Source organism: Pongo pygmaeus, chromosome 19 (assembly GCF_028885625.2).
Source record: "Pongo pygmaeus isolate AG05252 chromosome 19, NHGRI_mPonPyg2-v2.0_pri, whole genome shotgun sequence".
Lineage (NCBI taxonomy): Eukaryota > Metazoa > Chordata > Mammalia > Primates > Hominidae > Pongo > Pongo pygmaeus.
In genome coordinates this window covers 68,868,879-68,937,642 of record NC_072392.2, presented here as the reverse complement: position 1 = coordinate 68,937,642, position 68,764 = coordinate 68,868,879, and the positions used below count along the sequence as shown (strand labels likewise).

General features: G+C 53.9%; 2 protein-coding genes, 1 long non-coding RNA gene, 1 other non-coding gene and 1 pseudogene across 6 annotated transcripts; 2 read left to right on the top strand and 3 right to left on the bottom strand.

Moving 5' to 3' along the window:
* The first annotated feature begins 7,647 nt into the window (after positions 1-7,647).
* Positions 7,648-8,352, top strand: LOC129018013 (mRNA turnover protein 4 homolog; annotated as a pseudogene).
* A 25,709-nt stretch (positions 8,353-34,061) lies between these two features.
* LOC129018453 (U6 spliceosomal RNA) lies at positions 34,062-34,163 on the bottom strand. Its single transcript, XR_008495281.1, has one exon. It is a non-coding gene; the product is annotated as a U6 spliceosomal RNA (small nuclear RNA).
* A 2,453-nt stretch (positions 34,164-36,616) lies between these two features.
* On the top strand, positions 36,617-42,957 carry DLX4 (distal-less homeobox 4). 2 transcript variants are annotated; one of them, XM_054458108.2, is made up of 3 exons: positions 36,617-37,753; positions 41,068-41,264; positions 41,696-42,957. In XM_054458108.2, exons 1-3 carry the CDS (start codon positions 37,471-37,473, stop codon positions 41,936-41,938), a joined length of 723 nt encoding a protein of 240 aa, XP_054314083.1. In that variant the 5' UTR covers positions 36,617-37,470; the 3' UTR covers positions 41,939-42,957. The 2 variants fall into 2 exon arrangements, with proteins under 2 accessions (XP_054314083.1, XP_063513195.1); XM_063657125.1 differs by having other exon boundaries at positions 37,706-37,753; positions 40,168-41,264; positions 41,696-42,911.
* Positions 42,958-45,003: 2,046 nt separating this feature from the next.
* On the bottom strand, positions 45,004-53,143 carry LOC129018172 (uncharacterized). Its single transcript, XR_008495203.1, has 3 exons — positions 51,988-53,143; positions 49,273-49,388; positions 45,004-45,238 (listed from the first exon to the last, which is right to left on the bottom strand). It is a non-coding gene; the product is annotated as an uncharacterized LOC129018172 (long non-coding RNA).
* Positions 53,144-57,962: 4,819 nt separating this feature from the next.
* On the bottom strand, positions 57,963-63,223 carry DLX3 (distal-less homeobox 3). Of its 2 annotated transcripts, XR_008495202.2 has the most exons (4): positions 62,674-63,202; positions 61,404-61,594; positions 58,479-59,837; positions 58,137-58,247 (listed from the first exon to the last, which is right to left on the bottom strand). XR_008495202.2 is itself a non-coding variant. In XM_054459523.2 (3 exons), exons 1-3 carry the CDS (start codon positions 62,996-62,998, stop codon positions 59,490-59,492), a joined length of 864 nt encoding a protein of 287 aa, XP_054315498.1. In that variant the 5' UTR covers positions 62,999-63,223; the 3' UTR covers positions 57,963-59,489. The 2 variants fall into 2 exon arrangements, 1 of the variants encoding a protein (XP_054315498.1); XM_054459523.2 differs by having other exon boundaries at positions 57,963-59,837; positions 62,674-63,223.
* Between the last annotated feature and the right edge of the window lie 5,541 nt (positions 63,224-68,764).

Here is a 68,764-nt window from a genome sequence, read left to right as displayed (position 1 = left end):
TGCCCAGGACTCTGGTGCTTTGGCTGGACACCATGCCTCTCTGGATAGGGCTCCTCCTGCGGGGAGACCAATCAATCCTCTGGCTCATGGAACTCACAGTGCTTGCAGGGAGCCCACAGAGTGATGGAGCAGGCGGGAATCAGTCTGATGGGGGAGCCAAGACACCAATGTGCTCAGGATATAGACACAGGACAAGGCAGCAGCGTGCAGACTGAGTGAATATTGAGGCGTGGGGCACAGGGAAAAGGGTAGACAGGGTTTGGGTGGGAGATTCTTGGCAGACTGCCTGGAAAAGGGGCACCTGGAACCTAAGGAGAGGAGAAGAAAGGGATGTCACCTCAGACAATCACCTCAGACAATCGCCTCAGATGGGCTACCCTCCCCTCCCCGGTACCCACCCTGGCCCTCCTGGCTCTGCCAAGCCGAAGCAGTCCCGAGCCAGTGCCTGGAAAGCAGGGTGCGCAGGTGTTTCCTCAGACAGCTGCCTCAACTCAGCGACGTTTCAGAGGAGCTGCCTTCCAGGGCCCAGAGAAGCAAGCTGAGAGCCCGGGAGAGAAGTGGAGGAGGGTAGACGGGAAGCCAGAAAGCCAGTGCCTTAGCCCCAGGCCTGGGGGCTGAGGGGGTGGAAGAAGAACGTTCAGTGCTCACGGGGCAGAGGGGAGGATGGCAGGGATGCCGGGGCCCAGATGCAGGCTGGGCCGGAGCGCTGACTACACTCCTCTCCCCTGTGACACCCTGGCCCACCCTGGCTCTGCCCAAAGCTGGCCTGGCCCCCAGCGCTCCCCCAGCCAAGCCAGCCTCAAAGCCGCTGCCCAGAGAGCGGGGTGCCCCAGCTGCTGTGAGGGTTCGTCAGTGGAGCCTCGGTGGGGGTTGATAGGAGACTGCCAGGCGCCGCTTAATAGGATTTTAATTATACAGCTCCAGCAAGAATTTTTTCCCCCCTGGGCTTGAGCCCTCACAGATACCTCCATCTCCACCTCAGCATCTTCCCAGCCCTGGCAGCTAGCTCTCCCAGGCCCCCGCTGCCTGCCCTCCACCCACCGTGGGGGACGCTGGCCCATCTCCTGGGGGCACAGGAAGGGCCTGGCATCTGCCCCCAGCAATGATGCAGAGGGCGCCTGCTCCTGGGGAGGGTCCTGGCTCCAGGAGCTCCTCTGAGCTCTGCATCCAGGACTGTGGACGGTCAGAGCTGACTCCGGTGCAGGGCAGAGAAGGTGCCCCTGCCATTCAACTCACTATGGACTCGATATTCATTTTTCCAGAGTGATTCTGCCCCATGCCAAACCCTTTCACGATGACTGTCTCATGTGACGCTTACAATTCTGGGAGCCAGGCAGGGCAGATAGATAGAGTGATCATCTCCATTTTATGGATGAGGAAATTGAGGCCCCAAGAGTTGAAGTGACTTGCCCAAGGACATGGTGAGTAAGGAGTCTGGACTTCCCGCAGGTTTGCTTGACTCTGAACTCCAGGTTCTGTCCATGGCCCTGAGCTGCCATTTCCTTGAGCTCCACACCCCACACCCCTCACCCCTCCAGAAGGAGCTAAGGGCAGATTCTCCTCCCTTCTCCTCCAGGAAGTCGGGGGCTTCTTGCTCTAAGTGTTTGAAATAAAAAGCAACTGCATCTGCGCACCAGTGGCGGAGACGGACTTTGCACAAGCGTCGGGGTGAAATGAACATTCTTTGGGCATGAGATGTTACCTCTCCCCATGTCTGGGTTAGGGTCCCCGCTTCATGCTCTCACAGCTTCTGAATTTTGGCACCATAACCCCATCACAATGTACTGGATTGGCTAGCAGCCTGGCTTACCAATAGCCTAGAATTTCCTTGACACATCAAGAAAAATCTCCCTGGTGCCCACTGGTCAAGCATTTAGACTGTCCCCACCCACCTGCATTCTGCAACAAGACCCCCTCTTCTGCAGGTGGCCTGTTCCCGCTGTACCTACCCATCAGGTGATGCCAGCCACCATTGTGTCAGGATAACCACACGGGCTTTCTTGGAGGCAGCACTTTTCAGTGAGGCATTTTTTTGGTGTGTTTATTATATATTTTTAACACCTATATTTTAATTTTAGAATAGTTTTAGATGTACAGAAAAGTTGCAAATAGAGAATTCCCATACACCCCTTACCCAGTTTCTTCTATTGTTAACATCCTATATCACCAGAGTACATTTGTCATAGCTAAAAAACAAACATTGGGCCAGGCACAGTGGCTCACACCTGTAATCCCAGCACTTTGGGAGGTCCAAGGCGGGAGGATTGCTTGATCCCAGGAGTTTGAGACTAGCCTGGGCAACAGAGTGAGACTCTGTCTCTACAAAAAACTTAAAAATTAGCTGGATGTGGTGGCACATGCCTGTAATTTCAGCTACTCGGGAGGCTGAGACAGGAGAATTACTTGAGCCCAGGAGTTTTGAGGCTGCAGTGAGCTATGATCGTGCCACTGCTCTCCAGCCTGGGCAACAGAGTGAGACCCTGTCTTTAAAAAAAAAAAAAAAAAAGTACACTACTATTAACTAAACTCAACACATGATTTAGATTTCACCATTCATTATTTTTTTAATGCCACGAGTAATACATTCTTGTATGAAATTCAACAGTGTAGTAAAAGAAACAGTAAAATATGAATCTCCCTTCATTCCTTCCCCAAGGCCTCTCCTGCCCCAGGAGGAATCCTTCTGCCTCCTCTCTGCAGGTACACCTCATTCCTGCCACTTTCCCCCAGGCAGTGGGTCTCGAGCTGGTGGTCAGCACATCCACCCACCCTCGTGCTCTTGTGTCTTGATGACAGCCCTCTCCCCTGCTGCAGTGAATCCTCTCTTCCCTAATCCCTACCCATCCTCTGTCGTCTCCTCCAGCCACACTTCCTCTGGGTAGCTTTGAGGAACTCCCAGCCTCCAGGGGCCCCCCTCCTCAGACTGTCCTTGTTTTGGTCTCCTTGACCCACAAACAGTTGGGGGTGATGACAATGCTCCCTGCCCCTCCTGTCCCAGTGAAGCTCCCAGGATGCAGTAGGTACATGGTAATGGGCTGTGAATGAAGTGAACCAGGGCTTCGGGAAAGGCGCCTGGCTGTAATTGGCAGTGGGCAGTGCCTTCCAACACTGTGGTGGAGCAGGTAGGAAGGGGCGGAAGACTTGGTGTCTGCCCTCAGGGCCCCCCAGCCTGGGGAGGACACACCCACACACGCTCGCCTGGCTCCTGGATGGCTGTGGCCAGCAGAGCTCAGGCCAGGCCCAACTATCTGTGCCCAAGGCTGGGGGTGGGACTGGGGTAGAGGGTTTCTGGACAAAGCCTCTGCCCTGCTCTGCCTGATGTGGCTTTGCTCTTTCCTGCCATGGCAAGGACTCACCCCCCAGCCAGAGAAGGAGGCCATACCAGCCTTTTCTGCCTCCTCCATACCTCTTTCACAGCAAGCCCTAGAGGGCAACTTTGAGCTGTTGCCTCAGCATCCCTCATCAAAGCATCATCTGCTTCTCTCCTAGCTCCCTGGTGGGCGGCTGCCACCACCAGCAGCACCGAGAACTTATCCTGGCCCCCTCTCCACCAGTGCCAGCTGGTCTCAGCCTGCACTTTGCCCAAGGTCCTGGGAATGCAGCTGGGGCTGGAAGGGGGCCGATGCCTGGGGTGGCAGCTAGTTCACCTGAGGAGCTGGTCCTCCTCACCTGCCATGGGTCAGCTCATCCATCCCCTTGCCTCAGTGCTTGCCTGCCTCTGCCAATCCCAGGAAAAGGAGAAGATTCAGGTGAAGACAATGGCTGCTACCACCAGCAACGTCTGTGCCTCTGATTGCCAAGTCTCCTCCTGCCGCCTCACTGCCTCCCCATGGCTGCCTGGGCCTTCAAGTCAGAAAGGACAGGGCAGGAAAAGGACTCTGGAGACAGGAGGAGTCCCAAGGTGTTGGGGGGGTGTTGATGGAGGGAGGCCTGCTCAGGGAGGAAAGGACAGTGGGGGTGAGCCTCAAGGTGTGTGCTCATGTGACCCTGGGAAGGTGTGTCTGTGTGTGTGTGTTTACAGGCTGAGGAGGGGCCATGGCCCCCCAGACCACCCTGGGCAGGTCTGCAGCAGGGGGCCAAAGCCCTGGGGGTCCCAGGTCTTCGGCTCCTATGGGGCCCAAGCCCAGGAGAGGCTGTGGAGCTGGACAGCGGGGGGGGCGGGGGATTGCAGCATCAGGCTGGCTGCCGTGGCATGAGATGAAAGGCCAGGAGTGGGGCTGTTGGCAGACTGGCAGACGGACAGGCAGGGCCGGGTGGAGGCGTGGGGTGGGGGAGGGGAGATAACCATCTGCTAGAGCCGCCAGGTGTAGACATGGTGGAGTGTGGGGGATGCGGGTGGAGGGTTAGCCCTTGCCATCAGGGGAAAGAGCCTGAAGCTGGAAGGGCTCCCTGTGAGGTCATCTTGTCCAGCCTGATGCCTTTGGGCCCTCGGCCCCAAACCAAGCAGGCCCTGCTTCTGGCACTCGGTGCTCCTCCCTGGCCCCAACCCCCAGCCTGTCCTCCGCATTGCACCCATCCCAGAGCAGTGCACCAGAAGTCCAACCCAGAGTCCTCTCCGCACTTAAAGGCACAGCGCTCCATAGAGAGGGTCCGCCAAGCCCTGCCTCCTCTTAGTCACTAACTGCTGGGGTAGCCCAGGACTGGGTTGGTCCCTATCACCTTTTGTCCTTGATTCCAAACCTCTCTTACTGTAGTTGTATGATTATTTGTTGGTGCCTTGCCCCTAGCCCCAAACTTGGAGAGAAGGTTCTAGAAAGCATGGAAAAAGCATGAGCAATGAAGCAAGCCGCTCCTAAACAGTGTGGGGTCCAGGACAAGAGTCTTGCTTCCTAAATCTCTCTCTTAACCTCTTGTTGTCTCTCTGTACTCACATCTAATTCTCTAGTCCAGGCTTCTAATTTTCTCATCCAGAAATTACTCTGACAATTCCCCCTAATATGCCCCCAGCCTCCTCACTGCCCTCTGATCTGCTGCCTCAGTGGTCTGTCTAACACGAGAGTCTCACCATGTCACTTCTCTGCTCAACACCCTTCAAAGCAGTACTGCTTCCAGAGCCAGCAAGAGGAATCCCTGCCCCAGGCCCCTCATGACATGGATATGACACTGACACTTCCTTTGCTAGAGAACCCATGACAGCCTAGGTCACGCAGGCTCTGGTACCAAGGGCTGTGGGGCGCAACCCACAGCTTCAAACTTCTGCTCTACACTTCTGTCACTACAGCAATCAGGCCCCAGTCGCAGGCTTCTTGCTCTAAGTGGTTGAAACAAAAAGCAACTGCGTCTGCACGCCACTGGTGGAGATGGACTTTGTACAAGCGCTGGAGTGAAATGAAAAATGAATGGGGAGCAGCATAACTTCCGGTTTCCAGTCTGCCATGTAAGAAGCTTGGAAGTCACCGCTCCATCCTAATTACAAAAAACAGAAGTAACTGAAAGAAAAAATACATATACTTGTTAGATTATTTCTTTCAAATAGCGTACATGCAATAGATTATTAATATTTTTAAAACATTCAAGAATAATTAAATGGATTCTTACATAAAATCTCCTTGTAGTGTTGAGCATCCTTGTCCTTATTTCTTCTTTGTGAGTACCAGAGGTACCCGTAAATCAGTGTAATATTCAAAGGAATGCACGTTGCAGATGAGAAACACTTTGCTCTACTAAATAATTCATATAATTTTTTTTTTTGATATGGAGTCTCACTCTGTTGCCCAAGCTGGAGTGCAATGGTGCGATCTTGGCTCACTGCAACCTCTGCCTCCTGGGTTCAAGCGATTCTCCTGCCTCAGCCTCCCGAGTAGCTGGGATTACAGGTGCGTGCCACCACACCAGGCTAATTTTTTGTATCTTTAGTAGAGACGGGATTTCTCCATGTTGGCCAGACTGGTCTTGAACTCCTGACTTTATGATCCACCAGCCTTGGCCTCCCAAAGTGCTGGGATTACAGGGGTGAGCCATAGCGCCCGGCCTTCATATAATTCTTAATTTGTATAAAGGTAGGTCTAGATGGAACATGCATGAAACTTGATAGTAACTGTACATTGGCAATTCGATGGATGGTGAACGTTGAAATTACAAAGCATTATATTTTATCAAAATATATCATAATATTTAGATTTACAAAATTTTAAATAAAAAATTTAGATTCAGGCTGGATGAGGCGGCTCATGCCTGTAATTCCAGCACTTTGCGAGGCAGAGGCGGGAGGATTGCTTGAAACCAGGAGTTGGAAACCAGCCTGGGCAACAAAGCAAGGCCCCTGTCTCTACCAAAAAAAAAAAAAAAAAAAAAGCCAGGAGTAGTGGTGTGCAACTGTAGCCCCAGCTACTCAGGAGACCAAGGCAGAAGGATCGCTTGAGTCCAGGAGCTTGAGGATGCAGTGAGCTATCATTGTGCCACTGCCCTCCAGCCTGGGCAACAGAGTGAGACAAAAAAAAAGTAAAGAAAGAAAGAAACTAGATTCAATTAAATAATCTTAATTTTCTACTTAATATTCATTTGTTATAATTTACATTCTGCCTTTTAATAAATTAGAATATTTTAGTCACATATATATTTAACTGTATAAAAACCGTGGCTTTATGCAATTTTAAAAATTTTGTTGGCCAGGTGCGGTGGCTCACGCCTGTAATCCCAGCACTTTGAGAGGCCGAGGTGAGCAGATCACAAGGTCAGGAGTTCGAAACCAGCCTGACTAACATGGTGAAACTCCGTCTCTACTAAAAATACAAAAACTAGCCGGGTGTAGTGGTGCGTGCCTGTAATCCCAGCTACTCAGGAGGCTGAGGCAGGAGAATCGCTTGAACCCGGGAGTCGGAGGTTGCAGTGAGCCAAGATCATGGCACTGTACTCCAGCCTGGGTAACAGAGCAAGACTCTGTCTCAAAAAAAACAACAAAAAAAAATTGTCGTCGGTCAAGTGCAGTGGCTCACGCCTATAATCCCAGCACTTTAGGAGGCCGAAGCAGGTGGATCACTTGAGGTCAGGAGTTCGAGACTAGCCTGGCCAACATGGAGAAACCCCGTCTCTACTAAACATACAAGAATTAGCCAGCTGTGGTAGCGTGTGCCTGTAATCCCAGCTACTTGGGAGGCTGAGAAGAATCGCTTGAACCCAGGAGGCGGAGGTTGCGGTGAGCCAAGATCACGCCACTGCACTCCAGCCTGGGTGACAGAGCAAGACTCTGTCTCAAAAAAAAAAAAATTGTTGTTATGAAGGCTTATTGTCAAAGAAAGTAGGAAGAACGTGTTTAGCGATGTTTAGCTGGATAGTGACCGTCCAATTGTACTCTTGTCCTGACCCCGCACTGTTTAGGGGCAGCTTGCTTCATTGCTCGTTTGCTGCTGGACCCCAGAGCATGACCCACAAAGGCTTCCTCTGCCTAAGGCTCCAGGGTTCCCTGCTGTCTTCACACAGCCCTGGACCATGGGGAGGTGGGGAATCCCAGAACACACATTTTGCTGTGCTTTTCCCAGACCTCAAACAACCTCCCCTTCCCTAATCACTGTATGATGGGCAAGTGCCAGCTCATACTTCCAGTCTCAGCCCAGATCTGCCCTCCCCGGCTCCAGCAGGCAGATGGCTGCCCCTCCAGATGCCCCATGCTATTTGCAAGTTACCTATTAAAAATGGTTCTTCCACGTGGATTCAGTGCGATGCCCAAATCCAAGCGCGACAAGAAAGTCTCCTTAACTAAAACTGCCAAGAAAGGCTTGGAATTGAAACAAAACCTGATAGAAGAGCTTTGGAAATGTGTGGACACCTACAGTACCTTTTCATCTTCTCTGTGGCCAACATGAGGAACAGCAGGCTGAAGGACATCCAGAACACCTGAAAGCACAGCTGGATGTTCTTTGGCAAAAACAAGGTGATGATGGTGGCCTTGGGTCAGAGCCCACCTGATGAGAACAAAGATAACCTGCACCACGTCAGCAAAAGGTTGAGGCGTGAAGTGGGTCTCCTGTTCACCAACCGCACAAAGGAGGAAGTGAATGAATGGTTTACGAAATGCACAGAAATGGACTACACCCGAGCTGGTAACAAAGCAGCTTTCACTGCAAGCCTGGACTCAGGGCCCCTGGAGCAGTTCCCCAACTCCATGGAGCCACAGCTCACGCAGCTGGCCCTGCCCACTGCCCTCGAGAGAGGTGTGCTGTCCAATTATGAGGTGTGCTGACCCCGGAGCAGGCTCATGTCCTGAAGCTTTTTGGGTATGAGATGGCTGAATTCAAGGTGACCATCAAATACATGTGGGATTCACAGTTGGGAAGCTTCCAGCAGATGGGAGATGACTTGCCAGAGGGCGCATCCAAGTCTGCAGAAGAGTCAGACTCAGAAGACGATGACTGAAAGGGTCTTAGGACTGAAGGTCTCCTGGAACCTTCTGAGTCTCACTGGACCATGCAGGACTGCCGCCACCCCTCTAGAGAGAGCAGCTTTTTATTTGGCTGTAGACAGGGAACACGCTGGGCACCGACTTCCTATAAAGAATAAAACTTTGCAGGATGTCTCCCTGGAGACAAAAAAAAAAAGTTCTTCTGCCACACGGGAGGTTTGCGGACTGCCTCTTTATGGATCAGGACCTTTTCTTGAGCAGGAACTTGGGAGCTCTGGGAGTAGGGAGGGGGCAGGGCCTCTGTGTGGGGCTCAGAGCTCAGTGCTGGGATGATGGGGCTTTGATATCTCTGAAGTCTGCAGGGCTTGAGCACTGAAGAAACTCAAAATTCTAGGGAAAACTAGCTAAGGACTTGGGTTTTGCCTAGGGGTGAAACCACCTGAGAAGGCCCCAGAGAACCAAGGTCTGCGAGGAAGTTGGCAGGAACCCCCATTGGCACCCCTGCCAGCCACTATCTCTGAGGGCCAAGGTGGTGACTGGCAGCCAGGGGCTCAGTGGGGAGGGCAGAAAGTGGACAGGGGCCTCTAGAAAATCCAGGCTCAGCTGGTAGCTCTGAGGTGGGGGAAGAAGGGGAAAGGCAGGATGTTGGAGGCAGCCAAGGTTGGGGGTGGGATGGAAGTGGCTGAGCTGAAAAGAGGCAGGGGCCAGCCTAGGAGGCCAACCCATACCTCACTCACAGCTTCTGGCTCCCTGGAGAAGGATGTTCTTGTTGGCAGAAGCCGGGGCAGGTAGAGTGTGAAGGGAACCCTGCCCTTCCTTTCCTCAGAGGACACTTCAAATGAGTGGGAGCCCCAATATTTACCAAGTACCTGCTGTGTGCCAGGCACTGTGCTGAGGGGCTTCACCTCACTTTCCCTAGAGAGCCATGGCCTACCTGTCGGGTGGCATCAGAGACCACCTAATCCAATTCTCCCATTGGCCGGAGGAGGAAGCTGAGGCTCAGACGTGGGGAGGGACTTGCCCTGAGTTGAGTGAGAAGAGGACCCTGGGCTGGAGTTTGGGTCTCTTGACTCCTTGTCCCGGGTGCTTCCTTAACTGTCCCTGGGCCATCCAGGACAAGGACATGCTCTGCCCAGAGCTGGTGGAACCACAGCAATGGACCACTCCAAGCTCCCGACATGGTAGCTGGCCCTGTCCTGATGCCGCCACCCTCTGTGTCCCTGCCATGGCCCATAATGCCTGGTGCTGGAGGCAAGGGGACTAGGAGGGGCTGATTCAGCTGCAGGCTCTTCTTTCTCTTGAAAGAAAGAAAGGGCCCTGCCTCCCATGGGCCCAGCTATCTCCTCTCTCTGGATCCCTGACTCCCCATCCAGTCTTCAGCTCCCCTAAGGCCCATGGGATGCTGTCTCCTTTAACCCAAAGCCAGGAGGAGTCTGAGACAACCACTGGGACTGGGAAGTGAGAGGCTGGGTCCCCTGTTTCATTCTATTTATTTTTTTCATCATCATTGTCATCATCGATATCCTCACAATGATTGAGAACATTTGAGGGTCCACTCTGGGCTCTGCTTACAAGCAGGGACTATTATTTGCTCCATTTTTCAGCTGGAGGAAATGGGGTCAGAGAGGGTGATTGAAGCCCAAGGTACCCTATTCAAAAGAATCAGAAAGGGGCCGACTCCCTGGTCCGCTGGGGGTGTGCAAAGGTGAGCATTCCTGCTCTATCTCTATCCCCTCTGAGCCACGACCATCAGCTCCTCCTCCCTCTCCCGGGACACCTGAGAAACTGGCTATGACACCTACCCTCCCTTCATGCTCACCCCTCGAGGCCGTAGTTTGGTCAGCCAGAGGAACTCTCCGTCCAGGAGCTGGGTGTGTGCGCAGACCCCATCAGAGAGCGAGCCTGGGGATCGTCCTCTCTGCCTCTGTCCTCTCTCCCATCCTGCCCGTGGCTGTGTCCAAAGGCAGCTCTCGATGTGCTGGGGATGGATGGGAACACTGCTCACAGGGCTGGGCATGCTGGCACGCACCTGTAATCCCAGCTACTCAGGAGGCTGAGATGGGAAAATCACTTGAGGCCAGGAGTTCAAGACTAGCCTAGGGAACACAGTGAGATCCTTGTCTCAATTTTTTTTTTTTAACGAAAAGAAAGAAACGCCGTTGACAGTCCCTGATCATTTGGCCCACAAACATGGACTTGAGCTCCTATTGTGCCCCCACACGGTCCTGGGCACTGGGCAGACAAGTCTGGAATGTAGACTCTGCCCTCCTAGAGCTCATCGTCCAGGGTAGGTGGAGAAGAAACCCACCAACTCCATTCAACCTGCAGACAGTGAACTTTGTGTGCCAAGCACCACTGTAGGCACTAGGGGTCCAGATATGAACAGAACAGCCCAAATCTCCGTCCTCAAGGAGCTCACATTTGAGAAGAGAGAGACAGAATGGAACTAAAATAAAGAAGCAAGTGACATAGCCTGTAGAAGGGAATGTGTGCTAGGGAGAAAGATAATGCAGGGAGGTGCCAGAGAGTGGGAGTGTGGGAGTTGCGATCATATCACAAAACTCATTGGTGCTGTGGACAGTTTGGGGGCTGCAGAAGAGCAGAGAAAGGACCTCTGACCCCTCCCTGAGCTGTGCTTGCTCTCCTGAAGGGAGTTAAGAATGGAAATGGGGAATTCAGATCACCTTTGTCCCAGGCCCATGGTCCCCAAACTTCATGGCAAAGAGCAGGCACAGTGGGGCTTTCTGAAATGATCTCTGACACTGTGTGCACCCAGAATGCAAGCGGACAGACTGCACACATCTGGACATGAATGTGCATATAGATTTGTACCATCGATAGACACCCAGCATCAGTGCTATTTCAGCATCAGTGCTATTTCAGGCACCTTGTCCCTAAGAGGTCTCAGATGCAAAACAACAGCTCGCATGAAGGCAGCGAATGCTGAAGGCAGAACCAAGGGGCAAGAGGTTACAGAAAACATCCTGGGAAGCAGCAGAAGTTGAACCAGGCTAGATGGCCTTTACTAGATTAAGCTCTAAGAGCTGCAGCTGCCTGTAATGAAATAAAATGGGCTAGCTCAGGAGGTAGCGAGTTCTTATCACCGGAACCTCAAAGGAAGGCTTGACAGCTTGTGAAGGGGATTCAAGGACTGGATTGCGGGAGAGCATGAATGTCCTCAATAAGGTTACTTGGGTCCTATAAAGTTGGGGGAGTCACTAAAGGACTGGAGGGATGAATGGTGGTGTGAAGCACTTGGACTTTATCTTAGAGGGCAATAGGGAGCCATGTTGGGTGTTGGAGCGGCAGAGAGACACATGGAAGGCTGAGTCTTGGAAAGATGAATCAGATCCAGCCCTATGCTGGATCAGACTGGGGTAAGGACGGACATAGAAGGGAGGAGACCAATTACTAGACTAGCCAAATGCATCAGTGGGGGTGTGTGCATGTGAAAACACGTACAATGTGCATGCAAGCAGAAACCTCCAAAGACTAGACAACCGTCAGTTGTGACAGCGTTGAATGGTCTCTAGTCTTGAAGCAGGAGTTGGACTCAGTGATATTTCAAGCCCATTTCCAAAGCTTTAGGCACATGCAGGAGTGTCTGTGGGTGTATGTGCAGACCTGGGTGTCTATGAGTATCGACTGAGTTCACTACTCCTTCATCAGCAGGGTCTGATGTGGTGAGCAGGAATGCACACCACAGGGTGACTTGGTGTTGGGGTGACTTTGTGGGCCTCTATTTGCGGGTGTAGCTGGGAAGCAAACATTCAAGATACTCATGACCCTGTGGGATTTTGCTGTCCCAGGTGTGATACACCGGTGTGTGTGTGTGCATGTGTGGGTATGTGTGTGTAGGAGAGGGGATTGGGGACATCCAAGGGCTGAGTGAGGCTTTGTGAGGGAATTATTGTTGCAGCTTCGGGTGGAGGAGTGGCCTGGCGTGTGGCTCCCTGTGACGTTCTCTCTTTTTTTCTTTTGAGACAGGCTCTCACTCTGTTGCCCTGGCTGGGGTGCCGTAGTGTGAACATGGCTCACTGCAGCCTTGACCTCCTGGGTTTAAGCAATCCTCCCACCTCAGCCTCCTGAATGGCTAGGACCACAGGCATGCTCCACCACGTTGGGCTCATTTTAAATTATTTTTATTTTTTGTAGAGACAGGGTTTTGTTGTGTTGCCCAGGCTGGTCTTGAACTCCTGGGCTCAAGCGATCTTCCTGCCTCGGCCTCCCAAAGTGCTGGGATTACAGGCATGAGCCACAGTGCCCGGCCCCTGTGAGGTTCTGATTTCTGACCAGTCTGGGGACACCAGTTTTGGGGGTTGCTGTGAGCCAGGGCCTTTCCCATACACCAGCTCCCTGAGCCATCTTAGCCACCCGTTATGATCCTTCTTGTTTCCATTACAACAAGTGAAGAAGCCGAGGCTCCCAGAACCTTGCCCAGAGTCACAGTACGATGCAAAGCATAGCCAGACCCCAGGAGTCCAAGCGCAGAGCTCTTGCCTCAGTGGCTACCTCTATTACGTGGGGACGTGAGTCACCAGAACACGGTTGGAGGAACAGTGCTGCCTTTACCTCTAGGCAAGGCATCTCCTCCCAGGCACCCATGCACCTTCAGAATCCCGGGCGAATCCCTGACCTCACCCTGACCCACCTCCCTCCACCTCCAGGCTCCTCAGCTCCCCTAGACCCTTGCTCCTGCAAACCCACATCCCACAACAACCTCATTGGAAAGCCGGGAGCAGCTCGCAGTCAGCATCCACGTTTTCACCCCAGCTGGGTGCTGCAGTCATTGTTCTGGCGAAGGAGGGCGAGGGGGCGGCTCGTGGGCGTTGCGACGCCGGGCTGTCTGCTTCGCTCGGCCGCTGGTTATTACCTCTCCTCAGGCTCCCATTAGCCCGCCTGCCCCAGAGGCCCGCGCAGGCTCCCTGCACCTCGGCACCTTTGTTCCTTAATTATCACTGGGGAGCTCGCTCACCTGCCTGCCACTTTCTAAGAAGCTGTCTGGCTCCCTTTGCCGTCCCGCACCCCCAGGACCTAAGCCTCTACACCCCCTGGGGTGGGGACTGGTGTCTAGCAGCAGCTTGCCCAAGGCTTCAGCCGGCTCCAGAGCCTCAGGTCTGCCCCATCCCAGCCCCTCATAGAAGCCCTCCCTCTTCCTCTCTTCTGCCTTCTCCAAGAACCCTGCCTGGATTAACTTTGTCTTGGATATCAGGCCTGGAAGGGACTTTAAATTGCCATGTGGGCCACGCGTGCGGTGGCTCATGCTTGTAATCCCAGCACTTTGGGAGGCCAAGGCGGGAGGATCACCTGAGGTCGGGAGTTCCAAACCAGCCTGGCCAACATGGTGAAACCCCGTCTCTATTAAAAATACAAAAAAGTAGCCAGGTGTGGTGGCGGGTGCCTGTAATCCCAGCTACTCAGGAGGCTGAGGCAGGAGAACCGCTTGAACTCGGGAGGCGGAGTGGTTGCAGTGAGCGGAGATGGCACCACTGCACTCCAGCCTGGGCAACAGAGCAAGACTCTGTCTCAAAAAAAAAAAAAAAGGCTGGGCACGGTGGCTCACGCCTGTAATCCCAGCACTTTGGGAGGCCGAGGCAGGCAGATCACGAGGTCAGGAGATCGAGACCATCCTGGCTAACACGGTGAAACCCTGCCTCTACTAAAAATACCAAAAAAATTGGCCGGGCGTGGTGGCGGGTGCCTGTAGTCCCAGCTACTCGGGAGGCTGAGGCAGGAGAATGGCGAGAACCCAGGAGGCAGAGCTTGCAGTGAACTGAGATAGCGCCACTGCACTCCAGCCTGGGCGACAGAGCAAGACTCCGTCTCAAAAAAAAAAAAAAAAAAAAAATGCTATGTGGTTCGATAGTGGCCCCCTCATTTGCTACCTGGATTGGGCCACCTACAGAAGGTACTCAGTGAATATTCAGTGAGAGGATGATGAAGCTCTGCAGCCTCTATTTGAATGTCTTAGTTGATAGGCAGCTCACTTTCTCCCAAAGCAGCCATCGCCACCTTGGATGGCTGGGACGGTTATAAAACCACTCTCCCCTCATGTACTGCCCACATCTCTCCCCAGGACCTTCTGATCTTCATGGACCTGAATCTAGACTCCACCTTGCTGTGTTCTGAGTCTGAGACTCAGTCCTGTGTTTCTTACTAGGGGCTCCTTGATGTCCGCACCTCAGGCGGGAAACTTCCCAGCATGAGGTTCTGTCCAGGAGCACTTGCTTCTCCTTCCAGGCTTAAGGATTCAGCCTTACCCCAGCCCAGCTCTAGCGCCTGGGTCTCCTTCTGTCTCGGACCTCTGGCTGCTGTTCCTGCAGAGGAAGGTGAAGGGGAGGAGACACTGGGGTGAGAGGCCTCGTGCCAAACAAGCTCTGACAGCCGGCAAGCACCAGGGAGGGAGCCTGCTGTACACACAGGCCAAGGCTGCCCTGCCAAGGGGAAGGCCTGGCGGAGGGCATCTCCCCTCCCCAGCTAGCCTGCTGCCCTGACTCTCACACACCTCCCTGCCTTCAGGGCACTGTGGGTTTCAGAGCCTCAGAGGCTGAGCTTCCAGATGAAGGAGCCAGGAGTGAGCTGACCCAGGTGGGCACCAGGGGCGCCCTCCTGTCAGGACAGTGCCTGCCCTCAGCGTCTAGGGCACAGCACTCCTCTCCCGGGGAGGACCTCCAGGGGATGAAAGTAGCTATCAGAGTCTACGGCTGCCTCTGGACCCAGCCCCTTACCCACAGTTACACAGAGGACGGGGACATGCAAGACACAAAGAACCCCGTGTCCACAAAGCGTCTCAGAGCCTGAGGGGGTTCTCTTTGGGGGCCACTCCACTCAGCGTTGCCATCTCCTCCCATGCCTCCGCCCTTAGCCATTCCCCTCTCCAGTCTTCATCCAAGTGGAGAGTTTCCTTTTGGTCTCCACTTTGCACTCTTTACACGTCCTGGTCTTCCCTCAGACTAGAAGCTCTGTGAGGCGAGGACCCTGCCTCTCGTTTCAGACTGCGGGGCGGTCTTGAGGCCCAGATCCTGCCTCTCACCTCAGGCTAGGGGCTCTGTGAGAACAGGATCCTGCCTCTCCCCTCAGACTGGGGGCTCTGTGAGGCCAGGATCCTGCCTCTCCCCTCAGACTGGGGGTTCTGTGAGGCCAGGATCCTGCCTCTCCCCTCAGACTGGAGGCTCCCTGAGAGCAGGGTCATGTTTCCCCTCAGACGGGCACACAGGAAGGTTGGAGACTATAGTCCAGCCACACCCTGTCTCGGTTCTGAGTGTCTTTCATCCCAGGAGTGCTATGGGGAGGCCAGGAAGGCGCCTGGCACTCGTTGGAGGGCCTCTGGACAAACACCAGCTGGGGGTGGAGGACTCGGGTCGGCACCTCCAGCCACCAGACCATGACCTCAGCTGGGCCGCCCCAGGCTGCCCTCCGGATCTGACTCAGAACCTTCCTGGGGCTGCTGCTGGGCGTCCATCCCCAGGGTCAGCCCAAGGAGGCCGCCAGATTCCACAGGCCCCACCCAGTTGGAGGCCACTACCCCCAGACCCCACTGGGGTCGCCAGGGGCTCCATCAGGATTGAAGGGGAGAGCAGAGGGCAAAGGTCACCTGCCAGGCCCCTTGCTCCACTACCCCCATCCCTTCCCACCCTCCTCACAGAGTCCCTGACACAGAGGCTGGGGACAAGGGGATCCCCAAAAGGCAAACAAGGCAGTTCTTCCATGATAGGAGACCCCCTCAAGGTAGTGGCTAAGTCACCCCCAGAACCTTTCTCATTAGGAGAAAATAAAAGAAGGCGAGTCCTGTGGTACATTCCCCGGAGCCTGGGTCTAGGTTTGCAGGGGAGTCTGAGGGCTGGGGGGATGGAGGTCCTGGAGGGGCAGGGCGAGAGGTGCCCCTGCCTGATCTCGGCCCGCACGCGCTCAGCTAAAGGGAGCTTTAAAAACGTAAATCAGGGTGTGTCCTCTCCTGCTTCCAACCTGCTAACAGCCTCCTTTCTTGCTCAGGATAACAAGGCCCTATCCCATCAGGACCCTGTCCGCCTCAGCCTCATCTCTGGCCTTTCCCCTCGTCCATTCCTCTCTAGGCTACGGATTCTCACACACTCCAGGTTCACCCATCCTCGGGGCTTCCCTGCCCCACCCCACCCCAAAGCCGTAGTCGTGCTCTGTGGCCCAGGCTGGAGTGCAGTGGCGAGATCTCGGCTCAGTGCAACCTCACCTCCCTGGTTCAAGCAATTCTCCTGCCTCAGCCCCCTGAGTAGCTGGGATTACAGGTGCCCACCACCACGCCCAGCTAATTTTTGTATTTTTAGTAGAGGCGGGGTTTCACCATGTTGGCCAGGCTGGTCTCAAACTCCTGACCTCATGATCCTCCTGCCTCAGACTCCCAAAGTGCTAGGATTACAGGCATGAGCCACCACACCCGGCCACCTCAGGGCTTTTGTACTCATCATTCCTTCCACCTAGAATACTTTTCCCTATACTTTTCCTTATTCTTGTTCTTCAAAACTCGAGAGACTTCTTCTAGAGGCCTTCCTAGATGACCCCATCTGAAACAGTGTCTGGTGTTTCTCCGGGTGCCCCTATCCCTTCCCTCTCTACATCCCTGGCCTTATTTTTCCTCCCAGCACTTGTCACTGATTGAAATGGGTTTCTTTGAATCACTTGGTTACTGTCTGTCTCCCCCACGGGGATGTGAGCTCCATGAGGGTGTGGCTGTATCCTTGTCCTCAGTGCCTGGCACAGGCTGGCGTAGTGGTTGCTCCAAAGACATCTGTTGAATGAGTGCCCTTCGGAGGGAGAGAAACACACACAGATACCCCAGGGACTGGTGGGATGGGTGCGAGCAAGGACGGGACAGCAGTCCTTACAGGATGTAGGGAAGGGGGCTCTCAGGCCTTAAAGGTACCATGGGCTGAGGGGGGGGGGGGTGGTGGGAAGGGAGGCTGCCAGGCAGTACCATCCTTGAATGTCCCCACCCCAGTCTGAAAACACAACTCTGGGTGCCAGTGGGGCTGAGGAAGGAGGCACCACAGGCCCATTCTTGGGTGTCCCCAGTCTGGAAGGGACAGGAAACAGTGCTTGGAAAGTCCTTGGGGTCAGACCTGTCTACCCAGCTTTGAGCCTGGGTTGCTGAAGCTGGGGGCAGTTCTGCTTGGCCCACTGCGTCAGGCTCGGCGCGTTCCAAACCCAACGCCTCATTCTTCCTGCAGCTTGCTCTGGCTTCTCTGGCTCCATCAACAAACTGCTGCTCCTCCCAGGCAGGCAGGCCTGAAAGCCCAGAGTGGCCTCTGCCTACCTCCCTCACTTACCCACGGCCCCACAGACCCCTCCCTGTGCAGTGACCGGGGACCAGGCTTCCCTGTCATCCTGGGCCTCTCCTTCGTATAAAGCAGCTGGAAAGGGAACCGTCCGAGGCAGTTTTACCTCCATCGGTCCAAGATTCCTCCAGCCTCTGAAACAAATTCTACCAAGGGGTTGGTGGGGGCAGAGAACGGAGGAAGGGTCCTGCCAAATTCTGACCCACATCCTCTGTAAGGGAAACTAGGTTGTATTGGAAGTGGACTCTGGAGTTAGACAGACTTCAATTATCTCACTTGCTACTTACTCTGTGACCTTGGGGAAGTTACTCAATTTCTCTGTTTGTTTCTCTAGCTCTAAAATGGAGATAAACAGATATATTTTACCAGGTTGCTTGGAGATTATGTGGGAAAACATATAATAAGCACCTAGAAAAATTCTGAAATACAGCTGATGTTAATAAATGAGAAACTCATTCCTTCCCTTTCAACCTGTACTCCTGCCCCTGCTCAAGAACCTGTGTGGCTCCCTGTTTCATACCATGTCTGATCTAAATTCCTCTGCCTGGCTCTCAAGGATCTCCAGTGTGTGGCCTGGCCTTTTCCAGCCAGTCATCACCCCGAAAGCTTCCCACACTCTCTCTTTACTCCTGTGTCCCCATGACCACAGTCATGCCTCTGCCATGCCTTCTGTCCACACTGCCCTTCTTGTCCCCTCTGCCTATCCTACTTGCAAACCAAGGGCCCCTTCTCGAGGAAGCCCTCCCCAAGCCACACCTCCCTTGCCCATTCTTGGGCTCCTCCGGGAGCCTGCTATTCACTCAGCCCAGTGTGACAGCCATGCTGTCCAAGCGGTTGGATATTCCATCGTTATAGATGTTGCCTGCCCATCCAGGTTGGTAGCTGTTTCCAGGTGGGCAAAGAACCCCCCTTGGATCTCCCTAGAACTTGCCACAGTGTTAAACATATAGTGAGTACTCAGTGAATATCTGTCTTTTGATTTATTATGAAGCAATAAATAAGGCAAATCAGTAAGTGGCAAGCAGGTGTTGGAAGGGATTCTAGAAGGGGTGAAGGGGTGTTGAGCCTCTCCCTTGTGACAGAAATTGGACTCAGCGTTTCATGTGTTATCTCCTCATTCTTACCAGTGTGGGAGGTAGTATTAACTCCATTTTACAGATGGGGAGGCTGAGGTTCAAAGAGATGCGGTGACTTGCCCAGGGCCACATGGCTGGAAATTGGCAGGGGCAGGATTTGATCTGAGGCTGGGGGCGGGGTGTGGTCTGGGGAAGAGCATTTCAGAGGGGGAGCAGCCTGTTCAAAGGCTCCAAGGGGAAAGCCAGGGTGAGTGTGTGGAGGGAGAGAGTGGGCAGATGCGCTGGAAGGGGTGAGTGGTACATGCGGGAAGGCACTGGTTTGCCCATTTGAAGAAGAGGGGAGAGGGCTCTGGAACTGCCTCTCTGACAGGCTGAAGGAAAATGCAGCCGGATGCCCCTTCTGGTGAGCTGACTAGGACTCCAGAATTTTCCTGTCAGAAAAAGCTGCAGCTAATTGCCTGAGTCCATACCAGGAGCTCAACCTCCTCTCCCTAGGCCCTCTGTCCCTAGAAGAGAAAAGATAGCTGCCGGGCGCGGTGGCTCACGCCTGTAATCCCAGCACTTTGGGAGACCGAGGTGGACTGATCACGAGGTCAGGAGATCAAGACCATCCTGGCTAACATGGTGAAACCCCGTCTCTACTAAAAATACAAAAAATTAGCTGGGCATGGTGGCGGGCGCCTGTAGTCCCAGCTACTTGGGAGGCTGAGGCAGGAGAATGGCGTGAACCCAGGAGGCGGAGGTTGCAGTGAGCCAAGATTGCGCCACTGCACTCCAGCCTGGGCGACAGAGCAAGACTCCGTCTCAAAAAGAAAAAAAAAGAAAAGAAAAGATGGCATTTGCATTCCCTCCCTGCAGAGGCAAGGATGTCAGAGAGGCTGAGAGTGATGTCACCTGGTGACCTCAGGTTTCTCACCACTTCTTCCAAAAAGCAGCTTTTTTGGAACCACTTGTCCGAGTGACTTGCCCCAAGCCTTCGTGTCATAGACCCTGCTGCTGTCGCCTCCAGTTGTGGCCCCTGCAAGGCCTTATGTACACCCAGCTCTCAGCGGGGTGCCAGCCTCAAATTCTCCTGTTTCCAGCACTTGGCACAGAGACCCTCACAGTCCCCCTTGACCCCCTCTGACCAAGCCCTCCACACAGGCAGCCAGGCCCAGCTGGAATAACACGGCTCCGCTCCCTCCTCCCTCCCACTAGTACTGGACTATTTACAACTCACCAGGGCCTTCACACCCATGAGCTCACTGGAGACTTCCCCACCCACCCTGGAAACCCAACAGGGCAAACACCATTAGTTCCATTTTGCAGATGGGGAAACTGAGGCTAGGTGCCCTGCCCAGTGAGTTCCCCAAGGCCCAGCCTCCTATCTTCTTAGTTTGAAGCTCTTCTCAATTCCTCCAGGAGGGTGGCCCAAACACCCCAAATTCAAAGTCGGGGAGTTTCAGGCAGATGGAAGGGTAGGATCTGATGAGTAGGATCTGTCACAGGAGCTGGAAGGAGACTCTCAGGCAGTGAGCCAGGACGGCGGGGGTGGAGGGAAGTTTTTATGGCTCCAGCCACTGGCTGGGTGAGAGCCTGGCAGGGGCTTCTTCAGGGTGGACATGGGGGCGGGGGGCAGGAGGGCTGGCTGGCCAGGCAAGCTGGCTGGGAGCACAGTTGGGGTGTCTGGCTCCCCAGAGTAGAGTAGGGGGAAGGGGGCGAAGCCCCAGACTCAGAGCTCCCTCCTGGGCAACAAGACATGGGAAACTATAGGCCGGCTGCAGCTGGAGAGACACTAGGTAGATACCAAAGGGGACTTCCATCCACAGACTCTTTGCTTAGGCAGAGTTCCTGTGCACTGTGAACCAGGTCCAGCCCAAGCCCTCGCTTGCCATCTCACACAAGGATTATGCCACTGTGGCCTTCCCACCTCTCCTCACCTCCTATATATCTCCCAAGAATTTGTTCCATCCTGGGTCCTCCTAGTCACCCACCCTCCAGGAAGTACTCTCCCTCCCAGCCTGCACCGAAGTCCCCGAAGCCCTGCCAGAAGCCCTCTCTAATTCTTCCTCAGGTTCTGGACATGACTCTTTTCCAAGCCTAGGAAAATATAGTTTGAATCCTCTTGATTCTTTGTGTCAGAGTCTGTGTATGGGGTAGCAGGGTTAAAGCTAAGAGTCTCTCATAAGGCTAAGAGTGCCTGGGGACGAGGACTGCGTCTCCCCTGTCAAACTGTGCAATCCTCCTTCCTCTAGCTGTACCTCCTTCTGCTGGGGCAGGCTCTGCCCGTAGGGGGCGCGCAAACAGTGTTGTTAAGCGCAGGCATCCTTGCTACTTACTGAACCACCTGCAGGGATATGGATCTGGGTGACCTGTCAAATGCACCTCCAGAGCTCCAGCCTATGCTTCAGTTGGCCTTGGCTCAGCCTTACTTTTCAACTGGACTGATGGGAGGGGAGAGCTTTTAGATAAGGACAGAGGCCCGTCTTTTGGCGTAGGAAGCTGGAGGCTAGACAGTGACCTCTAAAGAAGTCTCCTTGACCTTCCAAGCTCAGGGTGGGTGAGTGACTTGAGGTGCTCACACAACCCACAGTGGACCCAGATATCTTCCTCGGCTCTGTTCTGAACGTTCTGGGCTCCTGGGCAGAGGTCCCAACCAAGCAACCCCTGTTTTCTTCCCCAAGTCTTTTGGAAAGACTGGTGAGTCAGCTGTGGCCATGAACTCATCCTAGGCAGTAAAAATAGGAAAACAAACAGGCTTCTCCTCCAGGCAGGGGGGGTGGGAAGAGGGAGGGGGAGATGGGTTTTTTCCCCTGCTGGGGGAAAAGAGTTGCCATCTTTTGAAGTCCTCCAGAGTGAGGCAGGCGTCCTTATGGCCCCTAGAAACTCAACCACATCAAAGTTACCCAAGGAAGGTGGTTTGAGAGGGATGCTGGGTCACACACACAGTCACAGTCACACACAGTGACACAACCGAGTCCCTCAGAGGAGCATACAGTGACACACACAGGAGGGTGCGACACCCAGCTACGTACACAACATGCAAAGCCAGTAACCCACCAGGCAGTTGCGTGGATACAGTCATACAGAAGAGAGCCTAGCTAGATTCTCCCAGGCCCACCTGGAGACAATATCAGAGTCCCATACAGTCACATCCATCCACGACAGCTGTCTCCACGCGGAGCTGCACCTACATCATGCAGAGCAACACACAGCTACACAGACTGCCGCATCCACACCCCCAACTCGCAGCCACTCTCAGAACCAGTTTCTGAGAGTCACACGAATGGCAAAGGCAACGCCCATTTCTATGCACATAATCACACACACAACCACACAGTCACATGCAACCACAAGCACATAGCTCCCATACAATGCACAGGGCCACACCCAAGCCACAAAGAGTCACACACATGCAGTCTCAGTTACAACCCACCACATACACATTTACACATGGTCATGGTCACAAACACGACATCCACACGATTACTCAATCACCCAAACCCGTTCTGTTCATGGAACTTCTGGGGCTGAGACTCAATGGCAATTGACCCTGGGGTGGGGACAGGGGGATAATATGATTCCCAGCTGCCTGCCCAACTCCCTCTCTCCTCTTGGCTGCACCTCCCTACCCATCCTGCATTCTGGGCATCCACTATTTGGCGCTCTGCTGAGATCCTGCTCCCTTTGCCTTGAAGACGGCTGAGTCCAACCCCCATTTTGCATCATCCATTTACTCAGTACACCATCTGGCTCTGTGTGCCAGGTACTGTGCTAGGTGCTAGTGAACAAGAGATTATTCTAAATCAGACAAAAAATTTTCCCCCAGTGTAATGGCTATTTCCAAACACACGCCTGGGTGACCCTCCACAGATCTAGCCCCAGATGCCTACTTGTTCCCACTCCCCAGCCTTGGGGTGGCCCCCCACAGGACCAATACTTCAATCTCATTTTGTTCAGAGGCCAGTTCCAGGAGGCTGAGTTGTTCTCATGCAATCAATACAACCTCTAATGGGGGCATGGGGCATAGACTCAGGAAAAACATCCCTGTGAACTTGGCCTCCCCTTCTCTGGGTGGGTGAGTCTCAAGAGGCCGCTGGTTTGAAAAAACTCTGTGCTATGGTCCAGAGAGTGGGGCTTTTGTCCCGTTCTGGCGTGTCCTTATGGGCCAGTCTTATCCCCTTTTCTTGCCTAGTGTTAACACTAGGGGTGCTGGGCCAAATCAGCTTCTCACCATTAGTGCTTATTATTATGCAAGTTTCCAGGCCCACCCAGAGCTTCTTTCTTTCTTTCTTTCTTTCTTTTTTTTTTGAGGTGGAGTCTCGCTCTGTCGCCCAGGCTGAAGTGCAATGGCATGATCTCGGCTCACTGAAACATCCACCTCCCAGGTTCAAGCGAGTCTCCTTCCTCAGCCTCCTAAGTAGCTGGGACTACAGGCATGCGCCACCATGCACAGCTAATTTTTGTATTTTTAGTAGAGACAGGGTTTCACCATGTTGGTTAGGCTGGTCTCGAACTCCTGACCTCGTGATCTGCCCGCCTCAGCCTCCCAAAATGCTGGGATTACAGGAGTGAGCCACTGCTCCCTGCTGAGCTTCTTTATTTTAAAAATAAATTTAATAAATATTTTATATATTTGTAAAATAATTTTATTTTTTTTTTGGTGGAGATGAGGTCTCACTATGTTGTCCACGCTGGTCTGGAACTCCTGGCTTTGAGCGCTCCTCCTGTCTCAGCCTCCCAAAGTGCTGGGATTACAAGCATAAACTACCACACCCGGCCCACCCAGACCTTCTTGATCCCGGAATTTGAGACCCACTGGTTCTGGGCCTCTGAGGTGCTTTCCATCTCTAAGAAGGGCCATGAAACTTTGAGGAGCAGCCCTGCTGGAGGCCCCTCCCAGCCCCAGGCACTTGGCACTCAGGAGCCACTGCCACCCTCCAGGAGGTGCCACGTCATCTTTCTGGGTTTAGAGGCTTGGGTTGGTTAAGGGCTTGTGGTTATAGCAGGTGATGGCCAAATCTGAAATTTTGGGTCCTGTTCTTGGCTGAGGCTAGGCTTCCAGGGCAGGGTGGGGTTCTTGGGACTCCTGGTACCTTTTCCAGGGCAAATGATGCCCAGGAACCAGGAGAGTCCCTGAACCCAAGCCCAGGCCTAGAGGGCTTATCTAAGCGGGGGCAGGGCCCAAAATAGGAAAAGTCTATGTAAGAGTCTCAAGTACCGAGGGACTTGAATGAGGGCTGTTTATTTTTCACTCAGTTTCCTATGTTGAGTCAATTGGCTTCCTGGCTTCTGCTTAGCTCCTTTCCTGGTGCTTATGGAATAGGCTCATATGTCAGAACTGGAGGGACATTAGTGGGTCCCTAGCCCATTTCTTTTTTTTTTTTTTTTGGTGGAGTTTCACTCTTGTTGCCCAGGCTGGAGTGCAATGGTGCAATCTCAGCTCACCACAACCTCTGCCTCCCAGGTTCAAGCGATTTTCCTGCCTCAGCCTCTCGAGTAGCTGGGATTACAAGCATGTGCCACCACGCCCATCTAATTTTGTATTTTTAGTAGAGACGGTGTTTCTCCATGTTGGTCAGGCTGGTCTCGAACTCCCAACCTCAGGTGATCTGCCCACCTCGGCCTCTCAAAGTGCTGGGATTACAGGCGTGAGCCACCGTGCCCAGCCCCCTAGCCCATTTCTTTAGTCTATGACACAGCCCCTCAACTACGTATATCATCCAAAAAGCTGCTTTCCTGGCTGTCCTTGTGCTGGGCACCCTGCTAGTCACATAGAGTGCCTCACAGTCCTCACAGCAATTTTATGGAGTAGGTGGTATTAACTCCACCTTACAGATGAGAAAAATGAGACTCAGAAATTCTGAGCCACCTATGCCAGGTCCCCTAGCTAGTAAGCAGCAGAACTACATTCAAACCTACTGCTTCAGGGTCCAGGCTCTCAGCCCCATCTCACAGCATTCCCTGAGATCCCACAGCAAGCCTCTGCTTGAACACCTTCAGCAAGAGGGGCTCACAAACACTTACTGAGGACAGATGATATAAACACACATTGGAGGAAGCAAAGCTCAATGGGAGATAAACTTGCCCCCAGAATGTCTTATTCTAACAGAGGAAACAAGATGTGGAATCACCACTCCGTTTAAGGTAGAAGAAATTTGTCCTAAGATAGAGGTGGAGAATGTGCTACTTTTGAAAGCTCTAGTTATTAAAAATGTCTTCCTTATATTGAGCATAAATCAACATTGCAGACAAATCACACATCCCCACCGCTGGCTTTCCATAGGGCCAATTGCCTTACTGCTCTTTCAGTCTTGACTCTTGTCATTGTACTACTCTGCTGCAGAGATTGGGGCTTTGCTCTGACCACCGCCAGCCCCCACAACCCACATAGCACAGAGACCCCCTCACGTCCATACAACATCCATTTTCTGAAAGCTCTGTCCTCCTCTCCTCCTTCACCCACCCATTCAGAGAGAGTTGGGCTGCTCTGGAAAAACCCAGAGAATTCCAGAGTCAGGAGGCTGGGGTTCCAATCCCAGCTCTGTCACTTACTGGTTGTGCAATATTGGGCAGGGCCCTGAGCTGCTCTGAGCATTGGTTTCTTCATCTGTGAAATGGGGACGGAAATACTTGCCCCACCTGACTGGGTGGTAAGGATTAGCTGAGATCCTGAGTGTGAAAGTATTTCATATGCCACCGGGAGGTCTGACCTTCACAAGCGTGCCTGTGCTTAGAAGCTGAGGGTGGCTTCAGGATTAGCTGGAGAATAAAGGCTGCCCTGAGCGCCTCAGCATGCAAGGCACAGTGCCAGGTGCTGTGAGGATGAGGAGCTAAGGAACTCTGCCCTGCAGGAGTTCTGTATCCTGGGGGTGACATCTCCCACCATCACCAAATCCTTGGAGACAAAAGCTTTTTAATCAAATTGGGTGTGGCACCTCACCCCACCCCGGCAAGTGGATTGAGTGATGGAGATTCGCATATCCCTTGTGGGTGAGCCAAAGGAACCAACAAGAGGAAAGGGAGTTAATGTGTGTGAAATGTCTGCTATGCATGGTCACTTAGAGTTATTTACTGAATCTTCACAGCCCTGTGAGGTTGGGCTTATTATGATGTCCATTTCACAGATGGGGAAACTGAGACACAGGGAAGTTTTATTTGCCCAAGTCAGCAGGTGATGTAGGTGGGATTAGAATTCAGATCTGGGCCAGATGTGTTGGCTCATGCCTGTAGTCCCAGCACTTTGGGAAGCCAAGGCAGGAGGATCACTTGAGCTTAGGAGTTTGAGACCAGACTGGGCAACATTCTGAGACCCCATCTTTACAAAAAATTTTTTAAAAATTGCTGGGCCAGGCGCGGTGGCTCATGTCTGTAATCCTAGCACTTTGGGAGGCCGAGGCGGGTGGATCACAAGGTCAGGAGTTCAAGACCAGCCTGGCCAAGATGGTGAAACCCTGTCTCTACGAAAAACATGAAAATTAGCCAGGCATGGTGGCGGGAGCCTGTAATCCCAGCTACTTGGGAGGCTGAGGCAGAGAATTGCTTGAACCCGGGAGGCAGAGGCTGCAGGGAGCCAAGATCGCACCACTTTACTCCACCCTGGGTGACAAGAGCGAGACTCTATCTCAAAAAAGAAAAAAAAAAAAAATTGCTGGGCATGGTGGCATGTGCCTGTAGTCCCAGCTACTTGGGAGGCTGAGGTGGGAGGATTGCTTTAGCTTGGGAGGTTGAGGCAGCAGTGAGCTATGAACACACCACTGCACTCCAGCCTGGGCACAGAGCAATACACTCATATCTATTCTTTTTTTTTTTTTTTTTTGAGACAGAGTCTCACTCTGTCACCCAGGCTGGAGTGCAGTGGTGCGATCTCAGCTCACTGCAACCTCTGCCTCCCAGGTTCAAGCCATTCTCCTGCCTCAGCCTCCTAAGTGGCTGAGATTACAGGCATGCACCAGCATGCCCAGCTCATTTTTGTATTTTTAGTAGAGACGAGGTTTCACCATGTTGGCCAGGCTGGTCTCGAACTCCTGACCTTAGGTGATCCACCCGCCTTGGCCTCCCAATGTGCTGGGATTACAGGTGTGAGCCACCGTGCCTGGCCTGTTTATTTTTTTTTTTCATAATTTTAATATACACAAATTGCTAAATTTGCTATTGGGTGGGACCAGTCTCCCATGGCACCCTACACAGACTCTGTATCTAGTTGATGTTTTAAAAAGAGAGCATTGAAGAAGCCGGAAGTGGAGTGCATGGTCTATCACCCCACTTGAGAGTTATGGCCTTAGGTCTAGAGACAAGAGTTCACTTATTTGCTGAAGTCCTTAAGGACTGAGAAGACTAGAGATTTCTTTCTTGTAACTGGATACCTGAGAGTCAACAGTTTCTCCAAACTGAGCCCCAGACTCCAGAGTTAGCTGCCCATTCCCTCAGCCCAGCACCAAACCATAAAGCAGTGCAAAAGGCACTGAGTCAGAGGCCTGGATTGAAAATCCTGCTCTGTACACATGAGTGAGGTTTTCCCTAGCAAGGCACTTTAAGACACGGGCCTCGGTGTCTTCATCTGTAAAATGGGGCAAATAACCACCTACTTCACAAGTTATTATGAGGCCTCACTGTAGTTATAGATGTCCACATGCTTTGGGGAAGGCCATATATATTGTAGGGAAAATGTCATATTCCCTAGGCATTTGCCCAGCCTCCTCCTGTCCCCTGCTCCTTGCTGATTTGCCAGGAGGACTCAAAATACATCATTATTTTGATTTAGAAAGTCCTCAACCCCAGCCCCAAGTCTTTCCTGCTTGTGATCTTCTGGGCTTGAGCTTCATGGTGATTCCAGGAGCGAGTTCCCCAAGTTGGAGGAAGGCAGCTGGGGAGGTGGCATTCCAGGCGGCATGTCAGCGAGTGAGTCAGGGCTGGGGCGGTCCTCCTCCTCCTCTCTGGAAGTGGGAGAGGGCCTGCCTCACTGGCTCCTGGCTCAGGGCCCAGATGAGGTTACTCTCATTTGCATACATCTGCATATATGTAAATTTCACCTGTGCACACTGGCAGGACTGGGAAAGACACTTGTGCAGGGGCAAACTAGTCAGTGTGGCTGGCTGCTTGCTGGAACATCTAACCCAGGATCTTGGTCCATGCTTCATTCCCACCATCAAATGCCTGAATGTGTGAATCAGGCACCTGGCTCCTCTGGTTGCCCAGGCCGGGAACTTCACAGTCATTTTTGCTTCTACCCTCTCTGGTACAGTTACCTAGCCCAGTAGGATTTGTCTTTGAGCCACTCTTCTCATGCTTCCCTTCCTTTCCATTGCCTTTGCCACCATCCCCTTGAACCTTCCCTTCTCACTTCATGCTTGACCTATTGCAACAGCCCCTAACTGGGCTCTCTCTGCCACCTGACTTGTCCCTCCCCAACCCACCCTGGTACCCAAGATGCCCCTAGGAAGCCTCTTCACTCCCATCCGGGTCTTCTCCACTGCCCATGGGCCCCATTTGAAGCTCTTGCTTGGCGTTTGAGACCCTCCACAGTGTGGAACCTCCTGACTCTCAGTCTCAGCTCTTTCCTCACTTTCTTGCCTTTCAGCCAAGTGGATGTGGGCCCTGCACACACCTTTTCTGTGCCTCAGTCTCCTCATTTGTAAAATGGGGATAAGAATAGGATTCTCAGCCAGGCGCGGTGGTTCATGCCTGTAATCCCAGCACTTTGGGAGGCCGAGGCAGGCAGATCACAAGGTCAGGAGATCAAGACCATCCTGGCTAACACAATGAAACCCCGTCTCTACTAAGAATACAAAAAAAAATTAGCCGGGCATGGTGGCGGGTGCCTGGAGTCCCAGCTACTCGGGAGGCTGAGGCAGGAGAATGGCGTGAACCCAGGAGGCAGAGCTTGCAGTGGGTTGAGATCGTACCACTGCACTCCAGCCTGGGTGACAGAGAGAGACTCTATCTCAAAAAAAAAAAAAAAAAAAGAAGAATAGGATTCTTGTGGCCGGGCATGGTGGCTCACGCCTGTAATCCTAGCACTCTGGGAGGCCGAGGCAGGTGGATCACTTGAGATCAGGAGTTCGAGACCAGTCTGGTCAACATGGTGAAGCCCCATCTCTACTAAAAATACAAAATTAGCCAGAAATCACTTGAACCCAGGGCAGAGTTTCAGTGAGCTGAGATCGTGCCACTGCACTGCAGCCTGGGCAACAGAGTGAGACTCCGTCTCAAAAAACAAACAAACAAACAAAAAAACCAACAACAACAACAACAAAAACAAGAGTAGGATTCTCGATTGAGCATAGGAGTTAGAGACCAGTCTGGGCAACATAGTGAGACTTTGTCTGTACAAAAATTTAAAAATTAGCCAGGCATGGTGGCACATGCCTGTAGTCCCAGCTACTTGGGAGGATGAGGCAGGATGATCACTTGAGCCCATGAGGTTGAAGCTACAGTGAGTCATGTGCTTGCCACTGCACTCCAGCCTTGGCAACAGAGTGAGACCCTATCTACAAAAAAAAAAAAAAAAGGACTCTCTTTGCAGGACTATATGAAGATTTCTAAGAAAATGCATGTGGCCGGGCACAATGGCTCACACCTGTAATCCCAGCACTTTGGGAGGCCAAGGCGGGTGAATCACGAGGTCAAGAGATTGAGACCATCCTGGCCGACATGGTGAAACCCAATCTCTACTAAAAATACAAAAATTAGCTGGGCGTGGTGGCAGGTGCCTGTAGTCCCAGCTACTTGGGAGGCTGAGGCAGGAGAATTGCTTAAACCCGGGAGGCAGAGGTTGCAGTGAGCCAAGACTGCGCCACGGCACTCTGACCTGGCAACAGAGCAAGACCTCATCTAAAAAGAAAAAAAAAGAAAGAGAGAGAGAGAGAAAGAAAGAAAGAGGAAGGAAGGAAGGAAAGAAAGAAAGAAAAAGAAAGAAAAGAAGAAAGGAAGAGCAAGTAAAGTATGTCTAGTACGCAAGCCCACAATATTAGCCAGTATTAATATTATTACTTCTCTTACTGACATTTGATAGAGGGCATTCCTCTCCTGGGGTCCCCTCCTCTTCTCAGCCATCTTCAGCCCTTCCTCTGCCCTTGCTGTGTGGTGCTTCTCCAGGTAAGACAACCCCATGGTAGTTAAGAGGGCTAAGCTGGCCTGGGTTCCAGTTCCAGCTTTTAGGCAAGTTATTTGACCTTTCTGTGCCTTGGTTTCCGGTTTCCTCATCTATAAAATGAGGATACTATTGATAGAGTATGTCTTATATTCTTTTTTTCTTTTTGAGATGGAGTCTCGCTCTGTTTCCCAGGCTGGAGTGCAGTGGTGTGATCTTGTCTCACTGCAAGCTCTGCCTCCCGGGTTTACGCCATTCTCCTGCCTCAGTCTCCTGAGTAGCTGGGACTACAGGCACATGCCACCATGCCCGGCTAATTTTTGTATTTTTTTTTTTTTTTTTTTTTTTTTAGTAGAGATGGGGTTTCACTATGTTGGCCAGGCTGGTCTGGAACTCCTGACCTCTTGATCCACCCACCTCGGCCTCCCAAAGTGCTGGGATTACAGGCGTGAGCTACTGCTCCCAGCCAGAGTATGTCTTATATTCTTATAGACAGAGAATGTACCACATACAATTCTTGTGATGATTCAATAAAATGATCCATGTAAGGGCTTAGCAAAGTGCCTGGAGCACAGACAACACTTAAGTGTTTGCTGATATTATCAATATTATTGTGTTACCCAAGGCACAAGGCCTCAGGTCGCCACTGCTCCCCTTCTCCCCTAAAGGCCCTGGGACAGGCTCTGCAAGGTTTCTCAGAGGGGTCTCCAAGAATAGAGCTTTCATCTGGATCCTCTTGTCTACACACCCAGAGATCTGCTACGCTGCCCTCCCACTCTTTCCTGTGGAAAGCACCAGAGGCAGCAGTGCCCCATTGGGTTGACTGGTGGTTGGGAGTGTGGGGCTGAGCTCCCCTTCCTCACTAATTTTGGGGCTCATGCCAGAATTTGGGCTGCAAAGAGCTGTTTTTCCCCAAGGTCCAGCCTGGACAGGTGAGAGTCAGCTCAGAGTCTGGGAGGGGTGTGCAGGGGAGGGGAGAGGCAAACTGACTTGAGAAGATGGAAAGTCTTCAGATCTCAGTTCCCCAACCAGCTTGCACCGCCCTCACCCCACGAAGCTAGTGCAAACCCTCCCCACTTCTCTGCCCATTTTCCTTCCCCCTCACCACGTCCTCCAGCCTTTTCCAGGCAGCAGCTAGTGAACTTCCAGTGTGGGATCATTTTCCAAGGAGAATTAATGGGGGTGATTGACAGCTGAGGGTGGAAGCCAGGCTGGAGGAGGTGCGCGATGCACCACCCCCTCCGTAAACCGCAGAGAGTGGGTCCACGACCTTCCTCTCGGCCAACCACTCCCGCCCCGCCCCCATAGCTGAGCAAGGTGAGGGGGAGGTTTGGGGGAGAGACGGCGGAGGGAGGGTGGGACTGAGTTACCTTTCACCTTACCTCTGCCTACCCTTCCCCCACACCAGGCCTGGGGACCCAAGAGCCTAACACAGGGGTACACAGAGGGAAAGCCTGAGTTTGAGGTTTTTGTAGTTGTGATTATTTTTCTCACATTGAAGGGAAGGGCTATGAGTATGTCTTTGCGCCCACGCGGCCACTCCACTCTCCTCCTCAAGGCAATATTTCCCTCGTTCTCCCAGGCCCAAACCAGCAGAGGTAAGGCTGTCTCCTCCCAGGCTGAGCTGCCCTGATCAGGATTCAGAGACCAGACCTTTTGTTATGAAAGAAAAGCAATCTGGACTTCCAAAGGGTCTGGTTCGGGTGGGGTCACTGCTCAAAAAGTTAAACCAATAACCCCACCCTTGTAGACCCTCCATCAACTCCAGGGGGTCCAGAAGGCAGGTGTGAGTGTGTGTGTGTGTGTGTGTGTTGGGGGGGTGGTTGTGTGTGTACGTGTGGTGGCCGTGTGCTGTGTTTGTTGTGTATGTGTGATGTGGCTGTGTGGTTGCCTATGGAGTACATGCTGAGGCTATTGGGTTGCAGAAGTATACGTCTGTGCATCTGCGCATCTATGTGTTTGTGGTGTTTGTGGTGTGTGTGTCTGTGTGTGTGCGCGCGCGAGCTCTGTGTTGTATTGTGTGCGCCCATGCAAGCATTGTCTTCGATGTTGCCGCTAGAAGAACCTTCCAACTCCCACTACTCCCACCTCCGGCTTTCACCCTGCACCCGGCGATGAAGACGTCGGCGAGACGCCTACTTTCCATGCCTAGGTCTGGAAAGGTCAGAAGATCCCGGCGGAGCTGCCTTCGTTCGGGGCCGGGCAAATTCGTTGCAGCCGGGTTGACCTCAGGGCCTCTCGCCGGCTCGCTATGTTTCCCCGGGGCGCCCTGGCAGGCCAGCCGGCGGTCTGTCAGTCCAGCTCCTGGTGCGGGCGCCTCCTTTCGGTCCACCGGGTCCGGGGCTGGGACACCGAGGGAAAACTTCAGAGCTCCGGGCCACCGAGCATGGAACTTACGCGTCCCCCAGCCCACGCGTCCCCAATCCCGGGGTATTTCCTGCTCCCGCACCCAGCGAAGTTCAGCGTCGCGTGGCTCCCCAGCGGCGCAGCCTGCCTCCAAGACACCCTCAAAACCGCCCCATTTTTGTTAACCGTTTTCTCTCTCTCTGTCTCTCTCTCTCTTCCTCCATCCCCACACCCCGTGTCCCAAGAATTGTTCCTAGTTTTGTTTTTAACATGTTTAGTGTGTGCATAAAACATCCCAGCTAATCTCAAATAGAAGACTTTTCCTGAGCAGAGGCTGAAATTTGCAAGTAATGCAAAGAAGACTCCGGGAGAGCGTCGCCGATGGCGGAGCGGGGGACGGCTGTGGGGAGCCCCACTGCAGTGCTGGGATCGAAGTGGTGCTGACCCCAAAGCCTCTCCCCTCCTCCTCCCCCCCCCACCACCCCCCGAGCTTCTCCAGGGTTATTTGGAAAATGAGGCGGGAACTCCAATCCCTGAGAAAGGGCTCAGGGGAGCACTGAGGTAAGCGCAAATGGAAGCACACGGCCGGGCTGGCCTTGGGCTCAGTAACCAGTCGGCTGCCCGACTTGCGCCAGCACTAAATGCTCGATCAGAAAGAGAAAAAGAGGCGCAATCATTCCAAATTTCAGGAAAAGTCAAATCGGAGAGGGGGGACGCAGGTCTGTTCAGACTGCCCCTTCTCCGGGCCTCGCTGAATGCGGGGGCTCTATCCACAGCGCGCGGGGCCGAGCTCAGGGAGGCTGGGGCGAAGATCTGATTCCTTCCTTCCCGCCGCCAAACCGAATTATTCAGTTTCTTCAACCTGAGTTACTAAGAAAGAAAGGTCCTTCCAAATAAAACTTAAAATCCACTGCGAATGACAACACTATACTAAAAGTTCGTTTTGGGGCCGGTGGGTGGGATGGAGGAGAAAGGGCACGGATAATCCCGGAAGGGCCGCGGAGTGCGGAGGACTATGGTCGCGGTCGAATCTCTGTTCCCCTGGCAGATCCGCGCAGGTGCGGCTCTGAGTGCTGGCTCGGGGTTACAGACCTCGGCGTCCGGCTGCAGGGGCAGACAGAGACCTCCGCTCCTGGGGCGTGCGGTGGGCACCGTATGGAGCCCAGAGACTGTGCCGAGAGCTCTGCGGACTCACCAAGTGTTAGGGGTGCCCGTGATAGACCGCCAGGGAAGGGGCTGGTTCGGAGGGAATTCCCGCTACCGGGAAGGTCGGAACTCGGGGTGATCAAACAAGGAATGCATCCCACCTCCGTGGGTGCTTATGCTGCGCAAGGAATTATTACCGGAGCGGTTGCGATGGCCTTTGCCGGACGACCCAAGAAGAGTAAGCAAACTACAGTCCACCTAGAGGATCAGGTCCAATCCCCGCCCCTTGGCCCAATCCCTAGACCCCCGCGGCGCCGTATCCCCTCCCCCCAACTCTGCACCCCGCGGTCTGTCCCCACGGCATCACCACGGTGCTGGAGTTTTCTGAGCGGGCCCCTTGCGCTAAGCGAGAGGATCTGTGAGAGTTGGGAGAGCCACTTCTGGCTTTTGTGACGATCCCGGGGCCTGAGGTATTGGTAGTGACAGTAGAGAGTTCTCTTTTTTCTTCCTTCTTCCCATCCCTCCTCCTCCCCCCACTTCTTCTTGGTTTTCGTATGGTTTTGGATTTTAGTTTTTGCAATTTGTCATAAAGCAAATGACAAAGGCTTGGAGTTCTTAGTCCAGCTCAGTTTTTTTATCCCTTCTGGGTAAACCAGTCTCAGAGAAGGCAAATGACTGATGCAAAATATCCCAACCAGCAACTTCATGGCTGAACTGGACCAGAACCCAAGCCTCAAGGGTCTCAAGCCAGCCCTCCCTCTTTAAAATTTTTTTTGTAAAATATGGAATGCTTCATAAATTTGCATGTCATCCTGGTGCAAAGGCCATGCTAATCGTCTCTGTATTGGTTCGACTTTTTTTCCTAAGCAAGCATCCTCTCTCCCCTCTGATCCAATACGAGATTACTGTGCTTCCCAGCCCACATCCTCACCATGTCCATCTTTCCTGAGGTTGGTGAGATGAGACTCCTATTGGAGAGGATCCCTCCCTGGGGAGCCTGCTTCTGAGGAGACCCCAGGTTATCCCAAGTAGGTGCCCCAGCCCCACACCCTCTGGAATATGGGAGAAGGGAGCCTTGAAGAAACAGGTGATGATGGAAGGAGATGTTTCCTCATTTGTAAAATGGGGATAATAGTGCCTGGAGTTTCAGCGTGTGTGTGTGTGTGTGTGTGTGTGGATGCACAGGACTTGGACGTTATGAGTGCTTGATAAATTCTAGAGGGCTGCAGAGTATGTCCTGCTGCTGCATAGGGGTGAAGATCCTCTGAGTTCAGAGAAGCCCTGAGATCTTAGAACTTAAGACAAGTATGCACTGGGGATCTCCTGGCTTTGGAGAATGCCCAAAGCCAACTGTGGCAGAACCCTGCCAGAAAACCCATGCCTGTCCTTCTTTCCTAGGTCTGACAAGAAAGGATTCTGTGCATATGGTTCTAAGAGGGAATGTCTTTCCACTTATCCTGTCAATTCCAGCTCAAAAGCACTTCCTTTGGGAAACCCTCCCTCACAGCCAACCCTACCCAAAAAACATTCTCTTCCTTTGATGCGCACCTTTGATGCCATCCCTGGAAACTCTCCTCAGCACTGCTGTAAGGCTGCCTCCATCCCTGTAGAGGAAAATGGTGGCGGTAGAATGAAAGGTTTAGAAGGATATATATCCTCACAGGTTCACAGCTCCAGCTCTAAGGAGATGGTGGCATGGCTAGAATTAAGGAAGAAAGGGAGAAAGGTAGTCCCACATAGAATAAGCATTTCTCTACTGAGCAAACCCTCCACACCCTGTTGGAGGAGAGGGGAGTGGGTTCTCCAGCTGCCCAGAGGAGGAAACTCCCCTGCAAGAGCCCCTTCTTCCTGGCTCCAAGGCTTCAAGATGAAAAGCTCCAAGCCAGGTGCTAGAGTCTCTCCTTGGAAAAACTCACCTCTATCTATTCCACTGGGGAGTCTAGTTTGAAATAGACTTGCTCTTCCTCCTTGCAGGACATCTGACTGAGCTTCAACCACCCCTGCACACCCATTTGATTGATTTTGTCTCTCTAAGGAGGCCTGGGCTCCATTCCCCAGCCAGTGTTTTCTCCTATTCTTCCAGGCTGCTGCCTCCTCCTCCTCCTCATCCTCCTCCTTCTTTTTTTGACATAGAGTCTCACTCTGTCAGTCAGGCTGGAGTGAAGTGGCATGATCTCGACTCACTGCTGCCTTGACCTCCAGGGCTCAAGTGATCCTCCTGCCTCTGTCTCCTGAGTAGCTGGGACTACAGCCATACACCACCATGACCAGCTAATTTTTGTACTTTTTGTAGAGATGAGTCTCCCTATGTTGCCCAGGCTGATCTCGAACTCCTGAGCTCAGCCGATCTGCCTGCCTGGGCCTCCCCAAATGCTGGGATTACCGGCCTGAGCCACCTTGCCTCATCTCTCTTTTTCTTATCACCATCCTCTTCCATCTCCCAATTCTACGAGGGCTACCTTCACTCTGAACGCTAACAATGAGAGCATGTGTGTGTGTACAAACATGAATATGCCTGCCAAGTTGCATAAAGTGGGAACAGGTGTTTGGGTATGCTGGGGAATTTGTGAAGACTGGCAGTTTAGGGATGGAATGATCTCTCCCCTAACATAAGGCATCTTAGATGTGTGTGGACAGGTATTTCTCACAGGGCAGGAACACAAGTATACATTTTATATGCTTGGATCTTCTGTATTTTCGAGTATGTACACCAGTGATTTGACTTGTATACTCATGAATCCATGTAAGAGACAAGTACTAGATAGTGTTTTTACTCAGGGATAGTGCTAATTCATCTTTAGGTATGTAGATGTATACACATGACAGCCTAAACTGTTTGCAGATTTATAAATGAACCTCTCTTTTTATAGAGGAATGCTAGTGTGAACATCAGTGTAGGCACCTCCATGTTGGTATATGTGAGTATACATGTTGTATTTGAATGGAGTCCCTGTGTAGTTGTGTACACGTGTCAATAAATGCTTGTATACGTGGACACGTGTCCATCGAGGCCATGGATACTAATGTTTAGAAGCAAGTCCTGAACACAGCCTGGAAAATGCGCCAGGGAGACTGGCCTGCAGTATTTCCTGTGCCCGCCCAGGAGCCATCCAACTGGACTCATCTCCCACTCCCAGATTTCGTCCGGGTTCAAGCAACACTTCAGCCCCCTGCGGCGCCAGGAAAGGCGGGGCACCGCACAGGCTAAAGCCCAGAGGGCGGATCCCTTCTTCAGCTTCGGGGGCCTGCAAGGAGCTGCGGTGTCGCAACCAAACCCGGGCCCCTGCCGGAAGCGGAAGCCAGCACGCAGGGCGGTGGGGTGCAGCGGCGGCGGTCTCGGCGTGCCGGGCCCAGGGCGCCCCGCGGGGGCGTGCGCGCCACACGCGTGCGGGGCAGGCTGGGCGCCGGGCGGCACCCTCCCAGCCCCGGCGTCTATTTACCAACAAACTGCCGGCGCTCAGCAGCGGCGCATTCCGACGCGCTGACGAAGCGGCTGGCGCTGGCGGTCTGCACTTGACTCCCCTGCAGGTCCACGGCGGCTGGACCAGAATCGACGTGCAGACCCCCGAAATCGGAAGACTGCAAATGCAGATTCCCTGCGTCTCCGCAGCCCCAGGGCCTCTGCCCACCACCCAGCTCCCTGTCCCTCGGGCATTCAGGCTTGCCACCTCTCTAGCATTTCTGCCATTATAACTGAGGTTCCTGGACTGCACCAATCGCTCTGCAACCCCAGCACCTCTCGGAGGAGACCCCGAGATAGACTGGCCTGGAGCGTGCTCACCGCCCCCCTCCCATTTCCCACTTCTCTACAGCGGGCTGTCCCGGGGGGCGGGGCCCGGCTCCAACTCTCCGTGAGGTCACCGCGGGCGGCAGCCAATCCGGGACGTCTAAGAGGGCGGGGCCCCCGTCGGGTCCCGGGAACCGAACCCGATGGAGAGGAGGGGGCCCCCATGGATTTAGGGGGGAGGGGAAAGTCATGGGGGGGCACCCCCCCGGAACCCCTTTCCCAGGCGCGCGTTCTCCGCTGAAAGAGGCTCAGAGAGACACTTTCTCCGGGATCTTAAGTGTGGGGGCTGCTGGCTGGGGGGCCCGTCCGGCCCAACGCCGGAGGCTTGGAAAAGAGAGTTGGCAGCGGGAGCGGACTACGTGCCGGGCCATGGCCCTTCTGCCCGGGCCCTGGCCACAATGACCTCCTTGCCCTGCCCTCTCCCCGGCCGGGACGCCTCCAAAGCTGTCTTCCCAGACCTCGCCCCCGTCCCGTCGGTAGCGGCTGCCTACCCGCTTGGCCTGTCCCCTACAACCGCAGCCTCCCCCAATTTGTCCTACTCCAGGCCGTATGGCCACCTCCTGTCTTACCCCTACACCGAGCCAGCGAACCCTGGAGACTCCTACCTGTCCTGCCAGCAACCCGCGGCGCTCTCTCAGCCCCTCTGCGGACCTGCAGAGCACCCTCAGGAACTCGAGGCAGGTAAGTTCGGCCCTGGCGGCTCTTCCCACCTCTGGGGTTCGGCTCCTGTGCGCCCCTAAACTTCTCCCTCGCCTGGTTGGACGCAGCTAGCGGGATTCAAACCTTCCTTGGATTCCCTGGGATGTGGGAGTGGGGGGGAGGGCGAAGGGATGGGGCGGGAGACGGGGGGGGGGAGGGGCGGGGGAGAGTTGATCTAGGTCTCCTTTCAAAACCGACCTGGTTTCGATTTGCAGTTGTGTAAAGACAGGCGAGAGGGCTCCCCCTCACCCCCCACCTGGAGCAGCGGGGCTGTGTGTACCTGCTAGTAACAGAAAATTGAAGCAATCCAGATGTGGGGATGGGGGCCTAGCCCCTTGGTCAGAATCCCCCCGCCCCCGTCCTGTACTCCCTTCCTGCCCCATTGTCGCCCCTCTCTGCGTTAGTCTTGTCTCAGAAAGCAGTGATCAAGCCAAACACTGAAAAACAGATCAAGTCCTGGTAGGAGGGCTGTAGACATGGAGGCTTATTCTGGGCCCTGTCCTCTCCCTTCCCTGGCCTTAACCACTCTCCTCAGACCAGGCCTGACCTTGACTGGAAGCTGGCCTGGCAGAATCTGGGAGTAGGACTCCTCCATCCATTGTTCTGAGAAGGTAGCCAAAGGCTGGTCAGAAAGTCGCTCATCTCTCCCTGACTACCTCAGCCTTCCAGCCAAAGGAGCAGGCCATCACTGTCATCTCCACTCTTTGGCTTTGGGGTAGGTTAGGCCACAGTTCCCATTGCCTGGAGCAACTCTGAGCTCCTGAGAAAGTGCTCACTGGAAGGCCTCAATGAAGCAGAGAACCTGGCCCATCTTTGGGATCCTGGGCCTTGCAGCTGAGCTGACATACAATGTGGGTATGGCATTGCCCACAATCCCATCTGCACTGGCTCCAGCTTAGCCTCCGGGTCCCTGGACTCTCTGCCTCCATCTAATTGCTCACCCCCTCCTCCTGCAATTGTCTTTGGCAGTCTCTTCCAAGGAGGCACATCCACTAGGTGACTTCACTGGAGTCAGCTCAGGACCAAGACATCTTCCTCCCTTCTCCTGTGACTCTGACATGCTCACAAACCATCAGAGCCAGAAGTGACCCTAGGATTTAGAAGCTCAACTTCTTTGACATATAGATGGGCAAAGCATGCGGCCACGAGCATCGATTTTAGGGAGCTTCTTCCAACCCCCCAAAAAGTAACTGCCTTCTGTGACAGAACTGTGGCTGTCTCTCCTGGGCTGCAGGGAGTGCTTGGAGTGGGCGCAGTTGCAGGGAGGAGTAGTTCTAGTTTCAAATGAATCCCTTTGACTGTCCTTTAGTGTATGCTAATAGGATATGTTTGTGTGTGTTATGTGTTTGGGGACTGGGGTGGGAATACCATGACCTTGTCCTCAGAAGAATTGCTGGCAGTAGGGTTGGTGTTGTCAGTCTTGTCTGAGATCTAAGGACAAGAGTGGAGAGTTCATTTTCTTTAAGGACTTTCCCCCATCCAACGAAAAACCACACACACCCAGATTTCCTTAGAATACATTTCTAGCATTTCTCTACTGGAACTGGTGGGTTTGAGCACTCTAGAGTGGAGGGCATGTGATCGAGAGCTTGGGGTCCTCCTTTTACTTCCACTCTATGTCCACTCCTGCCTTGGGAAAAGGTTTGGCTCCAAGTGAGTGGTGCCACCACCCCGTTGAGCCGTCGGGAGCAGCGGGCCTGGAGGGAGGCCTTGGGGCTCCATGATCGACCCGGGCAGATCCAGTGGTGACTTGCTGGAACTGGGGTAGGGAAAGGCAGCTGTCCGGGAAGGAACTTGGAGGGGGTCTGCTGGGGGAGTTGGGGCGCGGAGGGCTGTGCGAATTCAGCAATCGGGTCGGCCTCAGAGACTCTGCGTCCCCGCTCGAATTGCGCAGTCCACGCAGCCAGAGAGGCGCGGGTGGGCTCTGGGCTGCCAGCAGTGGGGTCGAGGCAGGGGAGGCAGGACAGGCGCGGGCGGGAGCGGAAACCCAACGGTTTTTCTGGGAATTGGTTGAGGCAGGGTCGAGGAGGGAGGATCTCAGAAGCCCGCAGCGCCCGAGGCCACGGGTGAGGGATGCGGGGGAGGTGACGGCAGCTGGTGACCGCGGCTGGCCGAGGGCGGGTACACTGACGTGTGGAGGGTGAGCCCGACTAGGGGAAGAAGGTGGGGGGACGCGGGCGGACACAAGCCGCTCTCTCTAGGCTCAGGTCGGCTGGACAGACCCGCAGGGAATGTGGCGAACGCTGCCCTAAGCCCCCGGGCATTGCGGCTGCTCCATCCGCCCTACTCCTCCCATTGCCTGGGACTTTTCCAGCGTCCCCGTAGAGCCGCGCAGGTTAGGGTGGCTGGCTCGGAAGAACAGAAACCCCTCGGCCCAACCCTCCCCTGTCCCTCAGCATTCTAGGGCTGGGCTGTCCCGCGGCCGAGATTCCTGGAGAGCTAGGCGGGCCAGAGCTGACCAGATCCCCCGCGGCGGCACCGCAGCGCGATCCAGGAGTGGCCCCGCCGGGCTGCGCTGCGCGCTCTTGGAACCCGGGTCACCTTCCCTGCCGCCGGAACCGCTCTGTGCGCGCTGACCAACGAAGGAAGGGGCTGCCCCACGCAGACCCGGCTTCTGGGGGTCCCTGGAAACCCAGCCGGCCACGATGTGGCGGGGGAGAGATGGTCACTTTTCCTGCAGGGTGCGCCTGAGCAGAGGGGCAGCCCGTTACAGTAGGCGAGGCCAGGGCAAACCCGGGGTCACTATCAGCGCTGCGAGACTGGGATTCAAGGTCCTCTCAGCCGGGCCTCTCACCCACCCCGCTGGCCGCAGCCGGAGGCTGCCACGCGGACACCATCTCAAGCCTCTGAGCATTGCTCTTGAGTTCCCACCGCCTGCAATGTCCTTCCTCTGTCATCTCTAGGCCTCGGCTCAGCCCTGGACCTAGCCTTTCTGCCCCGCCCTATCCCAAGCTGGCGCCACCGCCCGGGGCTGAACTCCGACCTCCCACCGCAGGCGCCGCGGTACCCTGGCTGTGGCCCTCGGCGCTTTCTTCCTAGGGTCACAGGACCCATATGAGTGGGAGCTCCCTGGGAGCAGAACTGCGCCTTGTATCACCTGGCGCGGTGAACGTGGGAGTTGAAACGCTCCACGCGGAAGGTAGAGGGCAGGGGCCAAGGGGGCGATCCTGGTGGCTGCGCTTTTTGCTGTTTGCCGCCGACGGCATGCAGACGAGATGCAAATAAGCCTATGAAACTGTCCGTCCTATCCCCTCGCTCCCTCCTCGCCCCCTACACCGTGTTATGCTGCCCACCAGACTCGGAGAAGCCGCGGCTGTCCCCGGAACCCTCAGAGCGGCGCCCTCAGGCCCCGGCCAAAAAGCTCCGCAAGCCGAGGACCATCTACTCCAGCCTGCAGCTGCAGCACCTAAACCAGCGTTTCCAGCACACGCAGTACCTGGCGCTGCCCGAGAGGGCCCAGCTGGCAGCGCAGCTCGGCCTTACCCAGACCCAGGTGGGGCCAGTGTCATCCTTCTCCAGCTCTCACCTTCCCTGGTTCTCTGGGAACTCATCCCCCAGCCCCAGCTGTGAATGACTGATGGATTGGTGCTGTGGCCCTGTTGTCACAGTTCTCCAGGGAATGTTCATAGCTGGCTCTTAGTAAGCCTTGGGGGGAATGTGTTGAAAGGTGTGCATGTATGTGCGGGTCGGGTGGAGTGGGTCAGGAAGAGGAGGGTAGGTCAGACAGGGAGACATGGATACTAGCTCAGAGGCAGGAACTCAGGAGGCTTCTGGGGCTGTGGGGGACTGGAGCAAATGTTCCCAGCTTAGGGAACTGCTGATCTCCCAGGACTGTGCCTGCACCTGGATCCCTTTCCCTTCCTCGCAACTTTTCACACATATCTTCCTCCTGATCTTTCATTCTTTCCCCTTTTCTTCCTGAAGGTAAAGATCTGGTTTCAGAACAAACGCTCCAAGTATAAGAAGCTCCTGAAGCAGAATTCTGGGGGGCAGGAAGGGGACTTTCCTGGGAGGACCTTCTCTGTGTCTCCCTGCTCCCCACCCCTCCCCTCCCTCTGGGATCTACCCAAGGCAGGGACCCTGCCCACCAGTGGCTATGGCAACAGCTTTGGAGCCTGGTATCAGCATCACTCCTCAGATGTCCTGGCTTCGCCTCAGATGATGTGAATCTGGGCAAGGGCGGGTCAGGCCCACAGCCTTCCTGCAAAGCCCAGGACCCAGGCAGTCCACATGCACCCGTTCTGGGCTGGGAGGAAACCAGCTCCAGATGGGTTTTCTCTGGAGGACAAGCAGTTAGAGGAGAAAAAGGAATGGAGCAGAGCCTGTACCCCTAACCCTAACAGCTAAATCAAGGACCTCAGCCTTATATAATCATTGTCCTCACCACTACCATGGACTGGACACCTTCCCTCCAGCTGGACAAAGACTCTGGAGAGAGAGCCATTGGCTGGAGTTGAGACTGTCCCCAGAACCCTTGGTCTTGCCACTCCCCCACTCCTTCTTCCCTCTCTCCCTTTCTCCTCCCCCTGCTTTCTTGAAAAGGACTGAATCGCCACTACAGCCTGGGTGCAAAACCAGCAAGAAACATGGAGTATTTTTTTTTCTTTGTGTGCCTTTGGCCTTGCCCAACTCATTTGTGAGCAAAAGCAGAAGTGGACCACCATCAGCTCCCACCCACCCAGCGATTTTTCCCTGGAGGTCAGCCCGTTACCCCCATAACTGATTTACCTGCTTACCATACTGGGAGGTAGAAGAGATGCAGAGAAATGTGGAATTTATGGACCTATGGGTAATTTATGCTTTCCTCCTAAAAAAAAAAAAAAAAAAGCCCTCTTTCCCACCCTCTCCCCATCTCCCCTTTTTGAATAGATAATGGATCCAATTATCCATATAATTCAATAGGTATTTATTGAGAGGCTCCCTTCTATTCCCCATCCCTAATCCCTAACGAACCCACGGGCACACACTTTTGGAAACCTGGTAAAGTAACACTTGGGGGGAAATGGGGACAAACTGGCTCTCTGGATTAGAGCGGGTATAGACACCCCCAAATAGGTGGGTAGGCCCATTGATTCAGCTCCTTGCAGCTGTCTCTGTTCAAAGGAACTGTGCAGATTTAGAACCAATTGGAGCTTGAGCTTCACACCACCAGCTTCCAGAGATTAAAGTTTGTACAAAACATTGCATTCTGGCTGTGAGATGTGTTTGTTTCCTGACTTGTTGTGGGTAGGGGCTGGTCATGCATCTCTTCTGGCCCATCTGACTCTTCTACCATGGAATTACAGGTATCAGAGGCACTGGATTCTAGATTTGTCTTGGCCACTAACTAGCTCTGTGATTCTGGCTCTGGAATGTTCTAACAATGTCCACAGTTTCATATGCTCCCATGTGAACCCAGGAGATGCTCATGCAGGGTCTGAGTGCTCCTCCCCAGGAGATGCTCTCCTGGCCCAGTTCTGGAGGGAGCCAGGCACCTTACCAGCCCCTAGGCCCCACCTTTAGCCCAGGGAGAGGCCCTGTTCACCTTGAGAGAGGGCACACCCACGGATCCGGTCTAGTCCTACCTGGAGAAGTGTGCTGCTTGGGGGCAGGATGGCCTCAGCTCACCTTGGGGAAGGAGGAGGGGCAGGTCTGAGAAGGAAAACACCAAAAAGAACTGGAATTCTCTTCCATCCAACAAACATTTGGAGACCTTGTGCTCTGCTAGATCCTAGGGATACCATGGTGACTGAAGCAAACAAATGACCAGACGCTGGTGTGGTGAGTTCCAGGCAAAGGAAAACACAGATGGTGGCATGGGTATTGTCAAAGGCCTCCAATCCAGCCTGGGCCAGAGGGGTCAGTGCTGGGTGAGAAGGGCGGGGGGCCTGGGGAGCAGCAGGACCTTACAGACTCCTGGCCACCACACCCCACTGGACTACACAGCACCACCCCTGCTCCCACCAGGATCAGCAGGATAAGGAACGCCTTGGGAGAGGAGCTGAGGACAAGGGTGGCAGAATAATTCAGGGAATCCAGCCCAGCATGGCCTGAGGGGCTGGGGGAGGGGCCTCCAAATCCAGGCAAAAAGCTTCCAAGTTGAGCTTCCCTCTGACTGCCTAGACCTGTTCCCAGACACTGCAAACTCGGTGCCTGTCCCAGTCTGAAAAGCCCACTCAGACACTTCCAGCCAACCTCTGCAGGCCAGAGAGAAGCCCAAATTGGAGTCACGTGTAGGGCAGAGGGGTATGAAATCCCCCAGCTCGTGATGCCTACAGTCGGTTCCTCCTCAGCCCGTGTTCCTCACCCTGTGCTGGGTCAGTGACCACCCCTATTCCACAAAACACTCCCAGAGGATTCTCTTGGGGATGGCACATGGCACGGGTAGACCAAAGCCAAGATCCAGGAGTGGTGAGGAATGGGAGTGCCAGGAGGATAAATATCTTCCTCTTCCTCCAATGCCTTCCCCTGCTCCAAGCCCCAGGCTCCACTGGCTCTCTGTCACCCCAGCCCCAGTTCTCTCCTCTTGGTCTCCTCTGAGGCCACAGGCCCTTCAGGCAGCTGTTCCCGCCCACTGCAGGTTGCACACTCCTCTTTCCACAGACCCAAGATAAGATCTACCGCCCCATCTAGGAAAGCCTCCAAAGGCGAGATTAATTGGACAGCCCAACACAAGTCACATTGTTAAAACAACAGCCCAGGTTGTAAAGTTAAGTAGCACAAGGAGTGTAATTACTCTCTCAGCTAGAGGCCCTGAGCTGACAGCGTCCACCTCCCCCCCGGCCCCCCCTCCTTCTATCCATCCTTTTCAGGGGAAATGGGAACCTCTTTTCCATTTGGGAGCTGGTCCAGTTTCCCTGAGCCTGGTGATGGGCCTGGAGCTCCCGGTGGAGGAGGTGCCCCGTTCCCTTCCCTCAGGCCATCAGGGCTGTAGAAGGAGAACCCCATGTTTCCTTTCCCTGAGGAAGCTCCACTGGGAAAATTGGGTCAGCAAGGGAGGGGGACCAAGACTGGGTGGTGAAGAACAGGGGCTTTAAGCTACAAAGAGTCCTGGCTCTGTCACCTTCTAGCAGTGTGACTTTTGGTGAGTTACTTAACCTCTCTCTGAGCCTTGCTTTTTCCCATCCCCCACCCCCACCCAAGATGAGAATACTAATAGGACTTGCTTTGCAGAGTGGTTGTGATGACAAAATGAGATAGTGCTTGTAACATGCTTGACATGGTGCCTGGAACATAGTAAGCACTTAATAAATGGCATTTACAACTGCTGTTATTATCAGGGGAAGAAGGGGAGGGGTTACAGCGAGGGGGAATTCTTATTGCCATCCATTCACCTTCTGCCCCTGGGAGAACTGCCTCCTAAGGAGGCGGAGGAGGAATGAGACTGGAGAACTCAAAACATCCCTGGTCACCACCATCCGAGAACTGGATACAGGCAAGGTCCCAAATGCAGAAGACGCAGCACAGTGAATCTGAAGTCAGCTGAAACTGGAAGACGGGAAAGTGTGTTCAGAGAACGTCCAGGGCACTACAAGGGTCTCAGCTACAGGAAAGCTGACTCGGGCTTCCCCACCTCTCTGGGTCACTCACCTTCCCTCTCCCCATATACTATTTTAAGTCATGCCTCCATGTTTTCCCCCAACAAAATGAGATTTAATTAATTCAATTAAAGCAATTTTGGGAGCAGCTCCTGAAGGCTTTCAATGTGAGATAATTACAAGTAATTTGCTGCTGTGAAGAGGAAAAGGGCACATGGGGTCTGAGGGGAAGGGAGGTAGCCCCCTCCTCACCAAATACACACAGATCTTGAGGGATTCCACACTGCAATCTTAACTGCCCTCCCATTGGCCAAATTACTTGCAGGTGGGAAGAGGGAGAATGTGGTGGTGATGGTTGAGGGGGAAGACACCCAGTGACAGGCCGCCCCTCCTCCACCCCCAAATCTGAGGTGGGGGTGGGGAGCTGGTTGTTCCCCGACAAAATGTCTGCAACGCCATAGCAGCTGATTACTCAGCTCCAAACCTCATTTGAGTTTGGATGCCTGGACTTGCCTCTGGGATTGTATCCAGAGAGTCAATGGAATGTTATCCCAGTAGCTGAGGCCTGTGTAGATGGGGGCCTTGGAGATCAAGGACCTCTCCAGAATTTATAAGGGATGTGGGTAGAGAAAGGAAAAGTCTGAGAAGGTGGACAGTGATTTCCTGCTTCCACCAAGGAGCTGACGGGACACTCATTTCTCTCCTCCCCTGCTCGAAGTCTGTCTAGGTTCTGCCTGGTGTCTAATCTCAACTCCTCCCATTATAGTGACGGCAAAGCTCCTCTCAGTTGAATGCACAGAGGCTTCTGCCTTCCAAAAGGCATCCTACAGGTGTTTCCCATCCCCTCTGCCCCTGGGATAACCCTTTCCTTCCCCGGCCGCACTTGGCCAGGAGGAGGCGGGAGGGGGACGTGATGGAGCTGAGAGGTAGACGCTGGGAGGCAGGGGGTTAAAACGAGGTGTGGGGATGGGCTTCAGGCCTCTACAAAGACCCTCTCAAGCCCGCCCATGAAGGAGCTGGCTTTCAAGAGCCTAGGGTTCCCCTTGACCTGGGAGCCCCATTCCAGGAGGTGAGTAATGTTTTAACAATGATGGTTGAAAAGAAAAAGTCACCGACCCCAAAGTGTTTCTCTTTCATATCTCCCCCTCTCATTTCAAGATGGGGTAAAGAGGAAGAGTTCCATCAGCTCTCCTCACCTCACCCCACCCTACCTCGTACCCCTGCCCCTTCTCTGAGCAGCATGGCCGTTGGACCTGGGGAACTGGGAGAAATTCTATCAGTGAGTCCTTGGGTGACTGCTGTGTCTCCTTCCAAGATGAAAACACTTTGAGAGAGACAAGCGGCCTCCTCACCACGCCTCCACTTCCCCATTTCCTGGCCTGTGCAGATTGCTTAAAAAGGGGGAATAGGGCCGGGTGCGGTGGCTCATGCCTGTAATCCCAGCACTTCCGGAGGCCGAGGTGGGCGGATCATGAGGTCAAGAGCTGGAGACCATCCTGGCCAACATGGTGAAACCCCTTCTCTACAAAAATACAAAAATTAGCCAGGCATGGTGGCGGGCACCTGTAGTCCCATCTACTTGGGAGACTAAGGCAGGAGAATCACTTGAACCCAGGAGGCAGAAGTTACAGTGAGCCAAGATTGCGCCACTGCACTCCAGCCTGGCGACAGAGCCAGACTCCATCTCAAAAAAAAAAAAAAAAAAAAAAAAAAAATTGGTGGTGGGGGTGGAAATAAAAGGCCCTTCTACTCCTAACCTCAGAATACAAAGGCCCCAGAGAAATGCTTGGAGACAAGCAAGCCCAGGGAGCTAGGCACACAGACACCGCATGTGCACGCGTGAACCCACAGAAGATATGCACACAGGCAGGCGGACACAGACAATGGGGTGCAGGGAGTGGGCAGAGCCACATGTAGACACGTGTACATGAAGCATTCCCATGGTTGTACATGGACATACACAGAGAGATGCCCTCGCAGCTTATATACTCACAGAGAGAAGCACAGCACAGCAATGCACCAAAAGGGAGATGCCCGGCGACTTGACCGTAGGCAGAAACAGACATGCATGCCCAGAAATACACAGAGTAGCTTCCCTGTGTGCAAGCACATGTGTGTAGGCCGGGGGGCAGTCTCTTTTTCTCTATCTCTTTCTTCTCCTGCCCCCTTCCCTTTCTCTCTCCCTTTCCCAGCTCTCCATCTATTTTCTGGGAACATTTCCCTGGTGAGTGGTTGAGGAGAGAGGCTGAACAGCCACAGAAACCCGATAATTTTATTCTGACTTGATTGTTTGTGTTCCCTGAAGCTTTGCCTACTTCTTTTCCTAAGCTCTAGCAAGAAGAGCTTCTGTCCCCAGCCCTTCCTGGTACAACTCATGGCTCCCAGACATGTCCTTGGAGTCCAGCTCTGCCACAGGAACCCAGAGGCTATTTAAGGGGGCTTAAGTGGCCTTTCCTTCAGAAGTCTCCACTGATCCCTCTGCCCCGCTTCCTGACATTGACTCCAATCCAGTGAAGCAGGAGGGGGCTTGGGATCACAGAGTGGTGAGGAAGGCACAGCTCTGCGAACCAAAGATCTGTATCTGATACTACTTGCTGTGTGACCTTGGGCAAGTTACATACCCTCTCTGAAATTCAGATAATTTCTCTAGCTGAGTTCTGGGTGCAGAGACCAGAGTGGGCTAATGTGTGTCTACCACCACTTTCCACTCTAGGCTGGGGCTTTGTAAGGCAGACCCTGTCTCTACCATCAGACTAAGCTCCCCTGTGCCTCAGATGGGATGCATCTTAGAGCTGGCTCTTCCCAGCCCCCCAGTTTGATGATGCTGATGTACTCAGCCCCACTGGCACCCTAGGGGGCATGTCTGGCCAGCTCAGGAAGGGGAAAGGAGTCGGCCCCAAGCTTCCTCCAAGCACCAAGCTTTCTGATTCAGTGTCTCACAGTGCCAGGCCTTCAGCCTCTCTGGCCCAAAAATGGAGAGATGACTTCATTTCCAGGGGAGGGTGCCACTCTCTGTGGAGGGCATGTGGAAGAGATTCCTCTCAGCTCTGTATGAACCATTCCTTTCAGAGTTTAGTTGCTTGGGGTTAAGCCTAAAGATCATTTTGCTGCCGCATGAGACTTCACTCAGGTCTGTGGCCCCCACTCTCTCACCCTCCCCACCTCCAGCTGATGTAACATAGAGGCCACATCATGAGGTTGGAGCACTCATCTGGATTATCCCACTTCGATCAAGAGGTTCCCTGGGCATCTCCTCCACCTACAAGCCCACCCCATGATTATCTTCTCTGTCCCACTTTGCACCTTAACCTGACCCATTAAGACTTGTACTCCTTCTTCAGACTGGGGCTTGCCAGAGAGCGCTGCATGGGCCTCCCCTCTCAGACTGGGGACGCCTGGGCGCCCTGGCTTCTCCGTCTGCCTGCTCACCCCTCCCTCAACCCTGATGCTCCCACTGTCTTTGGGGTGGAGAGGCTCAGCACATGGGGTTGGGTAGAGGCCTAAGAGGGGATGGGGCCACATGGCACTTGCCAGGCCACACCCTTCCCACTGCCTGCCTTGCCTGCCAGAGAGCCACAAGACCACTCCTCTCGGGCTGGACCCAGGAGCTGCTTTCTCTGTCTCTGCAAGCTGGGGCCTGCTGCAAACTCCTCCTCCCAGCCCTGGAGCCGCCGGGAATTCTTTGCTCCAACAGATCCTGGGGGAAGCCAGACTGCAGGAGGCTCCTGACATGCCTCTGCCCAGCTCCTGTCACATTCCCCAAGCCCAGGGGGATCAGCTGGATCCACCAATGCAGGCTTCTTCCACCCCTTGTGACCCAGGTCTTTGCCTTACCTCCTCAAATCCTCCTACCCGCCTTTCTAAACCTTGAATTCTGTCTTGGGACTCATCTCTGACTTTGGATCCCTCCCACTCCCAGCCCCTTGGCAGCCCTATCCGAGCAATAATTGTTATCCCCCCCAGCTCCCTTGGAATAAGATTTACCTCTTCCTCCATAGAGCCTTTATAAAGTCTTCATGGATTTGCACTCTGAGATGCAGGCACTCAGTCGAGAGGCCTTGGGCAAGTCACTTCACATCTCTGGGTCTTTATTTCTTCACCTATGCAGTAGGGCCAATGATCAAATGATGCCTCCAAAGGTCATGGAGACAAGGAGAGTGCACCCCTAGTAAGTTGTAAAAAATACCAGGTATGCTAGGAGATATGGTGGCTTATTCCTTCACCCTGGCTAGACCAATTTGGTGCTGGAAGTGTCTCCCTTTCCATCCCCCTAACTTCTTCTCTGACCCACCAGTTCACCATATAATGGAGAATAGTGTAGTTCTACCCCCAGGAACACAAAATAACCAAGAGCCAGATTCCTGATTCAAGTCCAACTCGATGACCTTGGGCAAGTTTCTTAACCTGTCTGTACTGCACCTTTCTCACCTGGAAAATGAAGATGAGAGCATGTGCTTCATAGAGTTTTTTGTGGGAACTATATGAGTTGAAACCCAAAAGTCAGCCAGGCGCGGTGGCTCACGTCTGTAATCCCAGCACTTTGGTAGGCCGAGGCAGGCAGATCACTTGAGGTCAGGAATTCAAGACCAGCCTGGCCAACATGGTGAAACCCCATCTCTACTAAAAATACAAAAAAATTGGCCGGGCGTGGTGGTGCATGCCTGTAATCCCAGCTACTCGGGTTGCTCAGGCAGGAGAATCGCTTGAACCCAGGAGGCAGAGGTTGCAGGGAGCCGAGATCATGCCACTGCACTCCAGCCTGGGTGAAGGAGCAAGATTACATCTCAAAAAAAAAAAAAAAAAAAAAAGTCACAATAATACAGTAAGCATTCAGCAAGGGTTCATAAGTATTAGTATCTCTGACTGACAAGCAAGGAAAACACTCTCTGTCCACGAGGAATCTTGCCCAAGTACCAGTTCCTCTATTGCTCTTCTCTGCTTGGAAGTCTCTATTACCAGGTGTCAGGATGGCTGAGTGGTTTAAGGAAGTCTCTATTCCCACCAAGCATCTTTTTGGGTTGGAGCCACCTGTGAGTAAAGCCCTGGTGTGGGCTATCTTCTTCAGCCACCCTGTAGTGTGGGTGATGGGCTGGACAGAAGCTGCTTTGTGACTAGTGGAGGAGGTTGTGCAGGAGGCTGGCTAAAGTGTGAGGATGTCTAACTGTGCTCCCTGGGCAGCCCTCTGAACACCTCAGGTGGGAAGGCAACTGAAGAGGGAAGGCCATACAGTGCCTGCCTCAGTCAGAGCTAATGCAGAGGCAGACAAGGCCCCTGACTTCTTCATTCATGAAAGATTGCCCCCTCCTGTAACCCCAGATTCCCTCCAACTACGCAAAAAAGCAGAGATAAAACTGTCTCCGGCTGGGCACGGTGGCTCACGCCTGTAATCCCAGCACTTTGGGAGGCCAAGGCGGGTGGATCACTTGACGTCAGGAGTTCAAGACCAGCCTGGCCAACATGGTGAAACCTCGTCTCTACTAAAAATACAAAAATTAGCCGGGTGTGGTGGCAGGTGCCTGTAATCCCAGCTACTTGGGAGGCTGAGGCAGAAGAATCGCTTGAACCCGGGAGGCAGAGGTTGCAGCGAGCCAAGATTGCGCCACTGCACTCCAGCCTGGGTGACAGAATGAGACTCCATCTCAAAAAAAGAAACAACAACAACAAAAATATCTCTTTTTACTGATATTTGATTGCATGCTTAGAAAACTCAAGAAACTCCAGAGGAAAAAGTCTTCCAGAATTAAGAGAATTTTGGCATGGTGGCTAGATACGAGATAAATATAAGACGTCAGTAACTCTTCTTTAGTATAGCAATAAATAAGGAAAAATATTCCTTTTAAAATGGAAACGCAAAACAAAATCTGTAAGCATATAGATGTGGAGACCAGATATTTAGCTGATCAGTAACTGAGATATATAAACCCCTGTCATCATCCCTTCTGCTGGTTCTAGGCACATGATGGTTTCCTGGGTGATCATCCTTCTATTATCTGAATCATGAGATCAAGAAAGCACTTTTCCAGTAGAGGGAGGAATTTCGTAGGTGATCTCCCCTGACAGAGAAGAAAGGGTCAACTTTGGACTCATGGAAGGTACATAGAACTCCCTGGGCCAACTGAGAGGACACTGAGGAGTATCCTACCTGCCCATGGCTGATTTAATCTAAAACGGACAGTACAGGCCGGCGCGGTGGCTCACGCCTGTAATCCCAGCACTTTGGGAGGCCGAGGTGGGCAGATCACCTGAGGTCAGGAGTTCAAGACCAGTCTAGCCAACATGGTGAAACCCCGTCTCTACTAAAAATACAAAAATTAGCCAGGCATGGTGGCGGGTGCCTGTAATCCCAGCTACTCAGGAAGCTGAGGCATGAGAATCCCTTGAACCCCGGAGGTGGAGGTTGCAGTGAGCCAAGATTGCACCACTGCACTCTAGCCTGGGTGACAAGAGTGAAACTCCATCTCCAAAAAACAAAACAAAACAAACAAAAACCTGACAGTACAGTTTGTTGAGCTCCCATCATTGTGTTAAGCCTTTTATATGTGTTATCTCATTTAATTTCCTCAGCTGCCCTGCAAAAGAGATTTGGTTAGCTCCATTATATTGATGAGGGAAAGTCAGGCTCAGAGACCACAGCGACTGACCTGAGGTTACACAGTCTCGTTGATCTCACCAACAAAATGGGATAATAATAACACTGACCTTGGCAGGTAGCTGTGAGGATGAAATGAGACAGTGCCTGTGGAAGCTCCTGGCATAGGGCTTAGCACACGGTAGGTCTTCCATTAGCATCATCCCTGCCCAGATCTTGGGAGGAACTCTCTGCTCTTCTGCTTGCCTTCCTTTCCAGCTCCCCTCCTGCCCTCTCTGGCCTTCTGACTTCTTCAGTTGCCCATCTTCCCCTGGCTGAAGGCACATCATCCTCCCCCACTCACCATCAGTGATTCCCGAGCTCAGGGCAGGCCTGACTGACCTAGGGGGTGGGTGTGGGACAGTGCCACACACATTGCATGACGTGGCCAGGCACCCTCTGTGTGCAGGGAAGCACACACTGCTGCCAGGTGCAAGGTGAACTGCCTGGGGTGGGGGACACCCCTCCCCTGCTCCAGCTAATCCTCCAGGGTGTGGAGTCTCTGTTCCCTGCTGACTCAGCAGACACTTCCAATCCTGCTCTGATTTGCCCCAGGAGACAACCCAGGAATTTGGGCCTTGAGGCCCCACCCTCTGTCCCCATCCCCAGGTTTGTCTCCTTCCAAGGTGCCTATCCTGGCTGCCTGACCCCTAAGCCCCTCCTCTGACTCCTCATCTGGGGCAGAGGCAGCCAGGAGACTCCTGGCCCTTCCTTAATGCTTCCTGGGCCTCTGAGCTTCCCAGGACGCTCCTGGAGCTTAACAAGCCTGGTCCATACTCTCTCCCACCCCCAAAAAGTCTGCTAGATTCCCCAACAAAACAGGCCAATTGAAGAAAAGCATTCAGGGGTGTCAGATCATTGGGACCACCTGCTTGTGACCCAGGGGCCTCTCTTGGTTCTGCAAGGGTTTGAGAGCCCACTCAGCAGTGCCTGTCCAGGTGTAGCCTCGTGTAGGGAGAGGAGCCCCAGCACTAAGAACAATCATCTGCTGTGTGATCTTGGGCAAGTCACACAGCCTCTCTGGGCCTGCTTCCTGATGATTAGATGAGAATGCCTAGAGAGAGTGCGATCACTGTCAACTCCTGTAGTTGCTCAGGAGAAGCAATTGGGTGCTGGGCTTTCCTCTTGTCATCTCATTTAACCCCCATCAGCCTGGGGAGGGGCAGTTATCATGTCCCCCTCAGCTTCACAGCCCCTCCCCTGATGCTGAGAGAGGGACTAGGAGAGGGGTCCCAAGATTGATCATTTCATGTCATCATTCATGCATTATGTGTTCACTGAGCATCCTGCTATTCCAGCCTGTGCTAGGCATGAGGTGGGGGTGGGGGGTGTCCAGGAGAACATGTCCCAGTCCCTGACTTCATTCCTGATGCCCCCAGTTCAGATTCTTCCCTAGTTCTGCCCCTAGGGACCTTGGTATAAAAAGGCACTTCCAGGTCCCTTGCCTTCCAGCCCAGCAACCCTCCCCAGGGGGAACAAAAATACTCCACGTGGTTCATGCCCATGCTATGAGCTGGGGACAAAGCAATAAGGAAGGCGCCATGCAGGCTCTGCCTCCACAGAGCTAGGATGGAACCTGCAGAGAGTCACTGAGTTAGTGGTGACAAGCATAGCCCAGTGACAAAAGAGGAAGGCAGGGGCTGGAGACCCATGTTGGAGATGGGGGAAGGCTTCCCTGAAGAAGTGGCCTCAAGGGCTTCTGGTGGAGGGGTTGCTGGGCCCCTTGGAAGAGCTTGAGGCTGCCCTTCCCTGACTTCCTGGCCCCAGCCTTCTCCCACAATCCCCCAACCTGCTCCCTCTGCCCCCAGCCCCACTAGCGCCCCATCAATATCATCCTCCTGCCCGCCTGGGGCCTCGGAAACTCATCTCCAAGTACTTTTTGGCTTGGAAGTCTCCAAGTCTCAGGCTGTTGGGTAGTTGGTAAACAGCTTATTAAGGTGATTAACACTGCAATTAAAGCTGGAAAAACAGAGGCCAGGGTGCTGGCTGCTTCCCCTTCTCTTTCCCCCTCCATTCTTCCCTTCCCCTCCAATCCCCTCCAGGCTTAGTTGATGGAATTCAGCCAATGTAGCCACCTAGAGCCCTCATCTAGGGTCCTGGAAGCCAGGGGCCGGGAGGCTGAGGGTCAAGGGTCTTTGCCAGCTGTCTAGAATCTTTACCACTTTGCTCACATGACCCCAGCGGCTCTGCTGGACTAGGTAATAAGCAATAGGGGTGGTGTGGTCCTGAAGGGTGTGGCATATGGAGGCTGAAGTGGGTGGGGTCTCTCAGATCCCCTAGTACCTGGGACCCCCTCCAGGGAGGGGTCCTTAGGGAAAGAGAGACCATCCTTCTCATCCACTTCCCCAAGTGAGAAAAGCAGAAGCTATCTCCTACCAAAAGAGGCACAGGAGCTTCCGTACCCCAAGCTCAAGGTGCTGGAGCATCTTCCAGCAAACCTGAGGGTCTGGGAACGGCAAGACCCTTACCCTTCTCTTAGCCTGACACCCAGGGAAGGATCTGGGGACCCTCTGGGTCTGCGGTTTCCCTCCCTGCACTGGTCCCAGCATGATTCATAAGACAGCTGCGATCAGGCTCCACAAGCCTCACTCCTCTTGACCCCATGGAGTCCTGGAGGGGGGATATGTTCCCAGAACCGCCCCCCCACCCATCTTTGCCTATCATGCTTCCATCTTCTTTCAAGGCTTCGTTCAAATGCCTCCTCCTCTAGGCAGTCTTTCCAGGCTTCCCTCCCACTCACCACCAACTGCCTTGCTCTTTCCTCTGACAGTCCGTCCTGTCCTCCCTGGACTATGTCAGGTGTGCCCAGCTTCAGGCCCCTCCCGAGTGGGTCTGCTTCTGGCCCTGGAGCTCCTAGCGCAGGGTCTGTGCCTTCCTTTTCCAGGCTTTGGTCATCAGTCAGACCACCTCCTGGAACAGTGCCTGAGATATAGCAGGTGCTCAATAAATAATTGGTTGATTTATTCCTTTTATGAGTGCACCTAGAGATGGGTGGGTCAGCCAATGTAGCAAGTGCAGCCAGTGGGCTGGGTCTGAATTGGGGGTGTGGAGTGATGGACGGAGCAGTAGGCAGGCTGGGGACAAGCCCCATTTCCCCAGTCACCATTAGCAGCAGCCGCTTCCATTAACTGAGTAGTACTCACCATCTGCTGGGGACCTTGTTAAGTATTTTACTCACGTTATCTCATTTAATCCTCTAAACAACCCTGCTAGGTAGGTAGCATATCCCTACACTACAGATGAGGAAACTGAGGCTTAGAAAGGTTAAGTGACTTGCCCAAGGTCACACAACAAATAAAGTACTGGAGGCAGGATTCAAATCCAGGTCAGCTGACTCCAGCATGCACATTCCTAACTGCAACGTTAAGCTTTCCCAGGACCAGCCCTCCCCTCTCCATTTCGCCTCCCAGGGAGGAGGGCTGGCCAGCTGGGGTGGGTGGGGCTGCGGTGGCTCCAGCTTTCAGACACTCTGCACTGGGATGCCCAGAGATTCTGAAAAGCCCACTAAGAGCACCATTCTCCAGACCTAGGGTTCAAATTCTAGCATTGGCAAGTATGAGTTATGTGACCTCAGCAGAGACTAAATTTCTCTTGCCTCCGTTTTCCCACCTGATAAATGGGCACTATACCACCTACCTCCCAAGCTGTTGTGAAGGTCACATGCGAAGTGCTTGGCACGGAGTAGAAGTTTAGCAAATGCCAGCTGTGTCTAAGTTTTGGAGAACAGTGACCCTCAGGGCAGGCTGGGGTTCCCTAGCCCGCCCTCCTTCTTCCCCGCCTCACAAAGGTTGTCACGAGGCCATGGGTGTAGTCAAGAAGCACCTGGTAGAAGATGGGCTCAGCAGGCTTACTCTGGTACCCTGCCAGGGCCTCCACCCCCAGCCCCTGTGCTTGTAGGGGGCCCCCACCAGGGCTGATGAAGAGGGTGACCTGCCTGGCCTAGAGGTGAGGAGAGGAGGAAGGGGAGGTCAGGGGTGGGGCTGACCCCTGCAGGAGGTCACCTGGGCAGTTAATCCAGCCTGACAGAGCCGGGATGAGCAGGGAGGAATTAGGGAGCTTACAACATCCTTTCATCCCAGAGCCGCCGCCTGCCCGCCCTGCCTCCCTCCTTCCTTCCTCTCTCTCTGCCCTTTCCTTCTCTCTCCCTCCCTTTGCTGGCAGCCCAGCCCTAATAAAATGCAGTGTCTCCAGCAAGTCTGCCCGGCTGCCGCCTCGCTGCTCCCGCCTGCACGCAGCCCTCAAACCAAACTGCTCAGCTCAGCCCTGCCTGGCAGCTGCCACCTTAACCCTTGCCAGCCCGGCTGGCGTCCGTGGGCTGGAGGCCCTCCTCCCTTCCGCCTCCCACGGGCATGGGGGAGGGAAGAGCCTACCTTCTGAGAGGGAGGGGACTGGATGAGGGCTGGGTCTCCCCAGCTCTGGAGCCCTGCTGGAGGACCCCCCATCTGTGTGTCTGTGAGCGTCCAACAAATCCCTTCTGTGAGCTTGAGACCCGCTCCTTCTGCCTCATCCTTAGTCTGCTGTGTGCCTCAAAACAGCCCCAGAGGCCAACAGGGTGGGGATCATTATCCCTATTTGACAGGTGGGGAAACTGAGGGCCTTGACACAGAGGTTCCTATCTGAGCTGGGTCACCTCGGCTGTTGGGTAGTGTTTTCTTTTCTTCTTTCTCTTTCTCTCGTTCTTTCCTTTTTTTTTTTTTTTCCAGGGTCTTGCTCTGTCGCCCAGGCTGGAGTGCAGTGGTGTGATCACTTCTCACTGTAGCCTCGACCGCTCATGCTTAAGCAATCCTCCCACCTCCGCCTCCTGAGTAGCTGGAACTACAGGTGCATGCCACCATACCCGGCTAATTTTTGTGTTTTTTGTAGAGATGGGGTTTCACCTTGTTGCCCAGGCTAGTCTCGAGCTCCTAGGCCGAAATGATCTGCCCACCTTACCCTATCAAAGTGCTAGGATTATAGGTGTGAGCCACCATGCGTGGCCATGCTACTGATTTTCTATCTTTTTCCATTACAGGGAGCTGCTCTGCTTCTCTGTGTGTGTGTGTGTGTGTGTGTGTGTGTGTGTGTGTGTGTGTGTGTGTGTGTGTGTGTGTGTGTGTCTGATGCTAGGGTGACTTGAGTGATGTGTGTCTGTGCACCTGTGTTGGCAGCCCGCATCTCTTGGAGTATTACGGCTTTGGCTTTGTACCTCGTGTGATGCCAACATGTCTCAGGTGTGTGTTTGCGTCTGCGGATGTGTCTGCAGATGACAGGTTTGCCTCAAGTGGGAGTCCATGTGTGTGTGACGATGGGGAGATGTCATTGTGTGTCTTGATGCATGCACGTGAGAGACAGGTAGCTTCACAAGCGTGTGCATGCATTCACGCTGTCTCCCGTCTGTGCCAAGATGTGTCACTCTCACACACCTCCGTTCATTCTGCCACCTCCAGCTCTCCGTCTCCAAAGCCTTGGAGTTGGACACCTAGAAGAGGAGGGTGGTGGCAGTGAAAAGGCTCTGAGTCAGGGCCTGAGCCCTCCTTGAGAATTAAACACAGACCCCTCCCCTTCACCAGGCCCAGATCACAGTGCTAGGTCCCTCCCTGCTGAGGGAGCAGTGGTGTCCCTCTGACAGAGGCCCCACCCTCACCCCAAGCTGAAAGGGACAGACAGGAAGGTGAGGGGCCAGGAGTGCCTGGGCGTGGAGGCAGGGGGGTTACACACATGTGCAAGCATGTCTGCATGTGAGCTCCAGATCAAAGACCAGCCGTGAGGTGACCCGGCGGCGGTGCAGAGGGAGCTGTCTGATTCTGAGCACCAAGCCGCCAAGCAGTGGAGTCAGGGAAGCTGCTGCTGGGAGCCTCCCCCAAAGACCTGCCCAGACTGGGGACAGCCATGGTTTCAGGAGCACCTGCCACCAGGGGCCAGGCCCAGCCCAGCACCTTAGCAGTGGTTTCCTGGGGGCCCCGTCTCCCTCAGAGCTCAGAAGTGCCTCCCCACTGGACACCTTCCCCAACTCTCAGACCCTCCCCACAAGAGCTGCCACCAGCCTCCAGTTCAAAGAGCTCAGTGGTTATTTTCTTCTTTTTTATTAACATTATATATAAAGATGAGTCCAGTAAGAAAGCAGAAATGAGAAGGCTGGGAGGGGGTGGGAGATGGCTTAGCTTCTTCTCCCCCGGGTGGGACTCTTGGAGACCTACCACGTCTCTCTTGGCCCCTGCACCTCCCACAAAACCCAAATCCAGCCAGAGCCCACATCTCTCAACTTGAAACACACAGGGAGATCCGTCCAGGAGGAACATGGCCACATAAATAGGAAACCGCAGCAGGGAGGAGGCTGCTTCTCTCTGTTGCTCTTAAAAAAAAAAAAAAACAAAAAAAACTTACTATATATTTATATATATAGCTACAGTCTTCTACCTCTCCTTTTTTTTTTCAATGTTTTACTGCATTAGGGGTAGAGGAAAGTTAGCTTTGGCGGGATGTCTGGGTCAGGGAGGGGCAGTGCCACCAGCCCTCCAGGCAGTTACCCCTTACTCCTAAAGGCACAAGTTCTAACTCTCCCCTCCTCTCCCATGCACCTCACCCGACATTCGACATTCTCCAGCTCGGAGCAATCTGTTTCCAAGGCCACCGGAAAGGAGGTGTTTGGGGGTTTGTCTTGCCTGGTATGTCTCTTTGGAGATTTGGGGTTTGGCACCAAAACTGCCAACTTACTGGAGGAGTAGAGAAGGTGAGGTGGGGGCAGGGACAGAACAGAGGCACCCTTGCAAGGGGAGACTTGGCCCTATCTGTGAACAATGCCCTTTGTTTTCCTATTTTTCAACAGCTTTTAAAACCAAAGTTGTGCAAAGTCCTGGACGTGGAAGAAATAAGTCCATAGGAAAAATGTCTGAGACCCACCCCTCCTCTCGGCACGGAGGAGAGGGGAGAGAGATGGCTCCTTTAGTTCTTTCCTCTAAAGCCACAAATATTAAAAGATTCCCTCGCTTAGGGGGTTTTCTTTGGTTTCACCCTCAAATCTTAAATGAGGGCTAGAAGTGCAGGGCGGTGACCAGTTCAGGTCCCCACCCAGAGTCCTTGTCATGATGTCCACTGTCTTATTGGCCGAGGGGCCGCTCAAGCAGGGGGAGACCACCAGTGGCTCAGGAGGAACTAGGCCCGGCAAGTTTTAAGATCCACGGTGCCAGGTGCCCCAGCACAGGCAGGACCCGCAAACCCTCCACACTCTCCCCCATCCCAAGGTCTCCAGTCTGGGAACAGGCACTAAGTTTAAGAAGCTGGAAGATGATGAGCCATTTAAAGCCAATCCAGGCTCCTGGAGCAGGTAGGGGAACGGCTGTCCCCACTGGGGTGGAATGTCCCCACATCTGGAGGAGCACCCCAGTGTCTAGGCAGAGGGAGGGAGGTTCAGGGGGCATCCTTGGTCCATGCGAATGTCATCTGGAAGTGCTTGGGTCCTTGGAGGAAGGGGCAAGGGAAGGGGAAAGGGAGTTCCTTTTCCCTGTGCTCCTCGATGATTCCTGAGTGGCTAGGACGGAGGCGCCTTCTGCCTGGTCCTGGGGTCCTTTGTCAAGGGTGCAGGCCAGGTGGGTGCTCAGTACACAGCCCCAGGGTTGGGCGGGGGCCCGGGAGAGGCATGGTGCAGGGTGGCTGGCTGAGGCGGCTGCTGCTGTAAGTGGGGTCCACTCAGGTTCTGTGCGTGGTACCAGGAGTTAGTGGGGTCGTCCAGGTAGCTGGGGGAGGCACTGTATGGGAGCGGTGGGGGCAGCTGACTGCGGGCAGGGGCCGGAGTGGAGTGGGAGGAGGTGTCCCAGAGGGCAGGTGATGGTGGTGAGTTGCAGGCCATGGAATCACTGTTATTGGGACTGTGCTCCAGCGGCACCTCCCCGTTCTTGTAGAGTTTCTTGAACTTGGAACGGCGGTTCTGGAACCAGATTTTCACCTGGGCCAGAGAAGAAAGGGGTAGCTAGTTAGCCTCTCAGAATGCTAAAACAACCCTGGGAAGAACCTAGCCAAGAAAAAGCAAGGCCAGAACCCAATTTCACATAAGAATCAGGCAAAAAACAGGCCTCCTGACTCCCGGGACACCAGTTTCTTAGATCTGGGGTAGAATTGTGGCTAGGAACATTCAGCTGCCTGGGTCCAAATTCTGCTCTGTCACTTACTAAGCGTGACCTTGGGCAAGTTATTTAACCTCTCTGGTTCTTGCCTTCCTCTTGTCTGCAAAATGGGGATGAGAATAGCACTATTACCTGCCTCATAGGGTCATTCTGAGGCTCAAATAAGGTACGACATATAAAAAACTTAAAGCAGCCTGGTATGTAGTAAGCACTCAATAAAAGGCCGTTGAGGTGGGAGATGGACGGTTTGTAGCATTTCATTCACATTAGACACCTAAGCAGAGGTGCACAGATACACAGAGACAAACACACCCACATACACATCTCCATACCCAGCCACGTTCCCACTCACAGCCTCACACACAGACATCAGACAATAAAAATACACACAGACACAGATACACACAGATAAGCACCCCACAACAGGAGCACCCACATTCACACACTCAGGCGTGGAGAAGTTCTCCTGGGCTCGGGCTAGATAATGGGGGTGACCTGGGGACTCAGGAGCAGGTGAGCCATGATTCCCCAAATTTCCCCTGGGGTATCTCCCCCTCCCCCTGCCACTCCCCACCCCATGACTGGTACAAACAATGAATCAGCTCCTCACCAGGTGACCCAGATTCCCGGCGGATGGGGCCCCACGCAGCCACAGCCACAACCTAGGCCCGCCTGTCAACACCTGGAGGGAGCCAGGCATCCACTGCTCCTCCCCTGAGCAGTGACAGGCTGCTGGGGGCTTTAGGGACTGGATGAGGGTGGGGGTGGGGCACTCACTTTTGAGTCCCCATCTCTTTCAGGTAGGGAATTTGGCCTCTCTGAGTGTTCAGGTGCTGAGCAGGAATGTGGTATTTTGATGCAAGCACACATTTCTGAACGTGCATTCAGAACGCACATGCATTCAGGGCGCACAGTCACACACACGTGCCCCCATCGTTAAGCACAATGACCCCGGCAGGATCACACTCCTTATATGAGCATCCTTCGGTGCATGCGGACCCACACAGCACGTGTGCAAACACACTCGCCTATACATGCACACAGACAGTCTGCACACACGCCTAGCCTGGAGGGAAAACACGATGTGGACTCCTACTAAGTGACCAGCACTGCTGGGGGACTTGGGAGCTGGGGATTCTGGAGTAGGGGAAGGAGGGCACCTCTCCCTGGGACAGACATACACAGTTGCACGGGTTCACAACTATGCTCACTTGTACACGTGCTAACGCAGAACCTTCCGACCGAAGTTGAACCTCGCAGGCCCCCATCCCAAAGGCAACAGTTCCAGGAGCCCGCAGGGCCCTTCAATGGCCAGCCAGGCTCGGCAGCGCCCGGGGAACTACGGGGCCCCGCGCGCCCCCCACGGCCCTGGACAGCCAAACACCAACCTGTGTCTGCGTGAGGCCCAGCTGCGCGGCCAGCTCGGCGCGCTCGGGCAGCGCCAGGTACTGGGCCTTCTGGAAGCGGCGCTGCAGGGCGGCCAGCTGGTAGCTGGAGTAGATCGTACGCGGCTTTCGGACCTTCTTGGGCTTCCCATTCACCATGCGCACCTCTGCTTCCGGCTCCTCCTTCACCGACACTGCGGGGAACGCACCGGGCGGAAGAGGGGGCGGCTCAGCCTCGGCCTGCGACTCCTGCGACCCTCCAGGGCCCCGCCGGACGCCCCTCCCTTCCGCCCACCAACTCGCCGCGGGATTCCCGGCCGCGCGCTCCGCTGCCCGCGGCCCAGGGGGGAGCCGCGGCCCCAGAGCCGGAACCGGCCGCGGCCCACAACGCGGCGCTCCCAGCTCCGCGCCCGGCTGCCGGAGCACTGTCCCCGGCGCCAGCCGCCGCCTGCGCGAGGACCGCCTCGGCTTCGCTCACGACGCCTTCCCGGCTCGCCTCCCAGCCTCGGGGCTCCTCGCCGCCTGGCTGCTGGCCGCTCCCTTCCCAGTCCCATCTCGCCGTCGGTTGTTTCTCTCGCTCCTTCCCGTCCGCCCCCCGCCCTTTAAAAAAGTTTCATTTTAGAATCTCTTTAGATTTTCAGAAAAGTTGCAAGGATAGTGCAGACTTTCTTTCCCTGTCCCCCTTCTCCCCCCCTTCCTTCTCTCCTTCCTTTCTTGTTTCTTCTGCCCTTTCTCTCACTGTTTTTCCATACTTCCCTCTTGCTGCCTTCACTTTTCCCTTTTTCAGCTTCTCTGCCTCTCAGTGGCTGCTTCCCTCCGCTTTCCCGCAACTTCCGTGGGTCCTTCTCATCGCCCCCTCACGACTCCTAGTCTCCCCATCCCTTATCCAAAGGAGGGCCCGTAGAGTTTCCAGCCCCTGCCGCCTACCCCCAAGCCCTCTGCGACTTGATCGAGGATCGCCTGCTGAAATGCCCACGAAATCACCTCGATTCGGAGGTTTCCTGACAACCCACAGCCTTCCCCTTCCTCTCTCAGCTCACCCCGATCCTCATCCGGGACCGCGGCGCCCCGCGCACATCGCGCCCCAAATGCTTGCACACCCGGGGCTGGAAGGTCGCCTGGTCCCTCTGAGGGTCATCTAGGCCAACTTCTCTAACTCCAGGCAGTACTTTTCTTAGAAGTTTTCCTAGATTTTGGCTTCCAGTGCATGCCTTTTCCTCCCTCGGGAACCTTCCAGTGTCTCCCACTGTCCTCGCGACCCCGTGGCCCTCACCTGGGTCCTGGGCTGGCAGCGGCTGCTCCCGGTACGCCCCGTATTGCCGGTAGGAGGCTCCGTAGGTATATTCCGACTTGGGCGAGTAAGCGCCCGTGCCTGCAAGCCCATTGAGATTGAATTGGTGGTGGTAGGTGTAGGGGTTCACCGTCTGGCCATAGGGCTGGCCCGAGTAGTAATCGTGCTGGGGAGCGCTGTAGTAGCCCAGGTCAGTGACAGAAGACTCGGGCAGGGTAGGCGAGTCCTTGGAGCCCGCATGGCAGCTAAGGGAGCTGGAGATGTCGGTGAGGATGCTGCTGAGCTTGCGATCGAAGGAGCCACTCATCCTGGCGGGCGCTGCACCTCCCCAGGGCTGGCCTCCGCGGAGGACAGGAACGGACCGGAGTGCAAGAGAGGCGGAAGAGACGAGGCAGGGGTGTGTGTCCAGAAGGCGAGGGGAGGACCCGGCCGCGTCTGGGGGAGGAGGAGGCCGAGAGGCGCTTACACCATTGCCTGCCGTCAGGCAGTCGCTGCGCGCCTCTCCTCGCGTCCCAAGCCACAGTCAAATGCTGCCAGCTCCGCCCGGCCAGCCGGTTATAGACTCAATAGTGGAGTCGTCGAGGGAGGCTCCTACGCGCTGATTGGCTGCAAGTCTTGCCTTCCAGGCAAAACACGCTCTTGCTCTCTCGCTCCTATGCTCTCCTCTCTCTCTCTCTCTCCCTTTTCCTTCTCTCCTCCCTCCTCTCTCTTCTCTTTCCCCCAGTCTTTGTTGTTACTCAAAACACACACACACACACACAAACACACACACACCCTCCTTGCTACTTTTGTAGCTCCAGCCCAGATAAGTTATCTGAAGGAGGGGCGCGGAGGTGGAGGGGAAGGTTTGCTCTGTGGAGCCCCCAGGATCTGTCAGTCTGTTTCTTTGGCTGGGGGATGAGAGATGGGCTTAGGTGAGGTGGGGAAGGAGGGGAGTTTGCCCATTTTGTGTTTGTGGAAAGAGATGGTCTAAGGTGGGGTATGGTTGTGTGTGTGTGCACACGTGTGCACGCACTGTGCAAATGACAGGCACACAAATGTACCCAAAGTGGTGAGGACTCACAGCCCCTGAAAATGGTTTCTCTTAAAATCAGAAGAAAAGGAAAACACCTTTTAGGTGAAAGAGAATGTTTGAATATATGATATTAATATATTATCTTAATAGCAATGCAGTCATTGCTGTTATATTCCTGTATTACATAATTACAAAAATGTAATTTTAAAAATTTTCTTTTTATGTAGGAAGGTGCCCACCATGCAAGAGTGTCTTAAGCCTATGAAAGACATAATTTAGCACTAGGAGGATCCTGTTGGAGAAGGGGAAGCAGGCCTGTGTGGATTTAGAGGTTGATAGGGATGTACAGCCTGTCCGGTGATACCAGAACTATCTCCAAAGCTATGTGTGTGCAGTTTCACAGATGGCCCGGTCTTGCTGAAGGTAGCAAGGGACCTGGGGTCCCCACGAGGTTGGGTGGACACAGGCTGGCTCTGTGACTGTGTGCTTCAATAAGTCTGAGGGCAGATTCTGTGTATCATGGGACAGCACTGGGGACTGGGGACACTTTTGGGGATTGGGTGCATGGGACGAGTGTGTTTGGGGTGTGTGATGTGAGGATTTCATGTGTTCCACAGTATCCACAGATGTACATGCATGCAAGAGTGTGTTGGGGGGGGGTGCAGGCAGCGTGAGTGGAGGGCCATCCGCGTGTGAATATGTGGTTGTAGGCAGATGTGTCTAGACCTCTCAGTACCTTCCTCATCCCCAGTAGCTGGGAGCTGTACTGCTCCACTGAACTCCTCCTGCACCAGAAAAGCCCTGAAGAATGGCTCCCCTCTATGGGGACCCCCAGCTTTTAGTCCTGTCTAGCCCACAAAGCTGGGCCCCCTAGGTCATGCTAGCTGTTCCCAACGTCTAGCTGATCCCTCCCTCCCACACCCCATTTTGGCCTTCGCCTTTCTCTGGGGGAGAGAATCCAAATCTCAGTTCCCAGCCTGCCCGGCTCGCTACCCTGACCCCACGTCCACTCGCCCTGCCTCGCCGGGCGGACGCAGTGCTAGCGCGCCACCTCGTGGTTGCTGCGAGCTCTGCAGCTCCCCGAGCCCGGCGCCCGGCCAAGCCCCGGGGAGGGGTTTCCTCCGAAGACCCTGCCCGGCAGAGCAGTGTACAGGGGGCTGTATGCCCCTTTCCAAAGTCAGACTCGCGCAGCAGGCTTCCGGCAGTCCAAAGGGCTTTGAGAGCTGCAGTTGGCAGAAACAGAGGGCACGGTCCGCGGACTGAGGGGCAGGGGTGAGTGCCCGCTTGGTCTGGGCCACTCCCGGAGGCCGCCGCGTGGGAAAGGTGGGGGCGGGGGCGGGGGCGGGCGAGGGGAGCGCTATCTGTCTGCCTATCTCCGCGTCCCCCCAGCGCCCAGCGCCCGCCGCTCCGAGCCCGTGGCAGGGCGAGTTGCCACCCGCTCCGGGTGCCCTCTGTTCTGCTGCCAAGAGGGCGCCAAGAGAGCCTGCGGCGTTGGGGGCAGGAAGGGCACTGGGCGGGCCGGCTCCCTCCCAGGATGGGAGCCGGGGAAGCGTTCAGGGCCTGCTTTGGAGCTCCCCCTGCCTCGCCCCGCAGACTGTGCCCTCTCTTTTCGCTAACTGCAGCTCCCTCAGAGAACAGACAGCGTGGGGCGAGCCCTTCTCAGGGTTTCATCCACTCATTCATTCGTCAGCCGAGATCAAGAAGTGGCAGGCGACTCAGAGCTGGGAGTCTACCTCCCTCCCTCCCCAGGCCCTCACAGAAGCCTCACTCTTCTTTCCTCACTCTTACCCCAAGCCCTGGCTCCTAAGTAAAGAGAATGAGACCTAGGCTGAATTCTGGAATCCTGGAATCTTGAAAGGGCAGTGGTGGTGGATTATAGAAGGATAATTTCTAAGCTCCACTCTGCTCTGAAATTCTAAGAGCTCTCGAAATGGTTCATAGTTCATAGAAACCGCAACAGTAGGAACTTAAATAAGCAATTAAACCACTGTTTGCTAATGTGAGGTTGACACATATTCCCCTACCCCCATTGCATGACATGCTCCCAGATGCCAGAGTGGGTCCATCCACTTCACCACTACCTTCCAGATACCCAGAACCCATTGTTGAATGAATAAATGAAGCTTCCTAATGCTGAAGAGGGGCTGAATCATCTTGGCACTGCTCCCGTGGAGCCCTGGCTGGGGCTCAGACATGCTGGGCAGAGTCAGGACAGCGGGAAGCATGGGGCAGGCACTGAGCTTCAGGGTAAGGGAAGGCCCCAAGGGTCTCGTCAGGCCGGCAGGACCGGAGCCACCAACTGCTGGGCGGGCACCTGTTAGCTTAGGATGGCGAGGTAGCCGGAGGATGCAGTGGGACCACAGCCACCCACCCCACCTTGCCCGGGCCAACAAGACGAGCAGGTGTCAGCCTGGCCGAGTCCTACCTCTGGTGGAGGGGTGACGTGGGGCAGCCTGTGTCAGGGGCCTCTGGGAGTCTGGTAGGAGGGAGAAAGGGCAGTGCCAGCCAATGCCAAGGTCACAGTCCATTGCCCACCCTGTCTCTAGCACTGAGAAAAGGCACCCTGTTGAAGCAAGCTATTCCCTGGAACCCAGGCATCATGCCACCTGGGCACTGGCACAGCAGTGGGGCTCAGAGAGAGGCCTCAGGGAGGAACTCAGGGAGGACCGAGCCCGGGTAGGCTGACCCTGCTTTCTCCATTGCCTTGGGGAGTGGCGCCATCTAGTGGTGATTGTGAGAAAGAGCCTGCTTAGCTCCACTGGGAAGACCCGGAAGTGGGTCACCTGCAGGGGCAGGACCATCGTGCCCAAAAGGAATTTACTTACTTGAGGAGCCCTATTGGCACTAAATATTCACTTTTCATCATCACCTTGTGTTACTCTTTGGCTGCCACCTCTCGCTCCTCCCACCCACCTTTGAACAGCCAGTGGCTCTTTCCCTTGGTTTTCTCATTTGTAAATAAAAAACTGGATTCTTAGATGACCTCTGAGGTCCGTCCAAGCTCGGATGCTCCGTGATTGTAAACTCTAGGACTCTTGTTTCTCAAGGGTGAACTCCTCGACCTTCTCACTAACTCCCTTGGAGATACACCCCAAGCTTGCAGCATTTTGCAGCCTGGACTTACTTCCAGTGTCCTTCATTCATTCAACAGATCTTTGCTGAGTCTCTGCTATGTATCTGATCCCATGCTAGGTGCTGGGGATGTAGTGATGAACAAGACAGACCAGGTGCCTCTCGATGGAGCCCACGTTCCAGCAGGGGGTGTGGACACTTAACGACAGCTTTGCCATCATGTGATGTGTGCTTTGATGGGGCAGCACTTGCCGCCGTGCCAGCCTAAGGGGGCCTGAACCCTTCAGGGGTCAGGAGGATATCTGAAATGACAAGTGAAGGATGTGTGGGACTTGGCTTGGAAAAACAGGGATGAGGGAAAGGAGAGGGTTCCCGGCCCCTGGAAAGTGCCACCTCCCCCTCCTCCACCCACCTTTGTCCAGCCAGGAGCGCTTTCCCTTGGGTTTTCTCATATGTAAATCAAAAAGTGGGTTCTTAGATGGCCTCTGCGGGCCATCCAAACTCTGGTGCTCTGTGATTGTAAATTCTAGGACTCTTGTCTCTCAAGGGTGAAGCGTAGTATTTGTGGGGGTGGTTGGGGGGTACTAAAGGTGAAGCAGGGACCCAGGACTCAGAGCAGTTGGAAGCTTGAAGCAGGAGAATGGGCTTTACTTAGAAGCTGCAGGGAACCGCTGAAAGATTTTAACCAGGGGAGGATCATGATTAGGTTTTCATTCTAGAAGGATTCCTCTGGCAGCTGTGTGGAGACGAATCAGAAGTGATAAGACTGAGGGCGAGGGGCCCAGATATGAGGCTACTGCAGAAGCTCAAGCAAAGGGAATCAAGTCTGGGTTAAGGAAGAGGCAGTGTGGCCAATGCCAGAGAGAAGAGAAGTGGGTGGAAGTGGAGAGCAGTGGGTGGATTTGAGAGCCATTGAGGAGGTCAGAGGGACAGGGCTGGGGAATGGACTGGATATGAATGGCAGGGAGAAGGGAAGGGGGGGAATGACCCCTGAGCTTCTGATTTGGGCAACTGGGTGGAAAGTTGGGGCCGTTCTCGAAATAAAGAGAACACCAGCAAGAGGAGACGCTTGATGAGGAAAAGAATGTGTCAGTTTTTTCCCCCCACTGGAATCTAACATACCTGCAGAAAAGTGCACAAGTCCTAATTAAAGGCTTTGCATCAATCAAACATAGCTGTGCAACCAGCACCCAGGCTGAGCAGCAGGTATTGAGGAAACAATATCCAACCCTCAGAAGCCCCCTCACCCTCCCTTCCAGTTCCTACTCCCTGAGAGTAAACACTGTCTCCGCTCCTAGCACCGCAGATCAGGTTTGCATGTTTTTTACTTTTATATAAACGGAAGTGTATAGTATATACAGTCAGCCCTCTTCCATATCCATGGGCTGTGCATCCGTGGATTCATCCAACCTTGGATCAAAATTATTCAGCAAAATAATTGCATCTGTGCTTGGACACATATAGACTATTTTTTTCTTGTCATTATTCCCTAAATAATATAGCATAACAATTACTTATATAACAATTACATTTTATTTGGTATTGTAAATAATCTAGAGATAATTTAAAGTATATGGGAAGATGTGCATAGGTTATCTGCAAATACTACTCCATTTTATATCAGGGACTTGAGCATCCACAGATTTTGGTATCCAAGGAAGGTCTTAGAACCAATCTCCCATGAACAAGGGAGGGCTGTATTCTTTTCTGTTTGGCTTCTTTTGCTCAACATTATGTTGCGAGATTTATCCAAATTGTTGGTTATATTTATAGATTGTTCATTTTCATTGCTGTAATGTAGATATTTTCTCATATGAATATATCATTATCTGTTTTTCTGTTCTACTGTTGATGGACATTTGGGTAGTTTCCAGTTTGGGACTATCATGAGCAGTGCTGCTATGAGCATTCTTGTACATGTCTTTTGGTGCCTGCATCTATGCTGTTGTTGGGTACCTATGGGTGGAATTGTGTGCCACCAAGTGG

What these genes read in the sequence shown, in the direction of transcription:
- DLX4 (XM_054458108.2), top strand. Translation starts at nt 37,471, where the DNA reads ATGACCTCCTTGCCCTGCCCTCTCCCCGGCCGGGACGCCTCCAAAGCT. An exon ending in CCCTCAGGAACTCGAGGCAG is followed by an intron (nt 37,754 to 41,067) that starts GTAAGTTCGGCC and finishes GCTGCCCACCAG; the next exon opens with ACTCGGAGAAGCCGCGGCTG. An exon ending in TCGGCCTTACCCAGACCCAG is followed by an intron (nt 41,265 to 41,695) that starts GTGGGGCCAGTG and finishes TTCTTCCTGAAG; the next exon opens with GTAAAGATCTGGTTTCAGAA.
- DLX3 (XM_054459523.2), bottom strand. Translation starts at nt 62,998, where the DNA reads ATGAGTGGCTCCTTCGATCGCAAGCTCAGCAGCATCCTCACCGACATC. An exon ending in GCTGCCAGCCCAGGACCCAG is followed by an intron (nt 61,595 to 62,673) that starts GTGAGGGCCACG and finishes CGTTCCCCGCAG; the next exon opens with TGTCGGTGAAGGAGGAGCCG. An exon ending in TGGGCCTCACGCAGACACAG is followed by an intron (nt 59,838 to 61,403) that starts GTTGGTGTTTGG and finishes TCTCTGGCCCAG; the next exon opens with GTGAAAATCTGGTTCCAGAA.